Source organism: Mytilus edulis, chromosome 2, assembly GCF_963676685.1.
Source record: "Mytilus edulis chromosome 2, xbMytEdul2.2, whole genome shotgun sequence".
In the NCBI taxonomy this organism is placed as follows: domain Eukaryota; kingdom Metazoa; phylum Mollusca; class Bivalvia; order Mytilida; family Mytilidae; genus Mytilus; species Mytilus edulis.
The window spans coordinates 82,587,459-82,653,972 of NC_092345.1; the positions used below are offsets into that span (position 1 = coordinate 82,587,459).

A 66,514-nucleotide genomic window follows, 5' to 3' on the forward strand; every position below is an offset into this window, starting at 1 on the left:
AGAAAGGAAGAGATATAAAGACCATTCTAATGGTTGGTGGCTTTTCAGATTCCTCTATTTTAAGCCAAAGAATAATATCAGAATTCAAACGGATAACAGTGATATGTCCAACAGAAGCTGTAAATGCAATCGTTAAAGGTGCAGTTATTTTTGGCCATAATCCAAATCTGATTTCCGAGCGCATTTCACCTCTTACATATGGCATTAGTGTTAACACAGCATTTAACAATAAAGTTCACCCAGCGAAACTGAAGGTTGTATACGATGGAAAGGAGATGTGCACTGATATTTTCCAGCCGATTGTACAAATAGGACATCCAATAAGGGTTGGAAAGGAAATTTTCAAACATACATGTTTGCCTACCCGTGCACATGATACTGAAGCCACAATTGAAATTTATGAAAGTAGCAGCGAATGTCCGATGTATACTATTGACAAAGGAGTTCGACGACTTGGTGATTTAACAGTGTCCATTCCGGATACATCAAAAGGCAAAAACCGTCTTATCAAAGTTGAGGTTTCATTTGGGTATACTGAAATAGTAGTATGTGCATTTGAAGAAGGAACTGAAAAGCAGACTACAGCAACATTTGATTGTTTGCTCAATTGACACATTATGTACAGAATATGCATGAAATTTTGCAAGTAAATGTTAGTAAACAATTTAATTGACGGACATCGGCATTGTAAACTTCGGTTGATGAATAAATTTTTGATTTTATAGTAGGGTTTGTTTCATTGACAAAAAATCAAAAGAAGGTATACATTCATGCATGACCAAATATCGTAAACTAACTTGACAAGCACAATTCCAAGTAATTTCATTTTATTGATGTTCTTTATATAAAGGCACCAATAGTATACCGATGTTCAAAACTCATAAATCGACAGAAAAAAACAAATCCGGGTCTTAAACCAAAACCGAGGGAAACGCATCAAATACAAGAGGAGAATGACGACACAACATTGAAATGTAACACACACAGAAACGAACTAAGCATTAGACAAAATTCGATGAGGACAACAAATATAAAAAAAAATACGTTACTCTTTCTCCCGGGACCGGCCATGTAATTATTCTTGTCGGGATTTCCTGCTTCTTACACGTGCCCGACATCCAAAGCTTAATAATTACTATAACATTCACAAAGACAAGATAAAACTACAACCTTTTACATGACAGAAATGTAAGTACAAAATGTACTTTTTAATCCAAAACAATTTGAAGTATAATCAAACAAATTATTTGATTTTCCAAATCCATTTATGACAATAAATATGAATACGAATCAATAACAGTAACAGGAGTGGAAGTTTCCTATGGCTTCATTTTCCTGTTGTCTACTCAAGTTCTGGAACTACGTAAAACAAGGAAAAATAAACAAGATGTTTATTTAAAGACATACATTATGGTTGAATATAAGTTACGTACAATAATAATACAATATACGGTGGTGGCTAATCTACTTGTCATTGTCAAGTTCCATATTTGCAAACCAAATTGTATGAGCGTCTGCTCATTTCAAATCCTAAGTGTAGACTGTCCCGAACCCGGCCGGATGTAGGGCACGTGCAAGAAGCAGGAAGTCTCGACAAGAATAATAACATGGCCGGTCTCGGGAGAAAGAGTAACGGAACTTTAAGTAATACTAATATTAACCAATTTCCCCAAATAAATAGAATAAACAAGTAAACAAAGTGACCATCATTACACTCCCCTCTCGTAGACATAATGTGCCCACATATTAGTCCAAAGATCGGTGAGGTATACTTACCAAAATTTTCAAATATTATACAGACACATATATAATTATAAACAACAATTAATTTATTGTTAATGTCATATAATAATTTGAAAAATAGTTCAAAGATATTCAACGATCTTTAACTAAATGTTCAAAAGTCACAAATACATCATGAGACAATTTCATAGAGAAAGAGTCCTATTTAAAAGTTCGAGCGGAGCATGCAGGAACACATTCCAGGAAGGTAAATGTGGTTAAAGTCATCCAGAACACAGCAGTATATTTTCCAAATCTGTAAAGTAGTCCAAGTAAGTGTTCCCAACATTTAATTCCATGTGGTTTAGTTACGTTCAAAATTATCAGCAAAACAGCCAACATAATTCTAATGTTCCCTCAATGTGGCCAGCTATTCACGCACTGAAACAATTATAGTTTCATCTCCCATATACTGTCAGACACTGGAATAAATTAAGAAGCACATTCTTCTTATAAAATCCTGACTCACCAAGAGTCTATAAAAGTCTACAATACACGAGCACTGCACCACTTGATAGGGTGCCCCAATATGTAATTTTATAGGTCACCGAAAGCATATAGCCCATGGTATTACTTTAACCATATAAAGCACACATTTCTATACTGGAATCCATACAAACTGATTGTTTGTTTATCAAATATTTCAAAAATTAGAAAGTTATATAAAACAATTGGACTGTATAATAAATCCTTCCTTGTATTCCAGTAATCCCCAAACAATATCCTTAACTATGTAGACAGCATACCCATGGTGAACCAATCAGGTCATAAAAATACATACGACATACGCAAAAAGACTAACCAATAGTCCATACCTATCCTAGTGCCATTCTCCAGCACATAAGGTATATCCACATTTGCCTGTATGTACCACAGAAAGCAGCTTCCCACAGTTAAACTACTGAGTGTACTTTCTTCTATTTAGAAATAATCCAGCACAAGTCGTACAAGAAAACCCTATTCCAGCTGTATGACAAACATGTCATTTCAATCCAAATCCTCTCTATATCCACAATTTCTACATTTACTAAAGCCGCACTGCCTAACAACTGAAAAGATTCAGTATTATTTTCATCCACACAATAATCCCATCAAATAACGTTGCACCTGCATTGAGAATCCGATGTTATTTAATATTATCAAAGTTTAACAAATAGGCAAAGAATTCAAACAAAGGCATGTGTAGTCTGATGATTATTTTACCAAGAATGCTTAAATAGAAGAAAACAAATTAAATCTAAAGATGCATAACATACTGGAATATGTAAGGAGTTATTATCATAATGATCTACACAGAATAGCAAAATCTTTCGAAAGTCAACTTTGCCTTCTGAGGGAGTTGACTTTGTTTATTTGTTTCTCAATAATTTCTTAACTTATAGGAGAATTGAAGTTAAGGTTTGTTATAAATCATGTCATTATCGTCTATTGAGCTTATATCTCACAGGGTAAGAAGTCTACTAGTAGCGATATAGACCCACATCTAGGAAAATGTAAATAACACTTTACAATTGTTGTCCATTTAAAAAACTAAATACAAGTTAAACAATCCAAAAGACGAAACCAACGGCCTAATTTAAAAAAAAATTAAAACAACAACGAAAAACAGACATGATATACAGCAAAAAATGACAACCACTGAATTATAGGCTCCTGACTTTGGACAGTCACATACAGAATGTGGCAAAGTTCAACTAATTTGTTGGCGCCAGAGTCAATGTAAAATGTATAGTTCAAGGTATTATATGTCTCTAATGGCGCAAAACAAAAAAAAAAAAAAAAAGCCAAAGATGTATCTATATAAAAATAAGAATATGTGGTATGAGTGACAACTCTAAATCTCTATCCAAGTCATAGTTTGTAAAAAATAAACCATTATAGTTTAAAGTACGGCCTTCAACACGGAGCTTTGACTCACACCGAACAGCAAGCTATAAAAGGCCCCAAAGTGTAAAACAATTTAAGCAGGTAAACGAACGGTCTGATCTATATAGAGAAACGAGAAACACTTGTGAACCACATCATTCTATATTTGACTTGAACAAACATACAATGATACAAAATTAATAGAAAGAACACAGCGTGACAATGGTCAGCCACTAGGTGAAAAAATAGCGGATGACATATATGTCATTTATCAGTATCTTGAAGGAGCTAATAATGCTTCTGGGTTGAGACAAGGTATGTCAAAGAGCAAAAGAACAACTACTATATCCGATGAAACAGATTCTAAAATGTCCGACATTCTTAACAAATTATCAAGCAAAACAACTAGTACAAACAATGAAAATACTATTGTGCTTTCAATGTTCTTGGAAATAAAACAGATGATTAATGATAATATGAAACCGATGAATGACAAAATTGACAAGCTCAACAAAAACTTTGAAAATGAAACAAAAATTCTGAAAAACAAGTTATATGAGAAAGACATATTGATAACAAACTTACAAAGCCAAATACACGAGAGTCGAGACAGAATTGGTAAACTTCAGGCTGAAGTGAAATTACAAGCACAACAGATAAAAGACAAAGACGACAACATTAATGACAACGAAAAACAAAGGCAGCTTAACGACAAAATAATAAGCCGACTGGACGTGATAGACAATAAACTTAAGAAACAAAATGCAACAGAAAAAAAATCAACGAAAAATGACGCAACAACAGACCTTATGTTTATCAGCAAGCAACAGGTAACAAGTGGCAATAACATCGTCCTTCATGAAAGTAAATCAAATGATTGCAATAATTACGAAGAAGACAACAATGGTTACACTGAGTCTAAAAACTACGTTGATTACTATACACTAACAAATAACATCCAATGTGGTGAAATGGTGCGACCAATAGAGACGAAGGTAACCGACAATGATACAGCTATATTTCGAGGTGTTGTTAGAAAACAAACCAAACGAATTGTTTTGTATAATGTTATTGCCGACAAACCATACGAACTAGTAAATAGTGCCGTGAGAACGTATGCGGAACAGAAAGATGTGCATATTACGTTTACAAAACTTTTCAAAAAGCGTGAAAATAGAGGTAAATCTACATATATAATGCGCGTGAATATAAATGAAAATGACTTTTTAAACAAAATTGAAACAGACAACCAGTTCTGGCCAAAGGGAATATACTGGAGGGATTACGTCCCCTACAGCTCAAATATAAACAGCAACCCAGAAGACTCAAAATGGGACTAATTAAACAATTTTTTATACTTTTTGTAATTACTCATATGTTTCGGGTTTCTACATGGAATATGAGAGGTGCAATGTTTGGTACCTCATACTTTCAGTCTGTGTTAAATGAATCAGATGTTTGTCTTTTAACAGAACATTGGTTTTTTGCTATTGTGCAATACTGTGCACCTTAAAATATTACCAACTCTGACTGAGCACACAGTTTGATTCATTTTAGCTCATTAGCTGGGCTCACTGGCTAAAAATTATCTTTACAAAGAAAACCTGCAAATCTCAGTGGCGGATCCAGAACTTTCCATTAAGGGGTGGGGGGCTCTTACTGACCAGAGGGTTGCCCACTCCCGTCATGCTTCGATGATTTCATATATAATCAACTAAACTTTTCCCACTCCCTGGGTCTGTCTATGCATGCATCTGTTGAACGTTCTGAGAAATAGTACTAATACTGGCTTTTCCCCCTCCCTTATTTGGTCCTAGACCGTTGCTTATCTGTTTATCTTTCTATCACTGGCATTTTTTTATTACATATACTACAAAGGTATAGTCTACTTTTTTATTTTAGGTTCAAATTTTGTGCTATTAACTTTAAATACATAAAAAATATCCATACTTCAAACATTTTTGTTATATGTAATCCACATCAGAGTAAACCACATTATACTTTTGGTTGCTTTCTTATTTACCTAAATATTTTGAGTATTTTGGCTATAAAGAAGAGTTTTATTCATGTTATTTTAATATTTTCCATTTGTAAACCATATTTGACAGAAGTTTTGAATTCCGTAAATCTAAAATATATTAATAGATATTTAATTTATTATAATGTTATCATATACATATATAAACATTACAAACAGGGAAGTAAATTCCAACTTATAATGACGCAAGTGAAGGCTCTGAGAGAGAAGGTAAAGTCAGGGTATTATTTTCCTCAAAATAGCTTTCTCAGCGAATATAATTTTTGTTGTGAATTCAATTCATTGATTGTTGCTTGATTAGCGACTAATGACACTCAATTTCAAGTCGAAACAAAGCATAAATTTAGAAATACAAAAAGATAGGCTAGCTCTGTAAGGTGGGACCACCGAATGGAAATTTTCACGGTCACAGGGAAATAAGGGTTCATTTGATAGGGAAAGGAATGATGTATAGTAACGGGACACACACGGCAAACACCGAAGTTCTAGCAAAGGTTCTTTAATGTGCAGAGAGTGTGAACTTTACTTTAATTGCATATGGCTTTGGTTTAAGCTAGGTTCACACTGCCGATCAGATCAACTCGATCAAGCCCGATCAAGAAAAATTACGTGATCGGGAGGCTGGTCTGACTAAATCGACAAGAATGTTAGGGATAGTCTACCTTGCTCGTCATCGATCTAACTTTCTAGTCTTTTACCCGAGAGTTTTTGACATGTCAAAAACATTCGAGTAAGGATCGAGAAGCAAGTCACTCGAAAAGAGATCGAGAATTCGTCGAGTAGCGGTCGAATTGATCTGGAAAGGATCGTGTAGAGATCGAGTTTGGTCGGAATACAAAAAAATTACCAATCAGTTCTCGATCATTTCGACCTTTGCTCGTCTAATGTCCAATCATTTCCAGATTAACTCGACCAATGCCCGATCTCTTCTAGATCACTGCAACTTGTATATTTATAGTATCCAAGACCAACTCGACCAATACCCGATACCTTCGCGACCACATTCGACCACTCTTTGATCTCTACTCGGCCATACACAAGAACACATGACTGCTGCACGCGTACGATTATCTAAAAGTGTGTGCAGATCTGATTAACTCTCATAACTTTTCTGGATTAGTACATATGTTAGATAGCAATATACATAAACTTTACCACCCCCATTTCCTTGCTTTCTTACAAATAAAGCGTACAGTTTGTCAAACATGTGTGCATAAGTATGTAATCAGTATTTTTCATAGATTTGATATCCAGTAGTTGAATGGTTAAAGTCATTATTTTCTTTTTGCTGTATTGGCACGACCTCTATGTATTTGCCAAGAAATATTGCAAAAAGAGGGCGAAGATGTCACATATTTCCATAAAAACTTGACCCAAAGTAGAATTTCAATCCCCTGGGGTGATACCTTTTCTGACACAATTTACCAGTATACAACTTTAGATATATCTATCAAGAGATCAAGAGTGCATTTCTTTCTAACCAAAGTTTGGTAAACGTTGTGTACCGTTTTTTAAACGTCACAGAAGTAGAAACAAATACATCGTTTGGTTAGAGGGGATTAGAATTTTGAGTAATTTTAGACAATGTTTTGAGTTATGACAAGCAAGAAAACGTTAAGATAATTGATTTAATGTTAAAGTTAGAAAGAAATGCATTGTTTGAACTAACAAACGACGAACGACAAACTGTAGACGCATTTGCAGCGAGTGTATAGTTTGTCAAAGTATATGCAAACTTGCAAAAGTATGTTAGAAACAAAATTTGAAGTGATCAAAACGTGTCCTCGCTGAACAGTTTGTATCGTTACTGTTAGAAAGAAATTAGCACCAAATAAAGAATATTTGTCTTTCGTCACATTTTTGTGTGAAATTTCGTCATAAAGTGAATATTATAGCGCATTTACTTAAATATTGGAAAAATCCGCCGATGCAAAGATTGCAAGATTTTCTTGTCTTCCGGAACATCTAAGATCATCCCAGGTTTTGTTGGGTTACGTCTTGCTTGGTTTTTAATTTTCTATGTTATGTGGACTGCTGTTTGTCTTCTCGTTGGTTACCGTTTCTCGCTATGGCTGTGTCGGTTTGTTTTTGACCTTTGAGTTTGATTGTTCCTTTGGTGTCCATTGCCTCTTTTTTAAAATGTTACCTCTCCTTGCAAAAGTAAAGACAAGTACTGTACATAGAGGAATTTGTGTACAGTTAAAACAATGTTGCCAGTACATTTTTGCGGAAGCAGAGATATGAGAGCTAATCAGATCTGCACACACATTTATCGAATGGTGTAGCAGTCATGTGTTCTCGTGTATGAACGAATAGAGATCGAAGAGTGGTCGAATGTGGTCGTGGAGGGATCGGGTATTGGTCGAGTTTGTCTTGGATAAAATAAATATACAAGTCGCAGTGATCTGAAAACGATCGGGCATTGGTCGAGTTGATCTTGAAATGATCGAACATTAGTCGAGCAAAGGTCAAAATGATCGAGTACTGATTGGTATAATTGTTGTATTCCGACCAAACTCGATCTCTACACGATCTTTTCCCGATCAATTCGACCGCTACTCGACGAATTCTCGATCTTTTTTCGAGTGACTTACTTCTGTATCCTTGCTCGAATGTTTTTGACATGTCAACTCTCGGGTAGAAAGTCAGATTGATGACAAGCAAGGTAGACTATCCCGAACATTCCTGTCGATTGAGCCAGACCAGTCTCACGATCACGTAATTTGGCTTTGATCGGGCTTGATCGAGTTGATCTGATCGGCAGTGTGAACCTAGCTTTAAACGGTAGTACTTAACAGTTGATGTGTTTTCCGCGGTTTTGGTTTGTGATCCGATAGATCAATGACGATTGAACAGCGGTATTTACTACTATTACCTTTATTTAATAAAGTTTCAAATATTTCAAAAATACAGCTTTTTCTTCATATTTTTCCTGAAAGTACCATCGAATAGTGTATACACCAGAACGGACTGTTAGATATATATTGTCTAACCCAAGGAAGTTATATTACCAAATGTATTAACCATAGGTTGAGGTAGCAACACAGATTTGGGGATAAGAATAAACCAGACCAATACAAATTAAAACATAACAGAAATTAAAATATTTACAACACAAAATTACGAACGTAAAATCAATAGAAATCTCTTTAAAAAGTAAGCGTGAATTGTTGTGTTCCGGGAAGGGTAAACTGTACATGAGAGTTACTGCAACAAATGGACGTGAATTCCATTTAAAGTCTTCATTCCTATGGGAAATAACTGTGCTCCTGTAATCGCCAACTAGTTTCTTTAGTTTCTTTGTTTGTATGAGACAGATATCATATATGACTTATTATATTGAATCAAGCTAGCTAGTGTAATCTGACTTCTTGTTTCACTAACATGATAATTTTCTTTTGAAAAAAATATCTATAGTATGTGACTATATTAACATGATTGACAATGATAATACATCTATAAATCAAGACCAACGAAAAGAAAATGAACAACTGTGTTTCATTGCTAGGCTCCCAAAAACGAGGAATACTGTAAAGTAAGCTTTCATATCACAATGACAAATGATTAAAAAGAGAATTCAAGTGTTGATTCTCAAACAATAAATGCATAACATCGATCCTAGGAAAATATCAAAAACAATTTACAATAAATATACACAATAAATTTGTATGACAAACAAGCAATGATAATTAGAAAACAAATATGCAGAGTATATGAAATAAAAGCCAAGAGAACAAACAATTTTCAAAGGGACAAGACTCAACAGATCGTTCCTAAGACTAATATCAAACAGAAAGACAATATTCACATAGTAATTGAGTTACTAAAGAATGAGCAACACAAACACCACAAAATATACGGGGTAATCCCAGTTGCCCCGGAAAGGTAAGCAGATCAAAGTCCAACATTAATTGAAAATCATTCTAATTTAGGTCTTCCTAGACTAAAATTTAAACAAGTAAACCTGCAATGGGGATATTAATACTAATAAAACAGTGCAATATTTTACAGAATTGAACATTTTGGAAATAATTTGAAGTGGAATTAGCATGTAGACTATCATGGAGAAGAAAGGTGATGCGTTGGTAGTTGTTGCTATCGACTTTGGTACAACTTATTCCGGATATGCCTATTCATTCCGGGCCGAAAATGAGAAAGATCACACTAAAGTGTATAGCAACAGCGATTGGAGATCTGGAGACGGACTTGCAACAACCAAAACACCAACAGTCATCCTTTTCAATGAGGATAAACAGTTTTGTAAATTCGGATACGAAGCAGAGGCGAAATACAATACTTTACTAGAAGATGAAATGGCAGAAGGATGGAGATATTTCAGGAGGTTTAAGATGAGATTGTTTCGAGGAGAGGAGAAGATACTTGAACGTGTAAGAGTTATATATTCGTTTCTCTAATTCTATGGAAATATATCCCTTTCCGAACCCATTGTATAAAATTATTTAATCAACGTGTGGCTGTCGTTGATCTCAGAAGATGATTGGCTGAGTTTAAGGGTCATAACCTTTCTTAGCTCACTGAATGAATCAAAATGTTCTAACAGGTGTTAATGAAATTGACAACTTCGTGGAAAGTGGAAGGCACTCGAAGGGGATTTTTTTAGAAAAAAAGGAAAATTTATCTTTTAATCATTATAGGAGAAACAGATTATTACATAGTTACGCGTGCATTATCGGATTTATCCAATCTCGATAGTTAAAATTGATAATTTATCTATCTCGATTGGATAATTCCGATAATCCACTGGTTTCATGGCCAATGTAATAATCTATATGTATATTATTATATATTTGTCTTAAGTTATCATACAAAACACCTGTTCAAGTACACCAACATCTTTGTATATTTTTAAAGTACCCACTTAATCAAGACAAAAAATATGTAAAACCACTCTGAAATAAGTGTTAGTTATCAAATATCTTTCTTCATGTATATTAAAACTTATTAAACTAACCATACCTTCAGATTTCATAAGAAGAAAATGTATCGATGGACACTTTAACAAAATATGTTACCTACTAAAAAATTATTGTTTAGATGGAAGGTCACATGTAATGATTTATGTAACATAAGTTTAACAGAAGAAGATTTTCATCTTTATTTTATATCATGTTATTTTAAACAATTTTTGGAGATAAATTTTTGGAAGTAAATAAAGAAAAAGCTATTACATTAAAATATCTTGTTGAAAGAGTGATGTCCCTTGTTGCTACGGCTCGTTGAGATAGCACTCCGCCTAAAAAGTTGTTAAAATAGAAGAATTAAGGTAAAATGGATTCAGAAATCGAATCTATGTGTAAACGTATGACAGCTGATCGTATAAAACGTCTGTTAAGTGTCCTACAAAGTGAAGAAAGTGAAAATATCAATGATGAAGTGGTCGAACAAAATCAAAACAAAGAAAAAATGGCGTCTTTTTCTGAGGTGGTAACTAATCATCAAACAAATTTAAATTTAACATCTCAAAACACTGACAATGACCCAGGGAACTTTGTAAAGCCCATTTTCCTTAAAGATGAAGATGTCCATGGTTCAGGGAAACCTCCGAAATCTCTATGGCTGACGAATGTCGAGATATATAATGCAATAGATGTCAAGGTACCTGCAGAACGAATCAAAGGTATACAACGGATAAGAGAAATGTGGCGCCTGTATATGGACAACGAGGAGGACAGACTGTCTTTGTTAGTGACAGGGTTGCACCTGCGTGGCAGGCAGGTACCTCTGTACTCGCAAAATCCTCGAAATCCGGGTAGGCTACAAGAAAATACAATTCGCATTAAAGTAAAAAATGTCCCTCTATCCGCGGATGATGGGCAAATCCACAGAGCTTTAACACTGCAGGGTTGTGACATCCAAAGTCTGTCTAGAGAATGCTTGAGAATCAATGGTAGAGTAACTGCTTGTCAGACTGGAGACAGAGTGGTTATAAGTAAATGCCTAGATAAAGTAGTGCCAAGAAATTTACAGATTGGTAAATATATGGCTAGATTATTCCATGCTGGATAACCAGAATTTAACAGAAGTATCAACTATGATACTAGTAGCAATGTAAAGACATGTCATAAATGCTTAAAACCAGGTCACTTAATATATGAATGCCCTAATGATTGGGTTTGTAGAACATGCAACAAAAGTGGTCATAAAATGTTAGATTGCCAATCTGACTTACAAACTGAAAATGAAAATTCAGAAAACCTAGATGTAAATGTCCAAGAGAGTGAAAGTGAAGTTGTACAGTCCAATGACAATCAGACAATAGAACATATGTCTGAAACAGCTGACAAACAAACACCAAATACAGCTATACTAAAACCATCACATACTAGTAGTACATCCAACAAAGCTAGTAGCACAAAGACAGGTCCAGCTAGAAATGTGCAAATGTCAAATGTGAACAACACAGGTCAAGAAAAATCGCAACCATCCATTGACAAATTCGTAAATACACCTAAAATGTCAAGAAAATCAGCTGCAAGAAATCATACTCCACCTACACCTACTGAAAACATTGGACCAAAGAAATCAAAAGCATGAAACTTATCTTGTCAAATAACTGTTGTATAATAGTTTTAAACCATATAATTTATTAACTTATTATATTTTTCTATATTTTTATGTTATTTAAAAATAAAATAAAAAAAAGATTAAACATGAAAAAAAGATCAAGCTCAAATACAGAGTTTAATTTAAATGATGATGAAAACAGTAGACATTTTTTCAAAAAATGGCTATATGCAATAGTTAATATAATGTTGAAAATGACATACATGTGTATGTGCAATACTTTACAAAAGTTAGATGTTATAAAATGTCAATTAATGATATTAGATACAAAATCATGGTGTAACCTATATGATTTAAAAAGACAAGCGCTTATATTTATATCTAAAAATATGTTCAATCAGACTATATGTAAATTTTTGTTCAAAAATTGTTTTTATATACGAAAAACAACTAGACTTTTCCAAATAAAGTGGTTTTTCCTTTTTCTATTTATAGAAACATCATATCGGATTGAAAATTTGTCACGTAAATTTTACGATTATTATTTCAAAGTAAACCACTACTCATTCACAATAAACCGCATGAAATTATATAATATGCATTATTATTGTTTAATTAACTTCAATCAACTATACAGAGGCAAGAATGTATGCTTGGTAGTTAGTACTGCACTGATTTTATTATGGACATGTGTATACAGTACTATCTACCTGTTATTTGTACTAGGTCAATTGATTAAATTTAGAACGTTCTTACATGTATCAAAAATGCAAACAATGTATAACAACTATAGTTTCTTTAAACTTAGGACAACGTGTCTAGTTATTAGCTTAATACTGTATGATTATATTATTATGATTGGAATGCTCATGCTAAAGACATTTTATACTTACCTGCTATGTTGGGTTTTTCTAAGTCTATTTTTAGACATACTTGACGGTATTCAAAATTGTAAAACTATTTTTACACATAGACAAGAATCACTTGCTTTAAATCATAACAAAGTAAATTATAAACACAAATATGTAATCGATGTTTTAAAGAAAAACAAAAGTACCTACCTTATTGAAAATGGACTCTCCTTCGGGACACAGTCGCTCCAAAAACGTAAAAATAAAACAAACAGGCAATTCTGTCTCAATTCTATATTACTAATTAAATTCTTTCTAGATACAGATAGTATTATTTTCCACTTATGTAAGTACATCTGGCAATTGCGATATACAAGATTCACTTTTTCAGAAAAGTCCAATTCAAACATTAACTGTGTTCCACATATTTTCTATATTATACGCTATGTTACAAATAATTTGTACCTGGGTACGTCCGTACTTCACGAGTTGATAATTGACACGAGCTTAACCAAGGTCACACATTGTTACCTTTTGTCGATTGACAAATTGTATCTTAAAGTAGTAGATCATGTAGATAAATCACATAAATTAAATACTTTTTTAAACTATCGATACCATTATGAAAAACATCAATTTTTGTACACTTAATGTTAATGGTATAAAAAATAAAGAAAAAGGATTGAGGGTTATAGAGTAGATTAAACGCAATAAATGCTCCGTTGCCTTATTACAAGAAACGCACTTTAACGAAGACACAAAAACAAATCTTGAAAAAGAATCTGATTTTATTTTCTACTGCAGTAATGGCACTACAGCTAGTAGGGGGGTAGCAATCGCTATAAATAAATACGCAGATATCGAGGTAATTGATAAATTCTGTGATAACGACGGGAGACTTATCCTATTAAATGTAAAAATGAATAATTTGATTTTTTCATTAGTTTGTCTATGCACCAAATTACAGGACTGATAGGAATTCTTTCTGTAAAAAGGTCAACATTTTTTTAAAGGAAAACTCGATTGGCATAATTTTGGTTGGAGGCGATTTCAATGAAGCGTTAAGAAATATTGATAGAAAAAGTTTAAATAAAAATGCACGATTTACCGAGCCTGTTAATAGTTTAAAAACTTTTATTAAAAGTCATAGCCTTATAGATATTTGGCGCTTTCTACACGAAAGCACACAACAATTTACATGGAGAAGAAAAGATAAGACTCAAGCAAGTAGGATAGATTATATTTTAATTGGAAAAGATTTTCAGTCTCTTCACTGGTATTAAAGAGAGAATAGTAACTGCAATTACGATTATCCCAATATGGCGACGGTGGATATAGGTAAAATCTTTACATTCATTTTTCTTAAATGTAGCATGCTTTTGTCAATAGTTACTCAGCTGCAAGGTTTATCTATACCATTACATCATATTTGAATCGTAACGGTGCACTGGAATCGTCTGAGCGCTTTGAAAATTGCCGTTATAAAATTCGGTATGATAATCGTAACTCTATGGTATTTTTCTTCTTTGATAATCGTAATTTTCTTTATCGGATACTAGTAACTGAAACATAATAAATGTGTCTTTCAGCATTTCAATGGTATTTTGTGTGTTAAAAATGCAAATGTCAAGTTTAACGATGACATAAACGCATATAAAAATAAATGAAGAAACTTACAGGTTAATATCTAGGACAAATTTACCTATATATATATATATATATATACAGTCATGGGACTAAAGTGAGTTCCCAGTAAAAAAAAGTCCTATCATTTCAACTTGTATATCTATTTATAACTGACAACAATATGCATAACCTTTTAGTTTAAACATATTTTACTTGCAAAAGTAGCAAAAGGGATTGGACACAAGTTATAACAACATTAGAGACGTCCTCTCCCAATATAAATATAAACACAAATTACATTAGATAATGGCGAAAAAAAAACACAACATATTAGTAATGCATGTAATACATACTTCAAACAAAAATAAGAAATAAAAAGAAAAAAGAAAAAAAAATACAATATAATAAGGAATAATAATGAAACAACTAGACTGAAGTGAAAGGTTGTAAAGTAGAAATTTAGAATGTTAATTGACTGCTTTAAATCTTTGTGTTATTCTGATATAAGATTGTACGGACTCAAAATGTCTTTGTTTTGCTGAAAAGAAAGGTCACCGTCACCAGCTAAAAGAAGCTCAATGGATATAGCATAACTTTCTAATTTTGAAAACAGTATTTCTCTGGCTTCGTTGTGAAGAGCGCACTGTAAAAAATAGTGTATACTATCCTCAACAGGGTGGCCACAGCTGCATGCGGGACTGGGTTTAATATTAACACGATGTAAATCTGAATTTAAATAACTGTACATATTTCTCAAACGTGTATGAATGATATTAATTTTCTATCCCCACAACTAAAATAGGAAGGTGGCTGTATCAATTTGGACTTCATCTTTCGTTTAAAAATATTTATGTTTTGGACGTACGTATGTCGGGGGGAAGGCTATTCCATTCAAAAGTAGTGGATGGGAAAAAGGATTTTCTAGTTATGTCTAGTCTATAACCGAGTACTACATAATTATTACTGTTTCGCAAATCGTAGTTAGATACTTGACCAACAAGCGGGGGCATTAAATCACAGAGATAATCAGGGGCAGTCTCATTATGTATAGAATAGAACATATTGAGCATTCTGGATTTTCTTCTGTTCACAAGCAATTGCCAGCCAGTTTCAAAATATATAGCTTCCCGACTAGCAAACACGGGCAACCCAGTTACTAACCTCCCTGCTTCTAACTGAACATGTTCTAAATTGTCGGCTTCTTGTTGAGTACAACCATCCCATAACTCACATGCATATTCCATAACGGGTCTTATAAAAGTTAAATATATACGAGCAAGATAATTTCTATTCAATACATATATCATTTTTTTAAAAACATTAAATCTCGTGCTTGCACACTTTAACATATTTATCATTGGAATGTAAAGTAATCCCTAAGTAGATATAGGAAGATGTGGTGTGAGTGTTTATGACAGGAGACAAATTCTACTAATTGGTTTTGAAATTCTATTTCAATATCATCTGGGGAAGTATGGCAGGAGAATATCATAGCCTTTGTCTTATTAGGGTTAAAGTTAATAAGCCAATCTTTAGACCATACTGAAATTTGTTCTAAATCGCTGTTTAAGACATCCTCTATAGTGTAAGGGTTATTGCTGGAATAAGAAAGAGATGTATCATCAGCAAACAATCGAATTAGACTTGTCAAATTATCAGCTATGTCATTTACATAAATAAGAAATAGTAGGGGACCTAATACAGAGCCTTGCGGAACTCCTGCATTAGTATTATCAAAAGGCGAATAGGCATTTGAAACGAAAACGCTTTGTTTTCTATTTGAAATATAACTTTCAAACCATTTATACAGATTTCCATCAATACCATACGCTTTTAGTTTTATTAAGAGGCCACTATGCCATACCCTATCAAAAGCTTTCGAGGTATCACATAATATAAGAGATGTTATACAGCGATCATCAAGTGACATGCATATCCTATAATAAATTTCTATTAGCTGGTGAACCTTTTGATATATACATGTACCTGTTAAAGATACGGAAAATGAAGCAGCTGTCGAGACAGATATTGTGGTAAGTAGATATTTTGATTTTTTTCAAAGTTTCAATGTTGTGTGCGCGTTTAAGTCCGTTTTTGTTTGGTTTGTTTTAGGGGGGAGGGGAGGGGGATTAGCTATATTCCATATCCCAAAAGTGCAATCCTTTCAATTCATTGCTCAAAATGAAAGTCACGTATACCACATTTTCATATGTCATATATATGTTTTCCCTCCAATATCACGTTTATATTAAAATTCTGCGCGAAATGAACAAAAGTTTCCGTCAATAACTTTATAACTGCATTATCGGATTTAACAGTTGATACCTTTATCGGTAGATATGAGTGTTCATATTTCCCTTTTCCTTATAATTCAATAAATATAGCCGTCCATTTTTTCCCCTTTGATTCCCTTTTTTCTATTTTATACTGATATAATATATGATTTTAAAAATTTACTTCAAATGTTTTGATCAAATACCCATGTATTTTAGGACGTTTCTTTAAACAGTGTGTATGGTAAAGGATCTAAAATAGTTACAGTTTATTGTTACTATTGTTTATTGTTACTTTTGTTTATTGTTACTTTTGTTTATAGTTACTTTTGTTTTTTGTTTTTTTTTAGCCTTACCTATAGTCTTAATACGAAGCACTTGACGGACTGAAAAAAACACACACAAATATGTATATTGATAAATTACATCAGAAGGCATAACATGTACATCATCACAGTCGGAACTTGTTTAATTACAAAGATTTTTATAGATTTTACAACAAATATTTTGTGCTTCAGAAAAATACATGACAATAGGTTAGGCTAATTTTTGTTTTCATTTAATAGAAAATAACTTATTGTATGGCAAGTATGCAAATACAAAAATGTTCCTTGTTTAGTACCTTCAATATTTGTCTCTACAATATCTTCCATGCATATGTATGCATCATACTTTTCATATACCGAGTATTTATGAATTTTTGAATTAGTTTGTTTCTAATATTGCTGAATATGCGTTATTTTATTCTCCACATTGCAGTCATTCTTTGAATAAGTATTTCTTGTAAGACAATTTAAAGCCACATCAACTTTAATTCTTCATTTTCGGGCTTTTGGCCAAACTATAAGAGAACACAAATCCATGTTTGTCAAAGAACTCCACGTTACTTAATTTCATAATACACAAAAAATCCCAACCTTTCTCTATTCTTATATAGCATTAACTGTTTAAAGGATGTCATATTGTTATAATTCAAAATTAAATTTGTGTTGCTTATAGTTATTTTCTGAGATATCGAAATTTCAGTGACAGTCATGAAGTAGCTAAAATGCCAAAAAAATATGGTATGATTAACAACGGGACAACTTTCCACAAGAGACCAACATGACTCAGATATTAACAAAAATAGGTCACCGTACGGCCTTCAACAATGAGCAAAGCCCATACGGCATAGACAGCTATAAAAGGCTCCGAAATGACAATGTAAAACACTTTAGACGAGAAAACTAACGGCATTATTTATTAAAAAAACTAAGTTTTATGATATACTAGTATGTAGATATAGGAAGATGTGGTGTGAGTGCCAATGAGACATGCAACTCTCTATCCAAATAACAATTTATAAAAAGGTAAACCATTATAGGTCAATGTACGGCCTTCAACACGGAGCCTTGGCTCACACCGAACAACAAGCTATAAAGGGCCCCAAAATTACTAGAGTAAAAAAACAATAGCATAACATCACAACATAGAAAAACACACGTTAAAATATCAATTGGCAGACTTAACTCAATCAAAAAACATAAATTAATACACATATGTAGCTGTTTTCCTAAGAACTGTTCATAATATATGCATAAAAAGTAATGTCATAAGATGTTGGAACGTTTCGTAAATAATTCATCGACATAACTTCATTATATGCTATTAGATATATGTTTTAAGTGTCAATATCAATAAAACACTTTCCAGTTACGATTATCTTTCCATTTTTAAATACCATAATTACGATTATCTTTTTTTCCGAGTTACGATTATCATCCCGAATTTTTCGACGGCAATTTTCAAAGCGCTTAGACTAATCCAGTGCACCTTTACGATTCAAATATGATGTACTGGTATAGATAAACCTTGCAGCTGAGTAACTATTGACAAAAGCATGCTACATTTAAGAAAAATGAGTGTAAAGATTTTACCTATATCTACCGTCGCCATATTGGGATAATCGTAATTGCAGTTACTATTATCTCTTTAATACCAGTGCTCTTGTTGAGAATTGTAAAATAAAACCAGCACTTATTAAAGTGACGGACCACCAAGGGGTAGTAATTAACATTCGGGTTTTAGATTCTGAAAGAGGGAATGGGTACTGGAAATTGAATAATTCTATTTTAAAAGATATTGAATATCAAGATAAAATCAATAATGTGATAAATAGGTTTAAAGGTCGTATAATCAATAGTGACAGCAGTGATATACGTTTACTATGGGACAATTTAAAAGTCGAAATCAGGGACGAATCTATACTTTACTGTAAAAGAAAATCAAAGTTATCAAGGGAGACAACAAGAAAGTTGGAAAACGAATTAGAGCAACTTACGAAATTAAGAGATGAACAATTAAAGGAAGATGAAAAGTTAACAAAAGATATAAAACAATTAGAGGTGCATTTAGAAGAAATTTATGAATATAAAGCCAAGGGGGCTCAAATTAGATCAAGGGAAAAATGGGTGGAATTAGGGGAGAAAAATAACGCTTATTTTTTAGGGTTAGAAAAACAGCGACAGGTTAAAAAATCTATTAATAAGCTTAGAAACGAGAGAAACGAAGTAACAACAAACCAGGATGAAATTTTGGAAATGATAAAGAATTATTATAAAGTATTATACACTACAACATGCCCCGATAAAAATTTGTTACATTCATACGTTGCTGATACTATTATGGAAAAAGATATAAATATTAATGACTTTAAAGAATGTGATGGGGAAGTAACTATAGATGAATGCACCAGTGCAATAAACACGATGAAGCTAAATAAATCACCAGGTCTTGACGGCTTGACTTTGGAATTTTATAAGACTTTCTGGGAAAAATTAAAACTAATGTTAGTTAAAGTTCTTAATAAGGGACACGAGGAAAAACTTTTATCGTATACCCAACGAACAGGTGTACTATCTTTATTATTTAAAAAGAATGACCCATTATCTTTGGACAATTATCGTCCTATATCATTATTAAACGTAGATTTAAAAATACTATCCCATGTTTTGGCACAGAGACTTAAAAAACTGCTTCCTAAACTAATCAATGAAGATCAAACTGGGTATGTAAAAAATCGTTTTATTGGATTCAATTTAAGGCAAATTCAAGACATTATGGACTATGCAGAATCATATGGAATAGATGGGGCTATCGTATTTGTTGATTTTACTAAAGCTTTTGATTCTTTGGAATGGGAATTCATGTTAAGCGTTCTAAAACATTTCGGTTTTAATGAATCATTTATATCATGGGTGGAAACTTTATATAAGGGAATACAAACATGTGTAATAAATAATGGATGGGTATCTGAGATTTTTGAAAACTCTAGAGGAATCCGTCAAGGATCCCCTTTATCTGCTCTACTTTTTGTTTTGTCAGTAGAAATTATGGCTTTGAGATTACGACAAAACCCCGACATCAAAGGTATTCGAATTACTATTGATAAAAAAAACACATAGCATAAAAATATCTCAATTGGCAGATGATACAACTCTTTTTTGTAGTTCAAAAACCGACATATCAAATGCTATGAATATAATAGAAACGTTTGGTTCTTTCTCAGGTCTGAGATTAAATCGTAGTAAAACAGAAGGAATATGGATAGGGGCGCTTAAACATAGTAAAGATAAAATTGAGGGAATACGCTGGACAGACAAACCAGTTAAAGCCTTAGGGATTTATTTTGGTCACAACATAAACGAATGTGAAAAGTTAAATTGGGAACCTAAAATTGATAAAATGAAATCCTTACTGAAGGCATGGAAAAAAAGAAAATTAACAACAATTGGAAAAATATTAATTATAAAATCTTTGATCTTACCTAAATTTACATTTTTGGCTACTTCGTGTATTGTTCCAAACAAATACATAAAAGAGATTGAAAGCTGTTGTTTTAAATATATTTGGGAAGGTAAAAATGACAAAGTAAAAAGAAATACACTTATTGGCGATTATCAAAAAGGGGGGTTAAGAATGGTTGATTTTGATAGCTATTTTACATCACTGAAAGCTTCATGGGTTTCCAAATTCAATTCAACCACTATGCCGAACTGGAAGATTATTCCTACCAAATATTTCAACAATCTGGGAAAAAATTATCTTGTCTTTAACATGAATTTAGATAACATTAAATCACTAAAAGAATTTGAAAATATACCAGACTTTTATTTGCAAGTAATTTCAAGCTGGGTGAAAACAGGGGGAGGTTTTACAAAATTTAAAGATCATTTTTCAAATATAAAAAAACAGATTATTTGGGGAAATAGATACGTTAAACATTGTAACAAAAGTTTGTTCTTTCAAAACTGGGTAGCAAGTGGTTTGATTTACATCAACGACATACTTGATCGTGAGGGAAAGTTATCAGAGGGTTTTATTTTAGAAAAATTAAGCAATAAGTCTAATTGGATTGCAGAGTTTACAATATAAAAATCTTCCATCCCAAAGGAATGGCAGCAAATTCTAATTAAAGAAAACTCTTTAAAGAGTAAAATTAGTATTAATAAGGATAATTTGAGATGGGGAAATAAACAAATACAAGCACAAGATATCTTTAATAAAATGTTATATAATAGTCTAGTAGATCAAAAGTATACACAGCCGATTGGTATCAATATTTGGACAAAAAATTTAAAGCTAGATAGCAAGCCAAATATGTCATTCGTAAACGATTTTATATTTAAATTTTTAAGAGAGAATAAGATGAAAATGTTTAGATGGAAACTGCTAAATTATATTATTCCCACAAAGCAATTACTATTTAAATGGAAAATTTCTACTAATAGTAAATGTAATTTTTGTCAAACAGAAGAGGAAGATTACTTTCATTTCTTTATAACATGTTCTTTTTTAAAAGACTTTTGGGATAAAGTGGAACATCTTCTTGCAAAACTCAATTTTAAAAATAAGATATCAGTTAAACAATTAGTATTTGGATACAAAATATCAGATAAAGGTTATTATGGTTTTAACTATTTTTTGACAGTTTTAGGTTTTTGCATTTTCAAGTCATACTATGTTTCAGAGCAAAAATTGAAATATATAGATGTGTATGAATTGTTTAAAAAGGAATTAAGAAGGGTTATGAAGGAAAGCAAAATAATTTCTCAAAATGTATTTTTCATAAATTTGAAGAAATTGATTTAATAGAATAAGTTGAAAATATGGGCGCACTACGTTTGCGCGCATTTGGGGATTAAAATGTTTTACGTTTGCGCGCAGCTTTCGATAACATTTGCGCGCATTCATTTTAAAGGTAAAAATATAAATAAAAATTAAATCAAATTGTAATTGACTATCAATTATTAATTTTGAAAACATTTCCTAAGTCAAATTATATATTGTTCATTGTGAATATTTCAGGATGAAAAGTGTTTCAACTTGTAGTGTTCTTTTTTAGAATTAGTAAATAATTCAAATTAGGCCGTGTTCACATTGACCTAAGCTCGGTGTTGTGTAAGTGTAAGGGTATTTTGTTAATTTATCTGAGCCAGAAATTTTTCCGCGCAAACGTTTTATTCCGGTTTCTTTTCGATGCTGGTAATCAATTTCTTTTTTCAACATTCAACACTATAATGTATGGGGAAACTCTTGATTTAGAATATTTTTGTATCATCTGTAGGACCTTTTTTTTTTATCCAATTGGGGTTCGGAATATTTCCATCGATAATTGAACAAATTATAAATAAGTAAGTGTTATTACCTGTATTTACCTGAGTTTACCTGTCAAAAAAATGCGCGCAATTGTAATCAAAAGCTGCGCGCAAACGTAATGCTTTAGTTTATGTAATATTGTTTATTATATTCTGAGTATGTTCCTGGCAACTCAGAAGTTTTTTTCACAGGAATACTCCACTGGCGCTTGGACAGTGAAGTATAATTGTAACAAGATATCTTTAGAATAAAGACTATATTTGTTGTTAAAAAAAAATAAAAATATCTTGTTGTAAGCTACACGATATCAGATATGTATTACTTTGGCTTAATCTATCTTATTACTTTTATTGGATTTTAAATTTTAAATCCTACTATGTATCAGAACAAAAAATGAAAGGACTTGATGTATTGTGTCTATTTATTAGAGAATTTACAAAACGAATGTATTTTACAAAGAAGTTAGAAGAAGTTAATGTTAAAAACATTTACTAGATTGATGTTTTATTTCTTAATATAATAGAATTGAAAACTATACTAATTGTGCACAAGGAGCTTGGACTTGTTGAAGACAATTTAACAGGCAACTGATGGAAATAAAGAAATTATAAAAAGGAAACAAAAATATACCTTCAGATTTCATGAAAACATTTAATAAAAAATATGATTTCCCTTTACAGACAAGAGTAGGCAAAATAACCAAGAATTTGATGATAGAAGACGAACAAGGAAAACCGATGTCAGCTCTGATTGTATTTGCTGAATCTATCCGGTATCTAAAGGACCAATTCCTACTAAACCAACAGGTGCAAGGTTTGAAGTTCGACCCTAATAATGATATCCACTGGGTGTTAACAGTCCCAGCAATATGGACAGACAGGGCTAAGCAGTTCATTAGAGAAGCTGCAAAACAGGTCAGTTTCTTTATTACCCTTTAATGTCAATGTCAAAGCGTAAAACTAGGTTTAAACAAGTGTGTGCAGACGGACATGCTTACCATTTGGGCGACGACATATCTGTCTATTTTAGTACCGAGTTTATACGAAACAAGTTTGTTTGCGAGTTGAACACCAGCTACTGATTTAGTAGTCACTTGTCAATTGCCACGGCCGACAATTATTTACCGAGATTTGATCAACGTTTTGTGTTTATATCTGTTTTTGAAATCATAATAACACAGCCCAATGCAGTTTTGCGCCTGTCCCAAGTTAAGATGATCTTGCTGTTGTTAGTCTCATGTGGATTGTTTTTCAAATTTTTTTTTCATTTGTACTAGAACACACACGTGATATCGCGGGTCCGTGACTGAATTAAAGTATATGCGTAAGCCTTATTTTAGTATTGGTATTGTCATCTGATAAAGTCATGCCGATTATAAGATACACAGTTTTCTCTGCTTTCAAATCTTTCTGTTTGAACCCGTCAACCTGGAACTGAACAATTATTGGTAATATTAATTATTTGGAAAACAAAAGGTCCTGGAATGAAGAATTTTTTAATCAACAGCATTGTCCTATATTAGTTATAAATAAAGTTGAATTCTTTGATTCACTGTTTTACGTCATGCCCGCTAACAAATGAAAACTGTACCTATACGCCTTATTTTAAGTCCAGATTTTTAGTATTCGTATTGTTATCTTAGAAAGTCTCAATGATTAAAATACTACAATAGGGAACAATTTGACAATGATTGAATTTAGTAGTGTCAACCCTGTGATTATGACCCCTGTATATAGCAAAATCCTTAATACAGCGTTTGGTGGTGCGCCTGACAGATGCGGAACGTACAGATAAGGTAATAGGTTACAGGTGAATATACTATTGGTGTCGGTATCGGATTCGACCCGGAACTTGTTAATTATTGGCAATATTATTTATGTGGAAAACAAAAGGGTCTGGAGTGGTGAAATTTTTAATCTACACCATTGTCCTATATTAGCTATACATAAAGTTGAATTCTTTGATTTGTCGTTTTTAACCCATGACGGCTGACAAATTGGACCTCGTTATTTAAGGATCATAGATGTTTGTTTCAGAGTTTAGTTTGGCGTTCATTTTGGTGTACTAGTAAAAATCAGCCATTACGGAAATACATGTGTCTATAATAAAACAAAATTTCATTATATATGATATAGACTCTTTAATAATACATTTCCAGTATCATTTTTCAACTTTTACAACTATGGCAGTTGTTATCAAATAGTCCCATTTCTATGTATATTGGCTTTTTTTATTGCACTTCGGAGTTTCTGTTTTTCCGTTGTTTTCCTCGGCTTTAGTTTGTAGCCCGGATTGGTATTTATATCTCATATATGTTATGATGGTATGATACTAAAAAGTAAAATCACAAAAATACTGAACTTAGAGGAAGATCAATTGGGAAAGTCCATAATCACATGGCAAAATCAAATAACAAAACGCATCAAAAACGAATGGACAAAAACTGTCATATTCCTGACTTGGTACAGGCATTTTCAAATGTAGAAAATGGTGGATTAAACCTGGTTCTATAACGCTAACCCTCTCACGGGAAGGATTGTGCCTGATATTCATACGATGAAGATATAATCTTTCAATCAGTTTAATTGAAGTCTGGAGCTGGCATGTCAGTTAACTGCTAGTAGCCTGATGTTATTTGTGTATTATTGTCATTTTGTTTATTTTCTTTGGTTACATCTTCTGACATCAGACTCGGACTTCTCTTGAACTGAATTTTAATGTGCGTTTTGTTATGCGTTTACTTTTCTGCATTGGCTAGAGGTATAGGGGAGGGTTGAGATCTCATAAACATGTTAAGCCCCGCCGCATTTTTGCGCCTGTCCCAAGTCAGGAGCATCTGGCCTTTGTTAGTCTTTATTTTAGTTTAGTTATTATTTTTAATTTTAGTTTCTTGTGTACAATTTGGAGTTTAGTATGGCGTTCATTATCACTGAACTAGTATATACATTTGTTTAGGGGCCAGCTGAAGGACGCCTCCAGGTGCGGGAACTTCTCGCTGCATTGAAGACCTTTTGGTGACCTTCTGCTGTTGTCTTCTCTATGGTCGGGTTGTTGTCTTTTTGACACATTCCGCATTTCCATTCTCAATTTTATCGTTTTGTACTCGATTGCACTGCTATATAAAAACATGTATGTATTTTAACTCCTATAACGCAGTTACGGCTGATCTGTATTTTGAAATAACGACCTAAACTATGGGTTTATGTTTAGATTGAAAACGTTTTGAAAATTGCCCGGGGTGAATTGGCATCACTGCTTTGTGAACATAATTCCAATTAAGAGAGAACTCAAACATTGAGACAGTTTTTTAAATTTGATAAACGAATGGGTATTTAAACCATTTAAAACACAAGTGCTAAAAGCAATCGTTCCACACGCAAGTTATATTCTTTTTCAAGTAGTATATTGAGCGAAAACAAACAACTGATACGTAAAAAAGAAACTGACATGCTAGAGTAAAACATAAAAAACGACAAAAATAGACAATCAATAGTTTTCGAAACACAATGAACAAAACAACCCCATAAAAATCCGGGGAATCTCATGTACTCCGCAAAAGTTAGAATTTTCTGACATCCTGTTACACAGGTGGCACCCATAGTGTTACTAATGACAGTTAATAACCGGTGATACGTCTTAATTCGTTCAATTTCATGGAGAAGAGGACGGGGTTGAGGTTATGTTATCTGTGTAACAAAAATAGTCAATAACGGGTTACCAACTCGTGATGGCGTCTGTAAACTTTTTTCAAATGGATGATTTCAACTTCGCCAATTAGTACTCTTAATTCAATAGTTTCCTTGTAAGCAATAACTCTTTAATTTTATCAAGGAAATCATGATAGGAAATGCAATCGCTGAAAATAACAAAAGCTAGGATATTTATTTTCCGTATGTTGGCGCTCCTGGAATGTTGCTATATAGGAATGAACAGATAACCAATGGGATGCTGGAATTATATCTCTTGTAGTAAAGTTTTGTTGTCAATAGACCCCCATTGTCAATATCTTTAGATGTAAGTCAGGTGGTGAGGTAGACTTGACTGTGTCTGATGTGTCTTTTATTTCAAGTTTGATTGGATAAATCTGTTAAAAAAAGTCAACAAATTTGGAGTTATTAAGAACATCATCTCTAAAGCGAAACATGACGTAAAAGAATAATGACATCTTCTTTTCATTCATCCTAGGAATCTTATGCATGAATTAGGCATTATATGAATAGAGAAAAAGTCGACAAGAAGAGAAGCATAGTTATTAATAAAATGATGGGGGAAAAAACCTTGATGTTAATCAATATTACGGAACCGCAATTGTCATAAAAGTGGGAGGTAAAGCTAGCTATAAAACTAAGTCAGAAATATGACAGTTTGTTTCTGACTCGTTCTGTTTAAATTATTTTATGGGCATCCTCTTTTTAAATTTGACTTGGAGTTCGGTATTTTTGTTATACTTTTTAATCAACAATTGTATCAAGAATCGTAAACTGTTGTTTCTACAAAATATTCCTACGTAATAAAATTAAGTAAAGCTGTTGGCTTGTTTGTCATATCGATGCACCAGTTGTTAATTTTTCTTGAGCGTACTATACCCAACATCATGCCAGTCGTACAAAGCAACTTGTCGAAATCAATTTTATTTTGAACCATATTCCACGGGCTCAACTATATTCAACAATAAAGTACCGTTTGGTGTTAATGTAACTGTGTCCTAAAACGATGACATTGTCATTACACAAATGACATTGTTTCGACTACAACCACACGCCAATCTTTCTCATAAAAGACAGTTGGTTGGATAAACGTGGTGGATTGCCACGTCTATATTAAACTGATCAGCTTGGCGTCCTGGCCCAAACTAGTGACTTTGCTGACTGTCATTACTGCAGTAGGACAGGATCCCGAGCTACTATTGATTGAGAAAAAATATTTTGCAAGTACTTTGTGGGGATAAGTTCATCAACTAATTATTTCAAAAATAGGACGCAAAAGTCGAAACAAGCTCTAGCTAACAATACAGAATATATGAACCTGTTACAGCAAGAGGTTCTCTACGTGTACCCTAAATTTTGTAATGTGGACATATGGTCTTGGTGGATAAAGTCGCATCGACAAGGTAGGACCCCCCCCCCCCCCCCCCCCCCCTTTATGAAAGTTTCTGGATCCGTCACAGTCTTTTACAAAAGAATATTTACGCACGTAGTGTAAATGTATTAATTTCAATTTACAAAGAGGTGCACTTTTTAACTGACGTTTACAAAAGAGAACTCCTGATCACCTCTCTGTTTTCATATGTAAATGAAATCAAATCAACGTTTAAAATTTACGATTCCAGAATTTCCTTCACAGTTGATTATTATTTGAAACATCAGTACTAAATATATATTGCTGATTTTTTGTTTTCTTATGCACCCATTTCCTTTTTCTTTTTTATGAATAAATGACAATGTTGTATTGACAACAAAAGAGGCTATTACATAATCAAATGTTTTAATCCTAATTCAAAGTAAAGTTGAAATTGACAAACAGCTTTGTAACCACTGTCATGATGTTTTCATTCTTGATTTTGTTTAGTGTTGTTTCTTTTTTTTCATCTTCTTACCCCTCCCCCTTCTAAATAAGAAGATGAGGTATGATGACCAATGAGACAACTCTCCCCATCCAAGTCACAATTTGTAAAAGTAAACAAGTACAGTTTAAGTAATTTCTTCAACACGGAGCATTGGCCCACAACGAGCAGTAAGCTATTAATAGCCCGAAAAATTACTAGTGTAAAACCATTAAAACGGGAAAACCAACGGTCTAATCTACATAAAAAAGGCGAGAAACAAGAAACACTTATGAACTTATCAACAAATGACAACCACTGAACATCCGTTTCCTGAATTAGGACAGGTGCAAATAAATGCAGAGGATTTAAACGTTGTAATAGGTACATACCTTAACCCTTACCTTCACTCTTACTGAAACCTATTTTTACTCGTCTTTTCAGGTTGAATAAAAAGATTTTTTCAAACTATTTGAATAATTATTTCTGTCGTTTCAGTAACACATTTACAGGTATACTACTTGTAACAACAAATAATAAGATCAAAGAGCAAGCAATTATTTTATTTCGTGAAAGACAATCTGGTTTTATATTTGACGTGTTTGCACATGTTTATGCCATCCAAAAAAATTTTAAAAAAAGATTTCACTTCAGAAAATTTGAAACCACTCATGGTCAAGACAAAAGAAATGTAGTTCACATGATTTTAAAAAAATCGTTTTGAGGAAAAACTAGGTACCTATAGTTTTTGTCTATCGATTTATGAGTTTTAAACATCGGTATACTACTATTGCCTTTATTTATCAGTACCTTTATACTGCAGTATAAAATGGACATAAGTAGACGGGGAAACCTTCAGTTGAAAAAAAAAATAATTCAATTCAACACAACTAACCAAACACGCTAACAATTAAACACAAAGACTGTGAACATTTTGTGTACTTTATAGGCTGGTATTCCAGATGATATGTTGACCCTTGCATATGAACCAGAGGCTGCTGCTTTATACTATAAGGAATTGATTGAACAGAAAAAAGAAGGAGCAGAATCAAGTTCATCATCATCGCTTGAACCAGGGCAACAATTCCTTGTGCTAGATTGGGGAGGTATCAAAAACGTTTCATATTAGCACACTTAGTATATGAAATCTGTTTAAGTTGTTCAAGTTTTATTTTATAAAATAAAAACAATGAGAGTCGATCATATATCTTATTTTAACGTATCAACCAAGAAAGCTCACCAAATGTAAGGAAAACAAATAAATCTATGTACACAAAGCAAGTTCCTTGTGATATTATTCAAACGTCTTTAAAAGCTTGAATTATTTCTTTAAAAATATTTAGAGTTTTTATTCATATTTTGTTTACTGACTTTTTTCAGGTGGGACAGTAGATGTGGCAGCATACCAAGTTCAAAACGATGGTGATCTTAGGGAACTTCAACGACCAACTGGTGAACCATGGGGTGGTACATACGTTGATAATCAATACACGACCTTCCTCAAAAAGCTTTTTGGTGCTGATATATGGAGCGAATTTTCAAAAGAGAATCCTGAAGATGTTTTAGAAATTCAACGAAAGTTTGAGGCAAAGAAGAAAAGTGTTAATGCCTCAGCTGATGACCAAACAACAATATCATTTCCATCTTCTCTTTTTGCAAAATATCAGATTGCTAAGAATTGTTCATCTTTTGAAGAAAGCATTAAAAAATCAGAATTTGCAAAAACGATAAAAGTAAAAAAAGACAAACTAAGGTTTGATCACCAGCTTGTTAAAGCATATTTCCGGATGCCAATAGATTCCATAGTAACTCACGTTAAAGAAATAATTAATGAAAGTAAAAAAAAAGGAAGAGATATAAAGACCATTCTAATGGTTGGTGGCTTTTCAGATTCCTCTATATTAAGCCAAAGAATAATATCAGAATTCAAACGGAGAACAGTGATATGTCCAACAGAAGCTGTAAATGCAATCGTTAAAGGTGCAGTTATTTTTGGCCATAATCCAAATTTGATTTCCGAGCGCATTTCACCTCTTACATATGGCATTAGTGTTAACACAGCATTTAACAATAAAGTTCACCCAGCGAAACTGAAGGTTGTATACGATGGAAAGGAGATGTGCACTGATATTTTCCAGCCGATTGTACAAATAGGACATCCAATAAGGGTTGGAAAGGAAATTTTCAAACATACATGTTTGCCTACCCGTGTACTTGATACTGAAGCCACAATTGAAATTTATGAAAGTAGCAGCGAATGTCCGATGTATACTATTGACAAAGGAGTTCGACGACTTGGTGATTTAACAGTGTCCATTCCGGATACATCAAAAGGCAAAAACCGTCCTATCAAAGTTGAGGTTTCATTTGGGTATACTGAAATAGTAGTATGTGCATTTGAAGAAGGAACTGAAACGCAGACTACAGCAACATTTGATTGTTTGCTCAATTGACACATTATGTACAGAATATGCATGAAATTTTGCTAGTAAATGTTAGTAAACAATTTAATTGACGGACATCGTCATTGTAAACTTCGGTTGTTTAATATGATGAATAAATTTTTGATTTTATAGTAGGGTTTGTTTCATTGAAAAAAAAAATCAAAAATTGAAAGAAGGTATACATACATGCATGACCAAATATCGTAAACTAACTTGACAAGCACAATTTCAAGTAATTTCATTTTATTGATGTTCTTTATATAAAGGCAACAATAGTATACCGATGTTCAAAACTCATAAATCGACAGAAAAAAACAAATCCGGGTCTTAAACCAAAACCGAGGGAAACGCATCAAATACAAGAGGAGAATGACGACACAACATCAAAAATGTAACACACACAGAAACGAACTAAGCATAAGACAAAATTCGATGAGGACAACAAATATAAAAAAAATATCCGTTATTCTTTCTCCCGTGACAGACCATGTAATTATTCTTGTCGGGACTTCCTGCTTCTTGCACGTGCCCGACATCCGAAAGCTTTAAAATAATTGCTATAACATCCACAAAGACAAGACAAAACTACATGACAGAAATGCAAGTACAAAATGTACTTTTTAATCCAAAACAATTTGAAGTATAATCAAACAAATTATTTGATTTTCCAAATCCATTTATGACAATAAATATGAATACGAAGCAATAACAGTAACAGGAGTGGAAGTTTCCACTGGCTTCATTTTCCCGTTGTCTACTCAAGTTCTGGAATATTGGACAAACTACGTAAAACAAGGAAATATAAACAAGATGTTTATTTAAATACATACATTATGGTTGAATATAAGTTACATACATTAATAATACAATATACGGTGGTGGCTAATCTACTTGTCATTGTGAAGTTCCATATTTGCAAACCAAATTGTATGGGCGTCTGCTCATTTCAAATCCTAAGTGTAGACTGCCCCGAACCCGGCCGGATGTCGGGCACATGCAAGAAGCAGGAAGTCCCGACAAGAATAATGACATGGCCGGTCTCGGGAGAAAGAGTAACGGAACTTTAAGTAATACTTATATTAACCAATTTCCCCAAATAAATAGAATAAACAAGTAAACAAAGTGACCATCATTACACTCCCCCTCTCTTAGACATAATGTGCCCACATATTAGTCCAAAGATCGGTGAGGTATACTTACCAAAATTTTCAAGTACAGACACATATATATAATTATAAACAACAATTAATTTACTGTTAATGTCATATAATAATTTGAAAAATAGTTCAAAGATATTCAACGGTCTTTAACTAAATGTTCAAAAGTCACAAATACATCACGAGACATCTTCACAGAGTAAGGAGTCCAATTTAAAAGTTCGAGCGGAGCATGCAGGCACACATTCCAGGAAGGTAAATGTGGTAAAAGCCATCCAGTACACAGCAGTATATTTCCAAATCTGTAAAGTAGTCCAAGTAAGTGTTCCCAACATTTAATTCCATGTGGTTTAGTTACGTTCAAAATTATCAGCAAAACCGCCAATATAATTCCAATGTTCCCTCAATGTGGCCAGCTAACCACGCACTGAAATAATTACAGTTTCATCTCCCATATACTGTCAAACACTGTAATAAATTAAGAAGCACATTCTTCTTATAAAATCCTGACTCATCCAAGAGTCTATAAAAGTCTATAATACACGAGCACTGCACCACTTGATCGGGTGCCCCAATATGTAATTTTATAGGTCACCGAAAGCATATAGCCCATGGTATTACTTTAACCATATAAAACACACATTTCTATACTGGAATCCATACAAACTGATTGTTTGTTTATCAAATATTTCAAAAATTAGAAAGTTATATAAAACAATTGGACTGTATAATAAATCATTCCTTGTATTCCAGTAATCCCCGACCTCGAATTTATTGTTAATGTGGTAAAAGCCATCCAGTACACAGCAGTATATTTTCCAAATCTGTAAAGTAGTCCAAGTAAGTGTTCCCAACATTTAATTCCATGTGGTTTAGTTACGTTCAAAATTATCAGCAAAACCGCCAATATAAATCCAATGTTCCCTCAATGTGGCTAGCTATCCACGCACTGAAACAATTACAGTTTCATCTCCCATATACTGTCAAACACTGGAATAAATTAAGAAGCACATTCTTCTTATAAAATCCTGACTCATCCAAGAGTCTATAAAAGTCTATAATACACGAGCACTGCACCACTTGATCGGGTGCCCCAATATGTAATTTTATAGGTCATCGAAAGCATATAGCCCATGGTATTACTTTAACCATATAAAACACACATTTCTATACTGGAATCCATACAAACTGATTGTTTGTTTATCAAATATTTCAAAAATTAGAAAGTTATATAAAACAATTGGACTGTATAATAAATCATTCCTTGTATTCCAGTAATCCCCAAACAATATCCTTAACTATGTAGACAGCATAGCCATGGTGAACCAATCAGGTCATAAAAATACATACGACATTCGCAAAAAGACTAACAAATAGTCCATACCCATCCTAGTGCCATTCTCCAGCACATAAGGTATATCCACATTTGCCTGTATGTACCACCGAAAGCAGCTTCCCACAGTTAAAATACTGAGTGTACTTTCTTCTATTTAGCAATAATCCAGCACAAGTCGTACAAGGCAGCCATATTCCAGCTGTATGACAAACATGTCATTTTAATCCAAATCCTCGCTATATCCACAATTTCTACATTTACTAAAGCCGCACTGCTTAACAACTGAAAAGATTCAGTATTATTTTCCTCCACACAATAATCCCATCAAATAACGTTGCACCTGCATTGAGAGTCCGATGTTAGTTAATATCATCAAAGTTTAACAAATAGGCAAAGAATTCAAACAAAAACATGTGTAGTCTGATGATTATTTTACCAAGAATGCTTAAATAGAAGAAAACAAATAAAATCTGAAGATGCATAAAATACTTAAATATGTAAGGAGCTATTATCATAATGATCTACACAGAATAGCAAAATCTTTGCCTTCTGAGGGAGTTGAAACCTTTGTTTCTCAATAATTTCTTAACTTATAGGAGAATTGAAGGAAAGGTTTGTTATAAATTATGTCATTATCGTCTATTGAGCTTATATCTCCCAGGGTAAGAAGTCTACTAGTAGCGATATCGACCCACATCTAGAAAAATGTAAATAACACTTTACAATTGTTGTCCATTTAAAATACTAAATACTAAATACAAGTTAAACAATTCAAAAGACGAAACCAACGGCCTAATTTATTATTTTTTTAAAACAACAACGAAAAACAGACGTGATATACAGTAAAAAATGACAACCACTGAATTATAGGCTCCTGACTTTGGACAGTCACATACAGAATGTGGCAATGTTCAACTAATTTGTTGGCGCCAGAGTCAATGTAAAATGTATAGTTCAAGGTATTATATGTCTCTAATGGCGCAAAACAAAAAACAACAAAAAGCCAAAGATGTATCTATATAAAAATAAGAATATGTGGTATGAGTGCCAATGAGACAACTCTAGATCTCTATCCAAGTCATAGTTTGTAAAAAATAAACCATTATAGTTTAAAGTACGGCCTCCAAGACGGAGCTTTGGCTCACACCGAACAGCAAGCTATAAAAGGCCCCAAAGTTAAAAGTGTAAAACAATTTAAGCAGGTTAACGAACGGTCTGATCTATATAGAGAAACGAGAAACACTTGTGAACCACATCAACAAGCGACAACCACTGAACAGGCTCATGACTTAGGACAGGTGCATACAAATGCAGCGGGTTTAAACGATTTAACAGACATCAAAATTCATCCTAACCTGAAACAATATTGTTACATTACATCATATAAAATATCAATTGAAATGGCTTAACTCGATCAAACAAAAAGACATGTAGACAAGAATAAATAAAAATACACTGAACGAATAAGTTTGATTTATAGCACAATATAAAAGCAATATTAACAAGAAGTAATTGTAACAGGATGCTGTTACGAAGTCTCCCAAACAATGCTCCCATAACTCGCCATTTATATGGTCCCATGTTCATTTGATTTGATTTTTTGTCCAATACAAGAATATTTATGGCTTACGGGTGGGGATCTCCACCATTTACAAGTATTCAAACAGGAGGCGGTGGTGGTAGCCCCCAGGGACTTTATCTACATTTCATTTGATTTGTTTTATTGTCCCATACAAGAATATATGTGGTTTAGGGGTGGGGATGTTGACCGTTTACAAGTTTTCAAACAAGAGGGGGTGGGGTGACTCCCTCTGGACTTCCCTTTTATTTCATTTCATTTGTTTTATTGTCCCCTACAAGAATATATATGGTTTAGGGGTGGGGATCTGGACCGTTTACAAGATAATAGCACATTCTCAAATTGAACGTGGTGGGGATGACCCCCCGGGGACTTCCCTTTAATTTCATTTGATTTGTTTTATCGTCCCATTGAAGAATATATATGGTTTAGGGGTGGGGATCTGGACCGTTTACAAGATAATAGTACATTCTCAAATTGAACGGGGTTGGGGTGACCCCCAGGAACTTCCATTTAATTTCATTTGATTAGTTTTATTGTCCCATACAAGAATAGATATGGTTTAGGGGTGGGGATGTTGACCCTTTACAAGTTTTCAAACAAGAGGGGGTTGGGTGAGCCCCTAGGGACATCACTTTTATTTCATTTCATTTGTTTTATTGTCCCCTACAAGAATATATTTGGTTTAGGGGTGGGGATCTGGACCGTTTACAAGATAATAGCACATTCTCAAATTGAACGGTGGTGGGGATGACCCCCGGGGACTTCCCTTTAATTGCATTTGATTTGTTTTATCGTCCCATTCAAGAATATATATGGTTTAGGGGTGGGGATCTAGACCGTTTACAAGATAAAAGCACATTCTCAAATTGAAGGGGGTGGGGATGACCCTCCAGGGACTCCCCCTATATTTCATGTGATTTGTTTTATTGTCCTATAATCATTTCTGAAGACTGCATGTATCTATCACTTACAGTTTTCGAGTTATATTCATTTGAAAATTTTAGAAAATAAAATCCCATAGGGTTCTATAGTAAACCCCTCCCTCCTTTCTACCCCCCAAAATACCCCTTAACAGACCCCAATGCACAAACGAAAGATTGATGGCTCACCTAGACATGTTAGTCTAACATATTGTAAAATCCTAAGTAAATCTGACAAGCCATTTAGGAGAACCGCTGTGGACAAGTTCATTTTTAAAGTGGCGGAAGAAGAAGAAGAAGAAGAGGAAGAGGAAGAATAATAAAAATAATAAGAACTGACTAAAAACAATAAGTCTCCAAACTTTGTTTGGGAGACTTAATAAAAGAAATTTAAAACAATGTCCAATAGACAACTCAAACAAGGGACACACTGACGTTAAATTAACGTAAACTTTGGCTCAAAATTCAACTCCAACTTTATTCAAATGTATCAACAATAACTCAAAATTCAACTCAATATCTTACTTTAATTCGAACACTAACTTGGTTGTAAGCCACAACTCCAATAAGATCCAAAAACGATATTTTCAATTGGTGAAGCAAATAATACATCACTTAGTACCACTGGGTCGATGCCTCTGCTAGTGGACTATTAGTCCCCGAGGGTATCACCAGCCCAGTAGCCAGTACTTCGGTACTGGCATGAAAATACGGATTTTTTGTGTAATTAAAATTTGCTGTTACAAAATGATAGAAATTATTATAAATTAAGGAATGTATCTCCCTCATGCAAAGCTCTGATTCCTTGCACGGATTTGGCTATACTTTTTGGACCTTTTGGATTATATATATATAGCTCTTCATCTTTTATATAAGCTTTGGATTTCAAATATTTTGGCCACGAGCATCACTGAAGAGACATGTATTGTCGAAATGTGCATCTGGTGCAAGAAAATTGGTACCGTTAATTTTATTAGTATTGTCAAATCATGAGGCCAACAAGCTGGAAATTCGCTCGAGTTTATATTTGCTGTAGGTCACCTGTATAACTTGTCTTGTTAATGTAAATGAGGATGTTATTTAACCCCCTGGTATTATAAATTTTAGTTATGTAATCAACTAAAAAACTTCTTTCTCCCAGTATTTTGAAACGGATTTGATCATAAGCAGAATAAAGTATTTTCTAAAATTTTATTAAAGTCAGTCATCAAAAATAAACAGACAATCAAACAGATATATAACATGTGTACATAATTAAAAAATATATGCATAGATAATTTATTAGATAATTTATTATAAAATATGCTTCCTCATTACAAGTAGTAAGTAATACACATAATGTCTAGTCTATTACTAGTAATTGACTTTTGGCAATGTAGGGATTACAGAAAAGAGCATTAAAAAACTTTAGATTTTTTTTAAAATACTAAGGGTTTTCTTCCCCAGGAAAAGATAACCACATTAAACTGATCTGACAAAACTTTAAGAAATTATGGGTCTTCAAAACTCTCTAGTTTTGTTCTTTATTTGGCCCTTTTAACTGTTTTGATTTCAGGGTCACTGATGAGTCTTGTAGACAAAACGTGCATCTGGTGTACACAATTTCAATCCTTGTATCTATGATGAATTTATTGTAATACATGTAGCTCTAAAACTTATAGTAATCTAGAACCTTTCGTAAACAACTTAAAAATAAATAACAAAAATATTTCAAAACTTGAATATATCCTTCTTTGTCTCTGGATTGAACTTCATAAAGAATGTTTGAACCGAAAAAAAAAAGCCAAGGATGTATAAATACTTGAATATGTAGGAGCTATATGACCAAAATGACCTACACAATAATAAAATCTTCTGAAAGTTAATTTACCTTGCTGAGGAAGTTTGAACCCTTATTTCTTAACAGTTTCTATAGATAGAAATAAAAGGAAATGTTTGTTATAAATTGTGTCAGTACCAAAACACTGACTACTTAACTAATGATCCCTCCACATTTGTGGCCAGATTCCAGGAGAAAGTAGATATGTCACCTGTAGACACCAATATGGAAAATATCCTACAGAGGTTGGCATAAATAACTGAAAGACAGCTTTCTCCCAGTATTTTGCGAAAATGCTTCCAGAAAAAGTGATGCACACCAATATCTAGATTCCCAGCACTCATCAAGACATTAAAGGAATAACCAATTTTCTGATATTTTATTAAAGTCAGTCATAAAAATTAAACATATAATCAAATAGATATATAACATGTGTAAAAATTAAAAATAAATGCATAGATAATTTTTTAGCTTATTTATAATAAAAAATGCTTCCTCAATACATATAGTAAGTAATATACATAATGTCAGAAGTCTATCTACTAATTGATCTACTAATTGACTTAAGGAATGTCGACAATATAGAAATGTGCATAACAAAACTTGCATATACTAAGAATGTTTTACCCAAGGAGTAGATTACCTTAACTGTATTTTGCAAAACTTTTAGAATTTCATTATTCAGACTGAGAGGCGGATTTAGGGGGTGGCAGGGGGCCAAGGCCAACCCTTTTGGGGAAAAATTTGGTTACTTATAAAGGGAATAACTGAAGCATGACCGGAGTGGGCCCCCTCTTAGGCAGTCAGTGGGCCCCTTCTTATGGAAATTTCTGGATCCGCCACTGTTATTTGGGGTCCTCAATGCTCATCAACTTTGTACTTAAGTTTATTTTGGCCTCATAAACTTTTTGTATTCAAGAGTCACTTTTTATTGTAAGATCTCTGAAACTAAAAGTACTCTAGCTTCTTTTTTAAATACCTTTAAAAAAAGGTTTGATTCAACATATTCTGATTTGAGTGATTTAAAAAAAAAAAATGGAAGGAGTTATTAATCAAAGCAGATAGAACAAAAAAATATTTCAAAACTTGAATATTGCTTTCCTTGCTGGTTGTTTTGAGCTTATTTTCTCTCTTTGATCTTGCTATTAGTACAAAGAAAGAAAACATTACAAATTTAGAATTTTGGCAATGTTTTTCTTATTTACCAGAAATTGCGATAGGATTTGATTCACAGAAATGAAATTGCATTTCATTAAATTTTAATAGCATTATTTGTATGTTGCATTTACTGAAATTGTAATAATTAATTTTGCATTTTTGCAAACTGCTAAAGAATCGTAATGCAAATAAGCTAAAAAAAAATAAAAAACCTATTTCAAAACAAATTAAAAGGTTAACTGGAATTAGTTATTTGCTTAGTTCAGAGCCTGAATAAACCTAGTCATATGGGTTATAATGTGCTACTTACGGTCTATTAGGGTTAACTATGAGTTATTACAATGTATTTACAGCATGAATCCTAAAGAGTGTCTGCAATCACAAAATGTTTATGGGTAATTTATGGATGCTTGTGAATGACTATGAGTTGGTGATCAGTGAGAACTCGTAAGAAAAAATCTCTTTATGTGAAGGGGTCATTATGGTTTTATTTTGCTATGCTGTTCTCATCTTGAATGTACATCTAATAGTTGTAACTAGACATTAAAGAAATCACAATGATTAATTTAATAATTTTACTTCTATCTTATTACTTCAAATTACAATTATGGCCACAAAAGTTATACAGTCAAAAAACAATGTATAGTGGTGTTAAAATTTAGTGGTTTTATTTCTTAAATTTATTTGCAGAAATTTAATTTCTATGATATACAGTTGCATAATCTTCTTATAGAGTATTTGCTAGAGGCATTATTTTTGTATAAGATATCTATTAAGTTAGTTAAATGAAATTATATCTCAAATGAAAAATTTCTACATTAAAATAATGGAATACATCTCAACAACACAATACAGAAAAGAGTTTCATAATGGTTTAACTTAAACAAGCAACAACTTAAAAATATACATTCAACATTTGATATTATTTGATTTTTGGTGTTTTAACGCAACTTTTAAGCACCACATTTAGGCTATTTCATGGAGGCCAGTTTTTACTGGTGGAGGAAGCCGGAGTGCCCGGAGAAAACCACCAACCCTCAATAGGAAAACTGACAATCCTAGTCAATTAAGATTGTAGTCAAGTGCACCAGCAGGAGCAGGGTTCAAACTCACAATCTTGGTGTTGACTGGCTAGTGATTACAGTAGTAACTACTAAGACCACTCGCCCACCTTCATTCAACATTTGAAAGTGAGGAGTATTTTTTTTGTAATTTACCTTCTTTGGATAGTCTTTTTTATTTGTAGTACATGTATCAGAAGTCTTAGTAAATTGGTCGACCATCAGAAATTATACTCACGAGCCCATTATTTCATCAGTTTTCAATATAAGAGAAAATAACAGACGAAAGATCTTGAATCAACATTTTACTTTTATTTAATTTTTTTTTAGCTTTTCTGTCATTTGAAGACTTTTAAAGCTATTTATAATTTTAGATCAATCATTTTTAAACATAAATCCTTTGTTTTCCATTCACTTTGTTTTCAATATTGAGGTAGTTTACCAATGTAAAGAGAACATTTGTTGTATGAACACATGACAGGTTGATTTCTAGCACCATCAGATAAGATTAATAACAAAAATTAGTGTAATTTATAGTAGTACCAAGGGGACATTCATAACCATAAGTTGAAGGAAAGGGGACACCATGATAATAAAGAAAACTCACGAAAACACAAACATTAGTCCACAATGCATTAAACTGGGCGAACTCAGGAAAAAATCATTTGACAGCAACATCTCTAAGAATCAGTTTCCATCTGTATGGTCATGTAAAAGTCGTCTGCTTTCTGAAACTTACCATAAAATTTAAGAGAAATAACATACTAAACATAGAAAGATATATCATAACACAGTTCATTTGTTTTGAGTAAAGTCTGTGAACCTTGTTGATGCAATCAAATTGTGATTGAAAACTGAGAATTTTTAAAGTTCTGTTGGTTTGAAAATAGTAAATTAGAAGAAAGAAGACATCATAGTCAAGTTCAATATAATAATAAACAATCAACAGCAACAATGGTCTTTAAATGTACATATTAATCATACATAGTTTAAAATTTTTAAAGTAACAAAATATACTAAAATTAAATGTAATCAAGTAAATATAATATAAAATGTAACTTATTTCTGAAATTAAATTAACTAATTCAATATAAAATTTAACTCCCTTCTCCTAAAATTTATTACAAAATATAACATAAATAAAATGTAACTTCTCCTTTAATATGAACAAGAATGTGTCCATAGTACACGGATGCCCCACTCGCACTATCATTTGCCATGTTCAGTGTACCGTGAACTTGGAACCAAAACTATAATTTGGCATTTAAATCAGAAAGATCATATCATAGGGGACATGAGTACTAAGTTTCAAGTTGATTGGACTTCAACCTTGACATCAAAAACTACCTTGACCAAAAACTTTAACCTGAACTTCACACTATAATTTTCTATGTTCAGTGGACTGTAAAATTGGGGTCAAAACTTTAATTTGGCATTAAAATCAGAGAGATAATATCATGGGGATTATGTGTACTAAGTTTAAAGTTGATTGGACTTCAACTTCATCAAAATCTACCTTGACCAAAAACGTTAACCTGAAGCGGGACAGATGGACGAACAAATGGACGGACGGACGAACAGACGCACAGACCAGAAAACATAGTGCCCCTCTACTATCTATGTGGGGCATAAAAAAAACAGTTTACACTTTTGTTTCAAGAATCATATTAAACTGAACAACTGTAACAAAAATAACAAATGCTTTTGGTTTGCATGTATCTAATAAGAGTGCACACACTGATATATCTCGCCTGCATTAACTATCATGGTTGAATGTCAAACCATACAATAAAACTGAGACTACTACTTATAAAATATGAGATATATTTTATCTATGAAAACTTTACATTGACCCATGAACCCTATAAATGACATGAATGAGGTTCATGTCAGTTGAACCAGTTGATATTTTCATGGGACATAACTTTACAAAAAAATCAGTACTGATTTCTAACTTGTCTTGCTGATAAACCCATGATATAAGCTTCAAAGAGTATTTCAAGAACTGTTCATGTGAGAGCATAACAATACCAGACGAACTGACAGATGGGCAGAGGGACAGACAGACACATGAATACCAGGTATCTCTATGTCTACACAACGTGATTGCTCTGGGAACAAAAATGTATACTTCTGATAAACTATTAACACAGAGATATGTTTCATCTGCTTATAATTTGATAATAAAATGCAAATGTTGAAATATAATTTAAATACCTTGACGTGTAAATTATGCAAACTAACCTTAAATGAAGAAACAGGGCCAAATAGTTTCTGAGATATTAGATTTGGTAATGCCAGTATGACTTCTTCAAACAAAATATCATTACCATATCATAAGTAAATCACTTGAACTAACCTAATCATAAATTTTAACATGGTCATGTATTCAAAACATTTACTAAATTTTATCATCGGTATAAGGACATCATTATAAATATAGCTCAACATGCAGACTTCTTATACGTTCAGGTATTGCACATCCAATTTTTTATGGAAATATTCCTTATAAAGCACAAAGGTGTCAGCATTCACCTCAAAAACTAACAAAACCTTTGAATAGACTTATTAATGTAGAAGGGATATAGTTACGATACTTTGCATCAGAACTAAACACATTTATTCAAAAACCAGTTGTTGGCATGACACGGGTTATGTTCTTCTCATATATGTTATGATGGTATGATACTAAACCCCTCACGGGAAGGATTGTGCCTGATGTTCATATGATGAAATCATAATCTTTCAGTCAGTTTAATTGACGTCTGGAGCTGGCATGTCAGTTAACTGCTAGTAGTCTGTTGTTATTTATGTGTTATTGTCATTTTGTTTATTTTCTTTGGTTACATCTTCTGACATCGGACTCAGACTTCTCTTGAACTGAATTTTAATGTGCGTATTGTTATGCGTTTACTTTTCTACATTGGCTAGAGGTTTTGGGGGAGGGTTGAGATCTCACAAACATGTTTAACCCCGCCGCATTTTTGCGCCTGTCCCAAGTCAGGAGCCTCTGGCCTTTGTTAGTCTTGTATTATTTTAATTTTAGTTTCTTGTGTACAATTTGGAAATTAGTATGGCATTCATTATCACTGAACTAGTATATATTTGTTTAGGGGTCAGCTGAAGGACGCCTCAGGGTGCGGGAATTTCTCGCTACATTGAAGACCTGTTGGTGACCTTCTGCTGTTGTTTTTTTCTATGGTCGGGTTGTTGTCTCTTTGGCACATTCCCCATTTCCATTTTCAATTTTACATGTGTCAAGCAATGAAATTGGTTGAAATCTGGATTGGTGAATGGACTTAAAATATTGAAAAGTATATGTCATAGAAACGGTGTTGCTAAAACTGCCTAAAATAATTGTTATAAATTACTCAATTCAATGATATTGTATTGCAAGCCATCATCGATGGTGGATACAGAGTTATGGTGTACAGTGTAGGATTAAACAATTTCAAACAAAGAAAAGGGGGCCCACCAAAAACCGACAGGGAGTAAAAATTCCTAAGATTTACTTCATGTTCACCTTGGAATTCTTCTATACAAACTTCAAGCCATGAGGTATTTGTATACAAGATATAAATTATCAAGCGCTTCAACTTTTTAAAATTTAAAGATTTATACAAATAGTTCATGCTGTTGTTGCTGCTGGAATAGCATCCTTATGTCTAAAAAAAGTTCTTTGACATTCTTTGATGGCAAGACAAAACCAAATATTACTAATTCAAGATTTCATCTCTGAAAGTTGATCAAATACGTCTGCAGCTGTTGGACGAATTGCAATATCTTTATCCCAACATTTTTTCATAAGAAATTGCAATTTGTTATGAGGTCTATACTTAGTTTCTAACTCTGGTCTAGTACCATTGATTACATATTTACTCAACTCATTTAAATTTTTAGCTATAAATTGATATCCTTCTGACTCTACACCAACTGGGTGCGTGTAACCTGGACGTGCATACCACATTTCCCATAAAATTATCCCTAAACTAAATATGTCAGCTTCTGTTCCATACATTTTCCCCTGAAGGACCTCAGGAGCCATTGTAGTTGGGGTCCCAGTGACTGTACCCAAGATGTCCTCTGCCTCTTTAGCTAAACCAATATCTGCAATCTTTGCTTCACCATCTTTCACCTGATGGAAAAAAAGTCATATAAAATATCCATTTTTATTATATATGTTGGAATGAATAATGGAATACACTCCCATTAAACATAATCAGTGAAACAACTTGAACAACAAGACAAGTTATATATGCATTTCGTTTCTGAAAATAATATATAATTTTTTAAAGATGGTTTTAGCTGACCATAGAAGTTTCAGTTTTATTCAATTCATACCTGCCATTTTCATAAATAAATAAGTAAAAAAATAAGCTTTATTTACAGTCGACAAGTTATACAAACAGAGACAACATAGAGACAACATAAGCTCTCATAGTCCCCCCTTTTTTTAAATAAGTTTTCCTTAAAAAAAATATATTTCATTTTAGTTATTATTTGTAGTTTCTATAAATAGATTATTTCTAATATTTACATCATGGTGTAAAATTTTATCTAATCGTTCAAGTCATTTAACAGATTGATGGAAAACAAAACAAACCAGATGCTCCGCAGGGCGCAGCTTTATACGACCGCAGAGGCTGAACCCTGAACAGTTGGGGCAAGTATGGACACAACATTCAAGCTGGACTCAGCTCTAAAGTTGGATTGTGATTAAAGAGTTGACACAGCATAGGTTTCTGACACAGAATGAATGTGGTCTAATGAACTTAAATTTTTTTTTTGCCTTTGAGCAATTCACTATGCTGTTGAATATTAATCCTCTCAAAAAAATGTTTGAAGAAATTTTCTTTTTATTTATGAAATCTGAAATGAGAAAAATTGAACCCCCCCCCCCCCCAATTTTTTTTTCTCACATCCCCCTTTCCCTTATTCCAAAACTGATCTCAATTCAAATTTCTAATGGAGTTTGCAACAATAACTACTCATTTAAATTCATCATAAAATATTGTAATCACTGAATGGTAAAGATTGTTTTAATTTATTAGTTGGTAGTAAAAGTGAATATACATTGTATATTGTATAAAACAATGATTTAAGTTGATTCAATTACTATTCTGGACAAAGAAAGATAACTCCAATTTTCAAAGAATATTTCATAAAAACTGTGCAATTGAAAATTTCTTGCTATTGCACAATACTGTGCAATTAGATATTTTTTGCTATTGCGCAATACTGTGCAATTGAAGATTTCTTGCTATTGCACAATACTGTGCAATTGAAGATTTCTTGCTATTGCACAATACTGTGCAATTGAAGATTTCTTGCTATTGCGCAATACTGTGCAATTGAAAATTTCTTGCTATTGCACAATACTGTGCAATTGAAGATTTCTTGCTATTGCGCAATACTGTGCAATTGAAATTTTTTTGCTATTGCACAATACTTAATATAATAATGTTGGACCCCGATTTGGACCAACTTGAAAACTGGGCCCATAATCAAAAATCTAAATACATTTAGATTCAGCATATCAAAGAACCCCAAGAATTCAATTTTTGTTAAAATCAAGCTAAGTTTAATTTTGGACCCTTTGGACCTTAATGATCCTTAATGTAGACCAATTTGAAAACAGGACCCAAAATTAAGAATCTGAATACACGGTTAGATTTGGTATATCAAAGAACCCCAATAATTCATTTTTCGTTGGGACCAAAACTCCCAAAATCAATCCAAACCTTCCTTTTGTGGTCATAAACCTTGTGTTAAAATTTCATAGATTTCTATAAACTAATACTAAAGTTATTGTGCAAAAACCAAGAAAAATGCTTATTTGGGACCTGTTTTTTGCCCCTAATTCCTAAACTGTTGGGACTAAAACTCCCAAAATCAATCCCAACCTTCCTTTTGTGGTCATAGAACTTATGTTAAAATTTCATAGATTTCTGTTTACTTATACTAAAGTTATTGTGCGAAAACCAAGAAAAATGCTTATTTGGGCCCTTTTTGGCCCCTAATTCCTAAACTGTTGGGACCAAAACACCTAAAATCAATCCCAACCTTCCTTTTATGGTCATAAACCTTGTGTTTAAATTTCATAGATTTCTATTTATTTTTACTCAAGTTAGAGTGCAAAAACCAAAATGTCTTCGGACGACGACGACGCCAACGTGATACCAATATACGACCAAAAAATTTTCAATATAAAATAAATGGGGAATGTGTCCATGGGACACAGATGATGCCTCAGCTTGCATATCATATAAAGTTAAAAAGGGACATAACTGAAGAATGGTAAAAGTGACGCTACCCAAATTTGAACTTCATCATAGCTTTATGTTAAAAAATATTGTGTATAGTTTCATAACACTTGGTTGAGGCAAACTAAAGTTAGAGAAGAGAAACTAAAAATTCAGCAATTTTTCAACTTATATAAAGGAGCATAACTCTAAAACTGTTGAAGTGACACCACAAAAATTTATACTCAATCTGTGTTTTGTGGTTTATATAAGCATTGTGTATAAGTGTCATTAAATTTGGTTGAGGCAAACTAAAGTTAGAGAATGGAAACCAACTTTGGAACGTACATACGTACAGGCAGACAAGGGTTAAACTTAATGCCCCCTCCACTACAGTGGGGGCATAATTATTTTCATTTTAAATTTTTCAGATGTTTCACATTTTATCATGTTATGGCCTTTTTAAACTTGCTAGTAGGTATGGGTTATCTCACAGTTGAAGCAATATGCAATATTATAGGACCTTTGATTCTTTTCATTTATACTTCATAGTTGTCTATTGGAAATCATATCACATTTTGATATTAAAACATATATAGCAAATAAAGTAAAGGTTTTAGACTTACCAAGATACCAAACAAAAGATTTAACCTTACCAAAATATTAGCTAGCTTGAGGTCTCTATGAACAAATCCCATGTAATGGACATGAATTAATCCTTTACATACACCACACATCATCTTCAGATAAAACTCCCATGATGCTTTACACAATGACACGTCCTTGAACTTGAAACATGGTGGAGGATCTCTTTTCCTGTATACAATGTGTTCTAAGCTGCCATCACAGTATTCCATATAAATCTGAAGAAACTTTTTACTTTGACTCCCAAGTCTGTATGACACCCCAAATAATTCCACTATATTTTGATGATCAAGTTTTCTGTGAAGTACACAAGTTGGAATTTTTCATCAATTCATGATCTCATGATTTTAAAGAAAAAAATAACATGCAAACCTTAATAGGTTTAGACAGCATTCTCAAGGATAGACACGTAATTAAGGTTCATGTGGACCCTATGGCTAAAATTCTATTTATCTAGGGCATGCTATGCCTTAAAACTTTTCCAAATGCACAGATTTGCCTGTACTCAGAGTAAATTTTGAGGTGAAAATACGGCCATTTTAGCCATAGGGTCCACATGAACCTTAACAAAATGACAATCTCTAAATCAGTAATGGTTTATAAAAGTTCTGAATAAATCTAACAGAGACTATGAAAGATCTGCCATCAGCACCAGTTTCCTAAATGACATATATCAATTTATTGGTCTCAAGAATAAACTAAAGAATGATGGCAGAATTTAAATCAAAGCATCAGGGCTGTTGTGATTCAGCAAATTTTGTAGCTAGTCAGACATATGAAACTGTGGTTATGAGTGGAGTTTAATCCAATGAATACTTAAATCATGACAGCTGTCCATCATACTGGTATTTTATCAATTATCCCATTTGCCTAATGCAAGAACAGGAATAATAGAATTTCAAAAAAGTGTGGAAATCAGCACTGATATCAATACACATCTTGAACCAAATTTTATTCAATGGCTTACAGGAACATAAGATATTGAAAAAACACTTTCATTATTCTTATCAACTGTTTAAATTTGATAAATCATATTCTCCACATTAATTTATAAATGGCAATTTAATATAAATTTTGATTTACAAAGGAACTATATGCAAGTGTATAAATGTATATCCAAAATAAAGAAAGTTGTTTGTCCAACCTTTTCTTAATTTAAGGACAAATAACATATTAAAAGTTGGCAGTTGGTGATTAAAATGGTGTATAAAGTTTCTTTAAGTCCTAGAAACACATAATTATTTAATTATTTTCATGACATGTCTTCAACTTAGAATTTTGCACCATCTCCAAATCTGGAGTGATCACAAAGATCTAGCATGACTGAATCATAAACATTTCTGAACTAAGCAAAGCAGTAAAGTGTCATTGTTTAATTCATATTTCTTGAATTTAAACTGTGTATAAGGTAATAAAATATTTTATTAAAACAAAGGTACAATTTTGATTCAATTCCGTAAATTTGTTAATCAAAATGCAAGACTGTCACTTTTAATGATTGTTTGATTAAATATTTGCAAACAAATGCATCTTAAAATGACCTCATGTTACCTAACAAATCAAAAAGCACAGAGAGAAGATCTGATCTTAATCAGATTGACCATTAGACATTTGTCATATTTTCTTTATAATATTCACCTTAGATTTTGCACTTCACTTAATTGTACATAGGAATCTGTCTTCTCCAAGGGTTTCCGCAGTGTTTTTACAGCAGCTTTGATCCACTGACCATTGATAAGAACTTCAGTCGCATGCACATCTGAAAATTGTCCTTTACCAATTTCTTCTCCACCATTTCTTATATTTTTCTTTGATAATTTATATCCCGAGAAATAATCCATGTTAATCAGAAGTAGTTTACCAAGAATGCTCTTGCAGGAAAACTCTAATGGCTGAAATTGCTTTCGAATTTCACATGATGTTCGGAGTTCATTCTTGATATGACAAATAAACTGTTCATCTGCTTTTATCTGTTGAGGTATAACAGTCTCACAGACAAAATCTACTTTCATTTTAAAATCTTTAAGATATGTCTCTTCCATTAATTTCAGAATAGCCTCCTTGTTGTACTGCTGTAAAACCTCTGAGCACCAGTCCATCATATATTTCAATTTATTTGAGTTATAATCATTTATTTTCCATGACTGCTGAACGAAGTCCTTGACACCAGCAGCTACTCCAAAGGGAAGTGCTATCAGGCCTGCTCCAATGACAAGAGGAAGCCAAAGAGGGGAGGTAACTGCAAGAACAATTTTCTCATGCCTTGTAAACAGTGGATCATTACTATGTTCAGGTTTGTTGCTGTAATCATGCAGTCCATCATCAAGAGGCATACTTATGTCAAGTAAAGTCCTATTAATCTCCTCACATTGTGCATCAATAAGTTTACACTCTGCTTTAAATAAATTAGACAATTCTTGAGTGATGTCATTGACCTTCTCTCTATTACACCAGGCTCGTGTCTCAGTATTTATTCTTTCTATTATCAATTTCTTTGCTTGGTATTCTATCACTTCAAAATCTCCACCTTTGGGTAATTCTGCATTCGACCATAAGAACATATGTTTGTAGGTTTCCTTAGACCTAAGATGCTCATATAAATTGGTGGAAATCTGTACACAGCGAAATTCAGCTTCTTCTTTCACTCTTTTCTTCACCTTAAAGAAAAATAAAATTGAGAAAGGAAATGGTGAATATGTCAAAGCGACAACCACCCGACCATAGAGCAAACAACAGCCGAAGGCAACCAATGGGTCTTCAATGTAGCAATAGAATAAATGTCAAAATGTCACCTCCTAATGCATTACTGGTATATTTGTCATTCTGGTATCCTACCATTTCTACAGAAAAATCAAGTAAACTTCTTCAAGTCTCCCAAACAGTCAGAGAGTAAATGTGAAAAGATAAGAGACTTTCTTGGGAAAATATGGATTCCTTAATTAGGAAGTTGACAGTGAGGGAACCCACAGTTGTGCTATCCACAAAATTCAATTTGTTTTTTTAACCATCAAGTCCTTTTAATACATAATGAATACTTATATAGTATTCTTTTTTGTATTTGTAAATAAATCCAACTTAATTTTTGTTACCTCTTTAATACTGTAACTCAATGTTTTTATTCGTTCCTCAATGTCCACTTTCAGTTTCTTCTTTTCATCTTCAGTTTTCCTGGATAATTTAATTCTCCCTACTATTCTTTTCAATGCCTTTTCTAAGAACTGTTTCTGCCATCTGAAAGGAAGGCAGAGTATAGTTTATACACATACTCATTCTTTGAATAAAAGAAGACAAAATTCAATAAATCACTTAAGATTCAAAACTGAAATGTTCACAAAGTTTTTATTAAACAGAGATAAAGAGATGGATGTATTAAGTCTTTACAAAATATCTACTATCCTTGTTTGATTTGGATAAATAACTTAGTTTCAAGACAATGCAAGCCCTCAGTTATTAATAACAATTGGAATTATGAACTATTATAGTACCATCTTACCTTGAATGTCTAGCAACTTTGGCCTCTAGACTGGCGGGAATCATCTCTCCTATTCCTGTAAGAAGTCTCTGGAAATTGGTAGTATACTCTAATCCTGGAGTAGCTGCTCTTCTTGTCTCCTACCATGAAATAACATGATCACTTTGATATCATCAAATAAAGATCTATTATTCCTAATTTTTATAATCACATATTTTAAGATATAAAATATATATGATTTTGAACTCATGCATGAGGTATAAACCTGGTTATTCAACTTTTGTCATCAATCCTTACATTTTGTCATCAATACTTACATTTTCAAGGAGTTGCTCAGCTGATTAACAAACTGTTAGAAACAGGCATTACTTTGTCCATGAACTTGTAAGGGAAAATCCCAAAATTAATGCAAGTCTCTATATTTCATGACTTTAAATGTTATTGATGGAGTAACTTCAATAAGGTGGAGTGCCTATATTTAAACCACTGATGTTTGATCAGGAATTGCATATTCTATCAAATTCAAAAAGAAATAAGGTGCCATGTTTTTAAATGACTGTAGTAAATTTTAACCCCCAACTTATAGTCCATGTAGACCATTTGTTTCCCAGGTCACTTGTATATAATACTAATAGGACATCAAAATTTAGGAGGACAAAATATTGTCATGTATGGAATGCTTCATGCTTTTTATCTCTCTGTTATATGACTATCTGTCACTTAGAATATGAGAACTGAAATCAACAAAAACAACAATTGGAGTCCTTGAAGCATGCTATGTTTACCAATTTAATATTCTCTCAAAGGATTTCACACATGTTTACCTCACAATAGAACATTAGTCATATAAAAAAATTTATAAATGTCTGTGTGTGTGCATTAGTCATGTTTATATAACTGATGCTAAACATATAATCAACCTAAGTTCTTACAGATCTTGATGCTAAAAGAAACCACCTCTCCTTTGAAAACATGAACAGAAAATATTCTGCTCCATACAAAACTTACCTCTTTAGAACTTAGTTTAAACATCTGAGATTCTTTGAAGTGCGGCCAGTTATCTTTTAGTTTTGTCTTTGTATTGTTCCAAACTTTATTATCCTCTTTAGCAGGAACTTGATCCCATTTATTACACACAAATATAGCTCTTGTTGGATCAAACTCATACATCTTACTATCCTTCTTTTGTACCTCAAATATCTTCAAGAGCTGTAAAAAAATGTACAGCACAATTTTATCATATTTTGCGCATTCATTTCATGTAATCGTCAAAAAAATATTTCACTCAATCAGTGTTATGGCAGCTAATTACTGGTCATGTTTTGAAGCCAAAGTTTTCCAATTATCACCTTGGTAAAAAATCAACAAAGAAGCATGGATATTCAGGTAAAGCACATGTTATAACATGTACAATTAGATATAGTTTATTTTGATGACAGGCCTACCCTGTCTGAGTGTCACTCTGAACCCCTCTAGATTTACTATTGTTTATAATATAAATAAAGGCTTACCTTGTCACTCTGAACACCTCTAGATTAATTTTTATTTATAACATATATAAAGGCTTACCCTGTCACTCTGAACACCTCTAGATTAACTGTTGTTTATAACATATTTGAAGGCTTACCCTATCACTTTGAACCCCTCTAGATTTACTGTTGTTTATAACATATTTGAAGGCTTACCTTATCACTCTGAACCCCTCTAGATTTACTGTTGTTTATAACATATTTGAAGGCTTACCCTGTCACTCTGAACCCCTCTAGATTTACTGTTGTTTATAACATATATAAAGGCTTACCCTGTCACTCTGAACACCTCCAGCATTACTACTGTTTATAACATAAATAAAGGCTATAGCTTTTGGTAGATAGTCAAGTAAACGCATGGTAAGCTCTTCACTTGATCCTATTCCTGGAGTATCTACTATAATGGCTTGGCGCTGAAATGGACAAAATTTTAACTTGCTACAGTTTATCTTAATGCTATATGAAATAATTAACACAATGCAACCTAGTAATCTTTGTAGAAAATAAACAATTTTTCAGCTGATTGGAAATTCCAATATTACTGTTTACGGACTTGGCTTGCAGTACCTAAAATTAAATTGCATATGGTCAATATGGCATTAAATTTCATTTCAAGAAGACTGGTCATCTAGATTACATATGATAGAATAAAATGAAACTGTCAACATGGAATAAATAAAAAAAACATTTGACAACTAAACATAGCACTCTTATTGGCACATATGACACAATCTTAAAATGTAAGATGTGCCAATGCAAAAACAACATAGCAATTGTTGCATTCTCAATTCGATGCAGGAAACACCACATCATAGCGGGATTGGTCATTAAAAACATAATAATACTATATTGCATTCTGGTAATCAAATTTTGTGAAGTTAAGACAAAATCATTAATTAGAAGAAAATGGCCCATGTCATTTGGTCACAATCTTACCACATCTCCCTAATCTTATATTGTGATATTAAAAATACCAGTATGTAAATATGATACCAGAGTTCTCAAAAAGTAGTGGTCCAAGGATTTGTAAAGGACCAACACAATTGTGGTATTTTGTTATAGAAATAGTAGTGAGAACCAGCAGTTTTTTGTTATAGAAATAGTAGTGAGAACCAGCAGCTTTTTTGTTATAGAAATAGTAGTGAGAACCAGCAGTTTTTCTTCATTCAGGGATCACCAGATATAAAAATATTTTGACAACTCTGGGATACATTTGATTTTGTAGTTAAAATATTTAACAAGAGAAGATAACTTCTGACAAATTAACCTCATATTTGTTTTCTTTAATCATTTGCTTGATGTTAGAAGGCATTTCAACATGAAATTTCACAGAAGATTTTGAATATAATGGACAATTAAAATCAAAGATTGCCTTAATTGGCATTGTTCATCCAATCAGAATCAAATGCAGACAATATTTGTAGAGGACCTCCCATACATAACTCTTGATATGATTGGTTGATATAGACCTAACAGTTCAAAGCGTTCATTGATGGGTGTTGTTGTCTTTGTTGTTTAATTATAGTTCAAAGAAGAATATAAAAAGTTATATATAGCATTGAATTAAAAGAGCCCTAAATGCAATATATCACTTGTGTTTGTCACCAGATAAAAATAGAATGCAACAGATCAAAAGTGATTGCAATAGCTCACACTAGCTTATTAGCCAGATGAACAGAAATAAGAATACTAAAGGCATATTACAAATTCAATGTAAGACATACCTTCAGAATAGGTATTGGCCAATGTATGTCTACAAATTTATATTTATTTTGGCTTGCATCACTGACATATTTTTGCAATTTTTCTTTCATCAAAGTAGCTTCCATGTCTTTTGGTAAATGAAGTCTTGTTATTTCATCATCTGCATCAGTTACTAAGACAGCCTTCTCTTCCTTATTCCATAGTCTACAGATTGTGGTAGTACAAGTCAGCAAAGAATGGGGTAACACATCACTTCCAAGTAACAGATTCAGTAAACTACTTTTTCCTGCAGTTGTCTCACCTTACAAACAAATAAAATGGAAACAGATACAACACTTACATATAAAACTTGTTCACTATAACTTATAGGTTAATCTACCAGTAATCATTTTTAGATGAAAGAGATGTGTGTCAAGACATATTTAAACCTACTATCAAATTCAACAAATATCTACGACTTTTATTTCTGCTAGAGATATCCATGCTTTTTAAAAATGATGAGATTGACTGAACTTGGGATCATTGATAACCATTCTATCAAGTCATGCAACTTGTCATATAATGGTTTACAAGCACTGAGTTCTGAATATAAAGGTTTGTTTCAAGCTGCTATTAAAGATAAAATCAATGATCAATTGATGACCTAACTATTTACCGGTAATACAATTTCATTATTACACTGATCTTCATGCATTGTCTAAATATATGAAATATAATTGTTCAAGGCTTGGAATGTGAGACTGTGCCCAGCATTTCTATTGTGTTTCAAGCCATCTATGATTAAAATTTATTGCAACTCTTCTTATTGTTCAAATGAAATATTTGGGGTAAAATCCAACAATTTTGAATTAGAAAAGGGCAAAATAGAAGTTTCACTCATCCATATTCTTTATTGACCTCATAAATAATACTCTAAAGAAACATACTTTTAACATCACAAGCAAGGCATCATATTGTCATTGACTGTAAATCACAAATAGTTATACGGCCAATAAAATTTGTAAGCACAGTTGCAGTGTAAGCATCACAAACAAGGCATAATAAAGTATCAAGATGAATATATGCAAAAATGGTCATAATCAAAAGTTTATTTGTAAAACTGATATACCTGCCACAACAATTGGACACTCCTCCTGCATTAACTCTTCTTTATAGGTCTTGATTTCTTCTAAAACATCACCAAATTCTGTTCTCATTTCTTGTTTTAATTCACTGTCAACATGGTCATTAGCCATAAACCTTTCAAGGTCACAATAAAGGTCATGCAGCTTCTTTTTCCTCTCCATGTCTTTTTCTAAAATTTTCTCAATTATTTTTGCTCCTTGTTGCTAAAGGTAAATAAAGAAGATATTCAATCTTTAATTCATTTTAATAGACATATTTACACTTGTATGCAAATGTGTCCGCCATTACGTACAATCACTAAGGTTCCTGTAAATTTTGACATCACAATTTGAAAATTTTGACATCACAATGAAAAAGTGATTGTTGTTTGATGTCAGAAGGTTATTTGGAGTAAATCTAAGGTCTTTCGGAGGCAAATTCAGCTAAATACCAAAAGTGTAAATACTTTTATTTGTTGACAATCATCTCTAGACAAACCCCCCTTTCTGTAGATATATAACAAAATATTCTTGTTTGTTAGGACAAATAAAAATATCATTCATACATGTATCATTAAAAAAAAAAGATATAGTTTTTTTCATGAAGGTTTGCATTAAAATTCAGCCAATGATAGATATAAGACAACTTTTAATTATTCTTGTATTTTTTTTTGGCAAACCCAATGTACTGAAATATATAAAAAAATAAATGAAGAATGTGTTCATGGATTACAGATGCCCTGGTTTTAAATATATGGAAAATTCAGCAATTTTTCAATTCATAAATGACTAAATGAGGGACATTATTGAGAAAGGTGAAAGTGGCCCTACCCAAATTTAAACTTGATTTGTGTTTTTTAGTATTAAGTATAGTGTATTAGTTTCATACCATTAGAGGCAAATGAAGGTTAGAGTGTGGAAATGACAAATTTAGCCATTTTTCCCATTTATTAAGGGACATAACTAAAGAACCAAAAAATGATGACGCTAGACACCCATATTCAAACTTGATCCATATTTGTTACTGATAAGCATTGTGTATAAGTTTTATAACATTTGGTTAGCGTTAGAGTGCAGAAATGCCAAATTAAGCAATTCAAGAAAGGTGAAAGTGACTACCAAAATTCAAACTTGATCAGTGTTTTATTGTTAGTTAGCATTGTGTATGAGTTTCATAACATTTGCTTGAGGCAAACTAAATTTTGGTACAAAAAAATGTACAGACAGATGTATATACAACAAAGGATAAACCTTAATGCTCCCCCTTGACAAGCACACAAAAATATAATGATTTAAATTGAACAGAAAAAGTGATTCCATCCAAAATTTAACCTGATCTGTGATTGGTGGTAATAAACATTGTGTAATCATTTGGTGGAGGCAAACTAAAGATTTAGCAATTTTTCCATTTATAAAGGGAGATGTAGATCATATTTCTTCTGTTTCTTTTCTGAATATTTGGATGAAGAAGTTGGCTGGACTTCAATTTTTTTATAGGGTCAGTATCATAGTTATTTCTTTATAGTCATCGTTCCATCATCTAAACCTTTTTTCTTACATGCAGCTAGTTTCACTAAACATTGTACAAAAATATAATACATACTGAGGCATCTGTTTTGAATGTCATTTTTGTGTTATCTAATTTCTCAGTTGGTTGCTTCCCTTTCTTCATCAATGTACACACTAATTCTCTCATCTCTTTCTCCGTTTCCAAGTTATCATAGTTTATAGTGTTGTTCTCTAATATCTCACTTAATTCTATGATACCAAGGCTTTCCACTTCCTCTTCTGTATAACTGCATTGGAATGCAGAACTAAAGAAATAGACGAGTGCTCATATTAACCATTTAATAAAGTGTTGAACTTAATATGACAATACAACTTTCTTAAAGTGACATTATAGCTACGAAATTCCAAAAAATCAAATATGATTTTTTGGTTCAATAATAATTCACTTTTAGCCACCAGTTTTGTTCAACTAAGTCAAAAAAATCTAAAAAGCAAGTGAATAATTTGACGCTATTCAATCCATATTTATGTGATATTTCATTTAACCCCTTAGCTAGAGATGGCTTATGCATGAATTAAGCATGTTCAGTTATGATTGCAAAATGCATATTGAGTGTGTATGTAAAGGTATTATCTTTAGTTAGCTTGCTTGCTAGCTGAACCCTGAAGTCATTGTTATGTCAATATTGAAAGTGAAACAAGAAAAAAAAATATTTGATTGACTGATGAAAAAAAACATTTGATTGACTGATTCGATCCACAAAATCTCATTCTCATACAGATAAAAATGATGATTAACATATATTTTAACCTATAATATGAAATCAGACGGACCTAAAAAAAAATCAAACGACTAAATTCACTATCTATTTATATCTTTATTCATGTTTGTATTGGATTATATTCAGAGGTCACTTCAGAGGTCACTTCGATGGTTAATTAGATGGCGACTTGACAAAAATACACATGAAATGCTGATACATATTGTTGAGCCCAGGCATTGTAAACTGTTTAATTTAGAATTTTAATAATTTGGATATGTTTTTGTATGTTATAAATCAAATATAAGAATTTTAGTCAAATTGATGTCCACCAGAGAACAAAATGACACAGAAATTAACAACCATAGGTCACCATACGACCTTCAACATAAGCAAAGCCCATACTGCATAGTCAGCTATAAAAGGCCCTGAAATGACTATGTAAAGCAATTCAAACGAGAAAACTAAGGCCGCATTTATCTACAAACTAGAGGCTCTAAAGAGCCTGTGTCGCTCACCTTGGTCTATGTGAATATTAAACAAAGGAAGCAGATGGATTCATGACAAAATTGTGTTTTGGTGATGGTGATGTGTTTGTACATCTTACTTTACTAAATAGTATTGCTGCTTACAATTATCTCTATCTATAATGAACTTGGCCCAGTAGTTTCAGTGGAAAATGTTAATAAAAATTTACAAATTTTATGAAAATTGTTAAAAATTGACTATAAAGGACAATAACTCCTTAGGGGGTCAATTGACCATTTCGATCATGTTGACTGAATTGTAAATCTTACTTTGCTGAACATTATTGCTGCTTACAGTTTATCTCTATCTATAATAATATTCAAGATAATAGCCAAAAACAGCAAAATTTCCTTAAAATTACCAATTCGGGCCAGGTGAACTAAAAATGAACGAAAAACAAATATGTAACACATAAACAAATGACAACCACTGAATTACAGGCTCCCAGCTTGGGACAGGCACATACATACATAATGTGGCGGGGTCAGACATGACCTGGGAAAGTGGTATTGCAGTACAACATAAGAATGCTCATTTAATATCACTTACGAGATAAAAAAAAACTTATCAAATAATATAAATTTCTTAAATGATAAGTACAGAAAACCTAGAATGTCACTTTAAAGATTAAATGGCCAAAATTTTAGGTTTCCAAAAAACTTGTTATTGTAAACATTGTCATGTATTCAAAAATTGTTATCCTGATACTAGTATTGGAAACAAATAAAACTCGCAAAAACTTTTGTATATTTGTTCAATAAAATTCACTTGTCTAATAATTATTACCCTTCTTGATCCTCTTGCATCCTGAATTTTCTTTTCTTTCTACAACTGTGAGTTGTATTGAACTATCATTGTTGTTTTTCTTGTATCAATTAAATCTGAAACTAGAATTTAATAACATATATCATTAAATAATTGTATTTGTTTTAGTGTGTTCCAACTGTTTAAAGCAATGTACAAATTAAAATCTATATATAGATATAAAATAAGGAGTTCTGATATGATTGCCAATGAGACAACTATCCATCAGAGACCAAATCTAACCATCAGCACCCCTGTTCATTTGCCATAAATTAAGTAAAAGTAACAGCTAATCTAATTGAGCACTGACAATCTACCTGATCTACATTGTAATTGACTAGTGTTTGTAAAATTACCCCAATTACTCAGGGTTTTTTTGCAACCAATAAATACAAACCTTATTAGATGACGGTCATGCCCAAAAACAAATTTGAAGCAATGAAATAAAACTAAAAGAAAAAAAAAGATGTTTCAAATACTAGTATGTATGATTTGTATCATTCAAAGTGAGTTTTTTTTTACCTCTCTTGTTTAAAAATGTGTGTATTGAACCTGATAGCTATACAATAAAAAAAAATCAGGATTATAAAAATATACTTGTTAGAAAAAAAATACTTGTAAGAACAACAAACAAAAAGCTGAAATTTGTTGATACGATTCATATATACAATAAAAATAAAATATACTTGAGAGAAAAAAAATACTTGCACTGAACGGTAAAGATTGTTTCAACTTGCTTCAGAGGGGAGTAAAATTAATTATTGCATTTGTTGTAGTTGATCTAACAGCAATTCCAGACAAAGGAAGATAACTCTAAAGATGATTTTAAAAAAAATGAGATCATTCTATTTTTAGAACAGATATTAGATTCCTGCACAAGTTATGTAAATTTCTTGACAAGTGTAACATCATTTTGTTCCTTAAATATCTGAGCATATATTACATCCAAAATGTCTGGAAATGATCATAGATAGGATGTGTAGAATTTTACGATGATCAATGCACTATATTTTGTGTATCAAAAAAGGTAGTGATAAGCCTTAGAACATTTAGATATCAAGCCAGTCCCATAAGGTTTTACTTGCATTTCATGCAATCTTTACCTAAAAATCAGGATTATAAAAATATTCTTTTTAAAACCAAACTAGAGGCTCTAAAATGCCTGTGTCGCTCACCTTGGTCTATGTGAATATGAAACAAAGGACGCAGATGGATTCATGACAAAATTGTGTTTTGGTGATGGTGATGTGTTTGTATTGAACATTCTTGCTGCTTACAATTATTTCTATCTATAATGAACTTGGCCCAGTAGTTTCAGTGGAAAATGTTATTAAAAATTTACAAATTTTATGAAAATTGTTAAAAATCGACTATAAGGACAATAACTCCTTAGGGGGTCAATTAACCATTTTGGTCATGTTGACTTATTTTTAGGTCTTACTTTAATTTGCTGTACATTATTGCTTTTACAGTTTATCTCTATCTATAATAATATTCAAGATAATAACAAAAAACGGCAAAATTTCCTTAAAATTACCAATTCAGGGGCAGCAACCTAACAACAGGTTGTCCGATTCATCTGAAAATTTCAGGGCAGATAGATCTTGACCTGATAAACAGATTTGCTTTAAATGCTTTGGTTTTTGAGTTATAAGCCAAAAACTGCATTTTACCCCTATGTTCTATTTTTAGCCATGGAGGCCATCTTGGTTGAATGGCCGGGTCATCAGACACATTTTTTAAACTAGATACCCCAAAGATGATTGTGGCCAAGTTTGGATTGATTTGGCCAAGTAGTTTCAGAGGAGAAGATTTTTGTAAAAGATTACTAAGATTTACGAACTATGGTTAAAAATTGATTATAAAGGGCAATAACTCCTAAAGGGGTCAACTGATCATTTTGGTCATGATGACTTATTTGTAAATCTTACTTTGCTGAACATTATTGCTGTTAACAGTTTATCTCTATCTATAATAATATTCAAGATAATAACCCAAAACAGCAAAATTTCCTTAAAATTACCAATTCAGGGGCAGCAACCCAACAACGTGTTGTCCAATTCATATGAAAATTTCAGGGCAGATAGATCTTGACCTGATAACCAATTTTACCCTTGTCAGATTTGCTCTTAATGCTTTGGGTTCATAGATATAAGCCGAAATCTATATTTTACCCTTATGTTCTATTTTTAGCCATGGCGGCCATCTTGGTTGGTTGGACACATTTTTTAAACTAGATACCACAATGATGATTGTGTCCAAGTTTGGTTAATTTTTTTTTTTTTTTTTTTTTTGTTTGACCCAGTAGTTTCAGAGGAGAAGTTTTTTGTAAAAGTTAACAGACGACGCCGGACGTCGAGTCAGGTGAGCTTAAAAAAATGTTGATACATCAAGTCTGTTACACTGTTTAACTCACCTATTGTTGTGCAGATATATATTGTCAATGGCATATCAGTAGAATACAATACAATGATTACATGAAAACCTGAAATTTTACCAAAACAAGAAATGAAAAAGCTCTAGATATCATCTATTCATGTACCAATACGATTTATTATTATACTTGTATGACCTGTTTGTAATGCCTTTCAAAATTCTGCAAAATATTGTATGTGTATAGCCTTTTGGAAATGTCTTTGAAAATTCTGCAAAATATTGTTGACTGTTCTATCTTCTATCACATGCAGGTTATTTCCAACTTTCACTTTTAACCGGATGTAAATTAATATGTGACAAGTCGCACCATACACAACTCGACCCGAAACCATACGCTGGATCGACAAGGACCGTACCAATCGTACTTACGTGAACAATGTCCATTCTGCTACAGCTCAGGCAATCTTAGAGTTAGGTAATTTTGTTATTTTACTATTTTGCGCAAATTGAAAAAAGGATGATGACTGGCAAGCCATAAGGCATTGTAGAGAATTGCCGACGCGAGATATGATCCAAAGACGAGCAGCTCGTTATATATTATCTAACAAATTACTGCGGTAAAAAAATAACCACAAGTGTCAACACGATGCCCAAACACCTAAAATGAACATCTGTATAATGAATAAGAAAAAGGGAGCATCTCCATACAGGCTTTTCAAATAAATACAAAGTAGCCAAAATCAAAGACATGTTGTCTAATACCACTGAAACGACTGTCGAAAAATATGCAGGGCCAATGCTTCAAGTTAATTACTACCAACATCCTATGATTACCACAAATACTCATTATCTTGGTTAACAATAAAAAAAATACTTCTTGCAATAAATTTTAATATTTCAATATACATATATTTACATAGCAGTGTTATCATCTAACAGCAAAAAGTTCAGATTTTAGAAATTTAACCAGTCAAAAAGACCTACGATTCATATTGCCGTACAAAAGAAGCTGTATATTAATTTGATGACAGAAAAATAAATGCAGTTAAAATTTCATCCCCAAAATCCACACAAACTACAAAACATCTTCTGAAAGTGCTATACTGGGTCTGGAAAATTTGAGATAAACTTTTCTGTTTATCTATACTAATTTGAAGTCTCATTCGTTAGTTTGCAATCTGTGCTGTGCGACGATCGTTCAATAGCCCATTTATCACTCGGCGACTTACGGTAACGTTTGCGCGAAAAAATCCACACAATTGCAAGACAAAAAAACGCATTTACCTGTTTTACTATTTTAAAACAATAAGAACTATCTCCGACATCTATCCACCAAAGTTCAAAAGAAATTACGGCCTTCAACAATTAGAAAACCCATACCATATTCTGAGTCGGCTTTTAAAGGCTATAATATGATTATTATTTGGGAGCCAGTTACAGACAGTATAAGATTTCAGGGGCCTCAGTGGCCGAGAGGTCGTAGTAGTTACTACTGTAATCAATAGCCAGTCAATACCGAAGTTGGGAGTTCGAAACCCGCTCTTTCAGGTGCACTCGACTCCAATCTTAATTGACTAGGACTCCAATCTTAATTGACTAGGGTTGTCAGATTCCCTATCGAAGGTCGGACGGTATTTTTTTCCGGGCACTCAATCTTCCTCCTCCGAAAAACTGACTGCCGTGAAAGAGCCCAAAAGTGGCGTTAAAAGACCAACAATCAATCAATCAATCAATCAGCATTAACTAAGTACATTATCATCCTTTACGACACACAAATTAGCTGATCTAAAAGGCACACCATCTACTTTCTGCTATATATCATGTACTGTGTTACAACCCTATATCAAGCCGACTCTAAAAGGTATAACTCTACCAGCGAAAACAATAATTTTATACAACCTAGATGGTATAGTGGTCTGGGACGCTGCACACGGTGCAGGTGTTATCGCCACAATGTCACAGAAGCAAGGGTTAACAATTCTGAGGGAAGAACAAACTTTTACTAATGCAAATTTGAAGATAACAACATAAACATTTTATAAAAATCCGAAGTACTTGCTCATAAGCTGTCAGAATACTACAAGATAAAATAGGAAAGAAATGAGCAGAACGCAACCTGTTTGCATTTGAAAACTATACATACCAGCGATTTATATTTGAAAACATACTTTCACATGTATGTATAAAGTTAGCATAGCTCAACAGGTAACCTAAATATAGTTTGAATGACTTCGGAATTGTACGTTAGTTTTATTGGCGCAAATTAAACTTGTAGTTTTCCAAATTAAACGGTCCAAAAAAATTATTGGCGCAAAAGAATACGTTTTTGGCTCAAATGAATTTGATCAGTTCGCTAAACAAGCATAATGAACGATACATTATATATCCTATTTCGTATTGTATCAACTACAGAGAAAGAAAAATGCAATCAATGACACATCTGTTCTTCATATATATGAATAACTGATATAAACACATATGAACACTTTCAAACTGTAGTCCTTTATTTCATCTCGAACCATTGAAAATATTTGACTCATTTTTGATTTATAAAAATGTTAAACATTTATCCAAATTATAAAAAGTCTAAAATAAACAATATACCGGACATGGGCTCGATAATATGTACCTTCGTTTCGCGTGTATTTGAGTCTAGATGCCATCTAATTAAAACTGTTGAGTTGTCCTCCGATGATCTCCGATTGCCATATAAGCGATATAAACATAAATATAGATATAAATAGGTATCAGAATCATGCATTTTGATTTTTTTACGGATTCGATGAGGTCCGACTGTACACGACCTTAACTCGACCATTCACGACTCCATCCCGACAACAAAATGAATACTTATTCGATAATTTCGATCAATTCACGATCTTTATACGATCTATACTCGACTAGCTAGACCAAATCAACTATTCACGATCTCAGCCTGATCTCGATCAGACCAGATCGACCTGATCGTATATGGGTCGTAGGGATAATCAGGAATTGGTCGGGTATGCACATTTTTTGTATGAAAACGTCCGAATTTTTTATTCCCTGCCGCTTAAATTCGGAGTGGGCATTAAGTGTTACCCTTGCCCGTCCGTACGCACGTACGTCACAACATGACCCTTTATAATGTTATATATGCTAGCTGGGGCATTATTGGTGTCCCATGGACACATTCTCCGTTTATTTGGTTATATTCAGTAGAAGGTCTTAGTAAAATCATACCTTAAAATATCTACACAGAAATAAAGCAGTTGGATTTGTGGGCAAGGTGGTAAGAGCTCAGAGAGACTGGTTAATAGCTGTGACGGAGCTTGTAAAATGCATAGAAGACGAAGAAGATGGTGTAGACATTAACAGGCACCGAGAAATCTAGGTGAGGCATTGGCTGACACGACGACCACTGTGTGGGCAGTTTGAGAGACTTCCACTAACTCAATAAAGAGGAACCCAATGCTTATAAAAACTTCCTCATAGTGGACACTGGTATGTTTTATTGCTCTTTTTTTGGAAATGACACCACAAAATGAGATTTTCCACTGGATTAGTACTTATGTTAGATAGCAATATACATAAACTTTACCATCCCCATTTCCTGGCTTTCTTACACATCTTTTTTTTTTATACTTCAAACATTTCTGGACAAACGGAAAATACGGAGAGACAAAACAGAAAATAGCCCATAAAACGGGTAAAATATAATCTTGATGTAAACGTTCTTATAAACCAACTTTGAAAGATAACTTAGTCATCAGCAGTCTAACAATGAATACTATTGCACAATTATTTAAATATTTGAAAAATCCGCCGGTGCCAAAATTGCAGGATTTTCTTCCCTTCCGGAACATCTGAGATCATCCAAGGTTTTGTTGGGTTACGTGTTGCTAAGTTTTTAGTTTTCTATGTTATGTGGACTGCTGTTTGTCTTCTCGTCGGTTACCGTTTTTCGCTATGGCTGTGTCGGTTTGTTTTCGACCTCTGAGTTTGATTGTTCCTTTGGTGTCTTTTGTCTCTCTTTTAAAATGTTACATTTCCTTGCAAAAGTAATGACACGTACTGTACATGGAGAAATTTTTGTACATTTAAAAATAATGTTGCCAATATATTTTTGCGGATCTGCGCACACTTTTAGAGAATCGTGTAGCAGTCATGTGTTCTCGTTTATGGCCAAGTAGAGATCGAAGAGTGGTCGAATGTGGTCGTGAAGGGATCGGGTATTGGTCGAGTTGGTCTGGGGTAATATAAATGTACAAGTCGCAGTGATCTGGAAGCGATCGGGCATTGGTCGAGTTAATCTGGAAATGATCGGACATAAGCCGAGCAAAGGTCGAAATGATCGAGTACTGATTCAGTGGTAATTTTTTCGTATTCCGACCAAATCCGATCTCTACACGATCCTTTCCCGATCAATTCGACCGCTACTCGACGAATTCTCGATCTCTTCTCGAGTGACTTGCATCTCGATCCTAACTCGAATGTTTTTGACATGTCAAAAACTCTCGGGTAGAAAGTCAGATCGATGACGAGCAAGGTAGACTATCCCGAACTGCATACTTGTCGATTGAGTCAGACCAGTCTCCCCGATCACGTTATTTGTCTTGATCGGGCTTGATCGAGTTGATCTGATCGGCAGTGTGAACCTAGCTTAAAGCAAAGCTTTTGAAAAAGTGTAAAATCAAATTGAACAATCAGTCTGACAACTCACTTATTAACGAAAAGGGTTTAAACCCCACTGAATAAAGGTCTGTCAACTCGCCCCACTTAAAAAAATATCTTGCTTCCTTTAGGTATGTTGAATTACTGATAGTTCATACCCAGTCGTCCTGGTGTAGTGGTATGTGTCGTGGCTTGATATGCTACAGGTCTTAAATTCGAATCCCAGCATATACACTGGATTTTTTCTACGTGAATTTTGATAGATAGTCTTTTCCGTATAACTGTATATTCAATTATAAGTTTTATAGTGGATTTGACATCCCCGCCAAAATGTTACAGAACAAAGGAAAGCATGCATAACAAAAAACTCAAACTGGTTCGATCTGGTAGGGGGTGATCCGGCTCAGATCCGGCTCAGATCACCCCTGTTAGAACAAAGGAGCTGGGATGTAATTAGATACTGATTTAGAGTATTCATTATTGCATGTTTGAAATACACTATAATTACTCAAATTATGTATATATTTTTCATTTATGGTTCAGACATTGGACTCGGACTTTTTTTACTGAGTTTAACTGTGCGTATTGTTGTGTGTTTGCTTTTTCTACATTACCTAGAGGTTTAGGGGGAGGATTAAAATCTCAAAAAACATGTTTAACCCCGCCGCATTGTTGTGCCTGTCCCAAGTCAGTAGCCTCTGGCCTTTGTTAGTTTTGTGCGGTTTTAAATCTTAGTTTCTTGTGTATAGTTCGGAGTATAGTATCACTGAACTAGTATACATTTTTGTTTAGGGGCCAGCTGAACTACGCCTCCGGGTGCGGGAATTTCTCGCTTAATTGAAGACCCATTGGTGGTCCAGCTATTGAGCTAAGGTGTTAAATTGAAGGGACATGATCATGATGATGCATACGAATGCAATGAGGTCGAGTTTTTCTCTTGCAAGTGATTAATTCATCAGCGATGTTTTTTTACCTTTGTTGACAAAATTGAACCAAATTGTCTGCTTAATGCGAATTATTATTTTGATTGAACAAAACGAACATTTTTTATTTTTTTTTATTATATCTGCATGGCAGCTATAATGCCTCTTTACTATATTCAGTCACCTTTCCGTGTTTAATTTGTACTAAATTTGATGGTGTCCATACCAGTGGCGGATTTACCGGGGGGGGGGGGCACGTGCCCCCCCCCCCCCCCCCCAGTTCAGGTCACCAAATTTTTTTTTAACATAATTTTATTGCTTCTGAATCTTCTTAATATCTAGAGCTGACAACTTATCGATGGGTGTGTAAATATTGACACCTTTGTGTGTTTTTAATTTCTCTTTGCAAGCTTAAATTATGGAAAATACATTTACATGTTGATTGGAATAGTACGAATTTTTATTGGTTTATAATACAATACAGATTAAAATCGATTACCAGGTGAAACTTCTGATCTGTGTTTTTAAAGAATAGGTACAAATTATATGTTTATGTCGATAATGTTGGTATACATCTATATTTAGGTTCTTAGTTTCTCTCCATTCCAAAATACAGTACTCACATTACCATTTTATTTAGAATTTATG

The 66,514-nt window shown here is 32.9% G+C and overlaps 3 protein-coding genes across 7 annotated transcripts in view; 2 read left to right on the top strand and 1 right to left on the bottom strand.

The window, feature by feature from the left end:
- LOC139513147 (heat shock 70 kDa protein 12A-like) overlaps positions 1-721 on the top strand; it is an 8,904-nt gene extending 8,183 nt beyond the window's left edge. The window contains exon 5 of the mRNA XM_071301408.1: positions 1-721. This exon is cut by the window's left edge and continues 462 nt beyond it. Coding sequence (XP_071157509.1) covers positions 1-611 — 611 coding nt within the window. The 3' untranslated portion in view covers positions 612-721.
- A 5,107-nt stretch (positions 722-5,828) lies between these two features.
- LOC139513148 (heat shock 70 kDa protein 12A-like) lies at positions 5,829-30,713 on the top strand. 3 transcript variants are annotated; one of them, XM_071301409.1, is made up of 5 exons: positions 5,829-5,896; positions 9,698-10,074; positions 23,279-23,512; positions 29,090-29,246; positions 29,521-30,713. In XM_071301409.1, exons 2-5 carry the CDS (start codon positions 9,748-9,750, stop codon positions 30,591-30,593), a joined length of 1,791 nt encoding a protein of 596 aa, XP_071157510.1. In that variant the 5' UTR covers positions 5,829-5,896; positions 9,698-9,747; the 3' UTR covers positions 30,594-30,713. The 3 variants fall into 3 exon arrangements, with proteins under 3 accessions (XP_071157510.1, XP_071157511.1, XP_071157512.1); XM_071301410.1 differs by having other exon boundaries at positions 5,838-5,881; XM_071301411.1 differs by lacking the exon at positions 5,829-5,896 and adding an exon at positions 6,067-6,180.
- Positions 30,714-37,760: 7,047 nt separating this feature from the next.
- On the bottom strand, positions 37,761-60,638 carry LOC139513149 (dual serine/threonine and tyrosine protein kinase-like). 3 transcript variants are annotated; one of them, XM_071301415.1, is made up of 13 exons: positions 60,478-60,610; positions 57,897-57,997; positions 55,916-56,126; positions 54,318-54,537; positions 53,230-53,510; positions 51,795-51,918; positions 51,720-51,736; positions 50,985-51,185; positions 49,998-50,116; positions 49,594-49,735; positions 48,143-49,161; positions 46,516-46,801; positions 37,761-43,752 (listed from the first exon to the last, which is right to left on the bottom strand). In XM_071301415.1, exons 2-13 carry the CDS (start codon positions 57,914-57,916, stop codon positions 43,339-43,341), a joined length of 3,054 nt encoding a protein of 1,017 aa, XP_071157516.1. In that variant the 5' UTR covers positions 57,917-57,997; positions 60,478-60,610; the 3' UTR covers positions 37,761-43,338. The 3 variants fall into 3 exon arrangements, with proteins under 3 accessions (XP_071157516.1, XP_071157513.1, XP_071157514.1); XM_071301412.1 differs by lacking the exon at positions 51,720-51,736 and having other exon boundaries at positions 51,778-51,918; positions 60,487-60,638; XM_071301413.1 differs by lacking the exon at positions 51,720-51,736 and having other exon boundaries at positions 51,778-51,918; positions 60,478-60,623.
- Between the last annotated feature and the right edge of the window lie 5,876 nt (positions 60,639-66,514).

What these genes read in the sequence shown, in the direction of transcription:
- LOC139513149 (XM_071301412.1), bottom strand. Translation starts at nt 57,916, where the DNA reads ATGCAAGAGGATCAAGAAGG. An exon ending in GAGGTGTTCAGAGTGACAGG is followed by an intron (nt 51,186 to 51,777) that starts GTAAGCCTTTAT and finishes ATTTTTTTACAG; the next exon opens with CTCTTGAAGATATTTGAGGT. An exon ending in TTAAACTAAGTTCTAAAGAG is followed by an intron (nt 50,117 to 50,984) that starts GTAAGTTTTGTA and finishes ATTTCATGGTAG; the next exon opens with GAGACAAGAAGAGCAGCTAC.
- LOC139513148 (XM_071301409.1), top strand. Translation starts at nt 9,748, where the DNA reads ATGGAGAAGAAAGGTGATGCGTTGGTAGTTGTTGCTATCGACTTTGGT. An exon ending in AGGAGAAGATACTTGAACGT is followed by an intron (nt 10,075 to 23,278) that starts GTAAGAGTTATA and finishes TTCCCTTTACAG; the next exon opens with ACAAGAGTAGGCAAAATAAC. An exon ending in TTAGAGAAGCTGCAAAACAG is followed by an intron (nt 23,513 to 29,089) that starts GTCAGTTTCTTT and finishes TGTACTTTATAG; the next exon opens with GCTGGTATTCCAGATGATAT.